Source organism: Bidens hawaiensis, unplaced genomic scaffold, assembly GCF_021521415.1.
Source record: "Bidens hawaiensis isolate Kalapana, Puna unplaced genomic scaffold, B.hawaiensis_p1.1 tig00022530_1, whole genome shotgun sequence".
NCBI classification, from domain to species: domain Eukaryota; kingdom Viridiplantae; phylum Streptophyta; class Magnoliopsida; order Asterales; family Asteraceae; genus Bidens; species Bidens hawaiensis.
Genome location: NW_027493514.1, coordinates 801 through 72889, shown reverse-complemented (window position 1 = coordinate 72889; position 72089 = coordinate 801). Strand labels below are relative to the sequence as shown.

The 72089-nt window shown below is 37.1% G+C and overlaps 4 protein-coding genes and 1 pseudogene across 4 annotated transcripts; 2 read left to right on the top strand and 3 right to left on the bottom strand.

Moving 5' to 3' along the window:
* Positions 1-85: 85 nt before the first annotated feature.
* Positions 86-8108, bottom strand: LOC143565808 (uncharacterized). The gene is made up of 7 exons (XM_077052670.1): positions 7717-8108; positions 7591-7622; positions 2358-2455; positions 2170-2252; positions 2006-2083; positions 1842-1940; positions 86-557 (listed from the first exon to the last, which is right to left on the bottom strand). The coding sequence occupies exons 1-7, from the start codon at positions 7798-7800 to the stop codon at positions 333-335; spliced, it is 699 nt and encodes a 232-aa protein (XP_076908785.1). The 5' UTR covers positions 7801-8108; the 3' UTR covers positions 86-332.
* An 18879-nt stretch (positions 8109-26987) lies between these two features.
* LOC143565799 (transcription factor bHLH118-like) lies at positions 26988-28608 on the top strand. Its single transcript, XM_077052663.1, has 3 exons — positions 26988-27397; positions 27680-28033; positions 28196-28608. The coding sequence occupies exons 1-3, from the start codon at positions 27038-27040 to the stop codon at positions 28271-28273; spliced, it is 792 nt and encodes a 263-aa protein (XP_076908778.1). The 5' UTR covers positions 26988-27037; the 3' UTR covers positions 28274-28608.
* An 11461-nt stretch (positions 28609-40069) lies between these two features.
* On the top strand, positions 40070-41839 carry LOC143565813 (transcription factor bHLH118-like). The gene is made up of 3 exons (XM_077052675.1): positions 40070-40546; positions 41239-41559; positions 41756-41839. The coding sequence occupies exons 1-3, from the start codon at positions 40229-40231 to the stop codon at positions 41837-41839; spliced, it is 723 nt and encodes a 240-aa protein (XP_076908790.1). The 5' UTR covers positions 40070-40228.
* Positions 41840-50596: 8757 nt separating this feature from the next.
* Positions 50597-54219, bottom strand: LOC143565798 (receptor-like serine/threonine-protein kinase At4g25390). The gene is made up of 3 exons (XM_077052662.1): positions 53920-54219; positions 52743-52922; positions 50597-52152 (listed from the first exon to the last, which is right to left on the bottom strand). Exons 1-3 carry the CDS (start codon positions 54217-54219, stop codon positions 50659-50661), a joined length of 1974 nt encoding a protein of 657 aa, XP_076908777.1. The 3' UTR covers positions 50597-50658.
* Positions 54220-67868: 13649 nt separating this feature from the next.
* Positions 67869-70311, bottom strand: LOC143565807 (subtilisin-like protease SBT1.3 pseudogene; annotated as a pseudogene).
* Between the last annotated feature and the right edge of the window lie 1778 nt (positions 70312-72089).

Sequence of the window (72089 nt, the reverse complement as noted above, 5' to 3'; positions counted from 1 at the left end):
TTTTGATTTAATTTATGAATGACAAGCCCACAAGATATAATAAAGTTTTCAGTTTTTTGGTGAAAACTTTAAGATGGTTTTTGCAATAGCAGGCAAGGAATCTAGTACACTTTCTGACACACTTGGCAGTTTCTATAAACATATTAATTATTTTTAAAATGGTGGAATGACTTTAATGAAAAAAAAGATGCATTTAATTATCCTAACTTTTTCTTGTGACATTTTACAAATCTAACAGCAACAAAAGCATATAACAAAATGTATATATATGTATAATGTATCTACCAAATTACATACCTAGTAGTTTGAGCAATCACATAAAGTCAACCATGTTAGTCAAACCCGGCACCGGTCCAGCTGGATCCCCGATTCTTGGGGACTGCCCCGATTCCTTTAGCTCCTCTACCTTGCATTGCGATTTTCTTCTTCCCTCTTCCTTCTACATCTCCGGTTGTCTTTTTATTATTAGTTTCCACATCGCTCTTGGTTGATTCAGTAGGTGGTTCCACAGCATTTGAACTTGTGGTGGTCAATGCAGGTCCCAGTTGACTCTCGGCCTACAAGAAACCATTATTGTGTGGATATTATTGTAATTTCAACATGCATGCAATTATATTACAACATCTGGAATCGGTGACTCCACAAACGCATAGGTGTTACCGATGCGCGGCTTTGTTTATGGGGGTGTTTCTGGCTCTACACGTTTGTGACCATTTTTCATTTTTTAAACATTATGAAAATAATACATATATAATATATAGGGGAAAGTTAACATACAAATTAAATTAACGTGCTAACTGTGCAAATCAAGTAGTGTAATTATGTAATTACATCGTAGTCTAATTACATTATGCTGTAATCACACAACACTATAATTACACCATGTTGTATATATAATTACACTACTTGATTTGCACAGTTAGCACGTTAATTTAATTAGTATTTGATCCAAACCCATAATATATATATATATATATATATATTAACGTTTTATAACATAAATATATAAATCTATAAACTTATTAACTTAATATTTAATATATTATTAAGCTTTTATAAAAGAAACTTAAGGTTTAGCAAATTATACAATTTATAATATGTCAACTAAATAAACTTTTATAATACCAATTTATGTAAATTTTAATAACTTGTAAAAAATTAAAACGGCTATATAATATTATAAATATACAACTTATTAAACGTTTCAATTTATTTTGAACCATAGGTGTTACCTCACCTATGCTATTACACCATTACACAATATTATACTACACCATTGCCCAGGTTTGAACCTTGGACATCCCATCTACCAAGTGGGCTAGCCTCACATTGCCTATTAAACGTTTCAATACATTTTATTATACTTTTTTATTTTATTTATGCTATTACAATACATTTGAACCATTTTATCAATACATTTGAACCATAGGTGTTACCTCACCTATGCTATTACACCATTACACCATATTATACTACACCATTGCCCAGGTTTGAACCTTGGACATCCCATCTACCAAGTGGGCTAGCCTCACATTGCCTATTAAACGTTTCAATACATTTTATCATACTTTTTTATTTTATTTATGTAAAATCTAAATGCTATTAAATTTAATTATATATTAGAAACTAGACAGTTTATAATATATAATTTGGTTATGACAAATAAATGTGAAAAGTGGTGATGATATGGAAATGGAAGGACGTTTGTGAAGGATAATGCGTTGAAGAGAAAACGTGTCTTTTAAGGATGGATGTTTTACTAATGTGACTGGTGACTGGGCACGTTTTAAGGCATTTGTGAGAGTCTCTTATTGTTGAAAACGAAATGAAAGAAGACTTACAGTTCCTACAAGTGCGGTTGATTTTCTTGGATTCAAAGCCTCTAGCCTCCTTTTTAGTTCCTCTAGTCTAGCAAACTGAGAGTTACTGCTTTCTTGGACCTATGAAAGAGAAGTGAGAATGCAATAATAACTGAAACGGGAAAATAATTGTAACTGTGAAGTACCAGATTATTCAAATCTTCACATAGTTTCTGCTTGACTGCTTCTTCGTCTTTTACAGCCTTCGTTGCAGCTTCCCAAGCCTGAAACATACAGAATTATTTATTTATTTGGCCATAGGCTACGATTACAGACGCAAATATTTCTAATATTAACTGAAAGTATAAACCTGTTTTGCTTCTTCTTCCTTCAACTTTGCAAAACGAATCCTTTCGGTTGACAATTCAATTTTCTTTCTCATGTGTTCAAGTGCTACAACATATTAATGTAAACAAAATAAAAGTAACACTTAGCATACGAAAGTGAAGACCAACAAAGGGCAAACTGGGAAAAACATATAGTGGATGGTGGACCAACCGGCTTTCTTTGGCCCTGCTGTGAGTTTCATCTCCATTGTGAGATTTGCAAGTTCTCGCTCAACATCACGGATTTTTGAATAGTTTTCGTCAATGTATCTGAAAGTTGCAAAATCAGAAGTAACAACTTATAATGGAACAAGGTGTATAGAAATATGCTCATACACATTATGCTATTTATATGGTAATGAAGATTGATCCTAATGAGCATAAAGCGCAGTTACCAGTGAACTTGACATGGTATTGCAATAAATAAGGAGCGTGCACGAAATATAAATTATAAATTAAGATGACCTAATGTCGATCAGTCGTTATACTCAACCTCGTTAAAACAATATTGAAGTCACTCACTGAGCAAATTAGCAGTTGATGACCCATTTTAGATATTATCCGTCAAAGAGAACCAATGATCAAAGAAAAACAAATGTCTAGCAGGTCAAGACTAGCAGGTCTGGACATACATTGTCACTAGTCAATAATAGTCAATCTGCCAAGGAGATGCAAGATTAGGGGTATAAGCAAGCCGACTAAACTCGAGTTTGGCGTTCGAACTTATGAGAGCTAGAGCTCGTGAGTAGTTTTTCAAACTTGAGCTCAGCTCGTGTAATATTTATTAATTAATTTATATATTTTTTTAATTTTTTATACATATTTTAACTGCAATTGTGATACGAACCTGTCCTTTTAGTTGAGGCTAATTTGTAGGAAGTAGAATAGTGGGTCAGTTATTTTAGTAACTGTAGAAATAAGTATTAATAGTTTCACTTTTCCTTGTAATGAATGTCAATGTTATTATTATAAAATTAGGGTTTCTTAACCTTGTATTTGGAGAATTGCCATCTCGAATTGGCTAATCGGAGATCAAGCCTATCTCGAATTTGGCTAGTTATGTTAGTTTTAGTAATTTAGATTTTCAGTTTCTATCATTGGTTCCATTGCCGGGAAACCGAATGATGCCTACAACCCGGAATCTAGCAGATCAATTAGCAACCATTGCAAAACAATTAGAAGCCATTCTAGCATCTTTGAGGGATGATGTTGAAGAAATCAAAGTCCAGATGATCGGAGATGACTGTAACAGTGAAGAATCAGGCCGTGACTTGAAAAACACGGTGGCGGAGGAACCGCATAATTCCGAGCATGATCCTCTTCATGTTCATGTACCACCGCTAGATTTGATCAATGAAGACACCCTTGATGACAACCCTAGTGATGGCGAAGATCAGTCAAAACATGTTTTGGATGTTCAATTGAAGATCACAGATCAGTCTCGGTATGCATTGGGTAGTCATTTGAAGATTGACAATGGTGTTCAATTGCAGATTGGAGAGGGTGCTAAATTGCAGGTTGGAGAGGGTATTGTAGATTTGGGAAGCACCCAGAATCCCATACAAATCCAGGCCTACTTAAAGCAAAGTAAATTGACTTTTGCTGTTACAGATCCAGGTTACGTCAACCGATGGGTCCAGAAAACTCTCCTGCCTATTATTAAAGATGGGGAAAGTGATCTTCAGTTCTATTCAGTTCAAGACAATCAAGGGTTGCAGGAACACCCTCAATCCACAACAGAATGGCTTATTGCTTGGCGCTACAATTCCCTTCTTTCGGACTTGAGGACAAGTCGATTTTCCGGGCCGGTAGTATTGATACGAACCTGTCCTTTTAGTTGAGGCTAATTTGTAGGAAGTAGAATGGTGGGTCAGTTATTTTAGTAACTGTAGAAAATAAGTATTAATAGTTTCACTTTTCCTTGTAATGAATGTCAATGTTATTATTATAAAATTAGGGTTTCTTAACCTTGTATTTGGAGAATTGCCATCTCGAATTGGCTAATCGGAGATCAAGCCTATCTCGAATTTGGCTAGTTATGTTAGTTTTAGTAATTTAGATTTTCGGTTTCTATCAAATTGTCATATAGAAGATATAACAAATATATATTATTTAATTATTTTTGTCATAATATTATACATAATAACAATTATTATACAAATATATGTTTAATATATTAAATAAAAATTATATAAATGATAGGGTCGTTTAGGCTTGTGATCCGGCTCGAAACTGGATAGGTAAAGCTCGGGCTCGGGCTCGTTAATTAAACAAACTTGTTTTTAGGCTTGAGCTCATTTAAGCTCAAGCCGATTCAAGCTTTTAGTGAGCCAATCTCAAGTAGCTCACAAGCGACTTTGCTTGTTTACACCCCTATGCAGGACACTGCCAATTCAGTATGAGGGAACATAAGAGGTTAAGCAAAGAAAATCCTTCATGTCATGTCATCAGAGAGTATTGACCTTTTCTTCTTACCCAAGGAAGAAACTCTTACTCAAAACTTATATGAGGATCAATCGTCCAATCAAGGACATGAGCCATAGAGAGAGACACTGTTCTCATAAGTGGGCAAAAAACTAAAATCGTGACTCTACCAAGCTTATATGGAACAATGATAAATCAAGAGTAGCAGAAGAGAAGTACTAAAGGAAAATCCAAATAAAGATCAAAAGAGGTGATGATACTTCAGAACGTATTAAGGAATCTGATTATCCTAATGATGATGGGATTGTTCTGATGGCCAGAAAGTTCAGAAAGATGTTCTCCAAGAGAATATTCAATAATGGGAACAAGCTCCACATGAAGAAAAGTCAAATCTAAGCCAGTGTTTGACTCTGAATGTTTCAATCATAAGACGATTGGTCTAATCGCTGTTGATTGCAGATCTAAAAGGCTAACTGGCTCTTAAGAGAAGAAAAGCACTTCCGCTGACGATAAGTATGAAGCTAAATACCGCAGGCTGAAAGTATCTATTATTTTCATATTCAAAGATAAAAGGTCCAAATGTATTCTTTGGTGATGCTATATTCAACACTGCAACCTTAAAAAATGTGTCGCATTATAAAGACTTCAGTATGATCTTATAAGCATATCTCAGCTTTGTGATGCTAAGTTGCTAACAACGGAGTCATTTTCAGAAAATTTGTTCGCAATATCTACGAACAGCCAAAACATGCAAGGATATATATGTGGCTTGCTAACCCTGCCATGGAAACCTTATACTCCAGACAAAATTCTGAACTAAATTGGATATGACACAAGTGACTTTCTCACCTCAACTTCAAAAACATCAATCAGTTTGTCACATCAAAAGGTCTCCCTCAGATCTCACACTATATATGTTGGAACTTTATGTGAAAAAGGGTGGATCTCAGTTTTCAAAAACTATGTTGTTAGAGCCCCATAACAAAATGGTGCTGCATAAAAGAAAAATGAACCATAAATGAAGCTGCTCGATCATTTTTTAGTGAAGCAAATCTCAAAACTCACTTGAGGGAAGAAGCTTGTAATATTAGTTAAGTAGTTATACATAAAAACTGATCAATCATTGTAAAAAGCCACAAGAAGACACCTTATTGTCATAAACTGCCTAAATTTTATTTTGTAATGTCAGGATTCCAGAATTTTCTAGTGCTTTCTTGAAGCATTATGACCATAGGAAAATTCAAGATTATTATGAGACTTCTAGCCACATTATTCCATGGATATCTATGGGAAAGCCTAGATATATCATATGAGTTATGCTAGACCTTTTTAAGGATTATTCTAGATAGGTAGATTCTGGATTAACCTAGTAAGTCAGCAAGGCCATCGTTGGCGTAAGTGGTCACACTAACCCTTTCATTCCGCAAGTTAAAGTCCTAAAACCAACTCTGTTATGGGATATCGCCAGATGGGAAATTACATGGAGTCTTGGAGAGAGTAAACATCGTATATGACACAATTAAAATCAAGACGGTTACAAGGTACTTTTAGGGCACTAAAACATTATATTGTTGTCATAAGCACAGTGACATCGAAAGAGGTACATGCACTATGAAAACTTGGGCAAACTTTGCCAAGAAACTCAAGAAGCACTATGAAAAACGGAATATGCACAAGACGAAGCCAAGAGTTGACTTTGTAAATTACATCAAACAAGGAATTTACTGCAATAACATCAACTGTAAGCCGTCTCATCTATATCTAACAAGCACATGTTTCGTTTGCATTGGTGAACACCAAACGCGATTTTATCCCGTCAGAGCGAGTCGTGCACACTATGATACCCCAACAATAGGACTACCGAAAAAGCAAACTAGAGGCACGTTTATGGTCATTACAACTTCTCAACACAATAGCCAAACAGAGTAAGACATCTAACAAAGGTGAAAAATACAAAGATCAAGCAATTGATTTCAACATTGAACACTTACCTAACTTATTCTTGTTATAACATAAGATCCTAAGCTAAGAAGAATTTAATGGTCAACTAATTAGAACCATACCAAATAAGCTCCACAAACCCAAATTTTACTAAATATTCCAAACTACTATGTAAACAATAGGTCAAATCAAATCTACAAAATAATGAAATGGACGCAAGACATTGCCATCACAAAACAGCAACATTAAGTCATTGCAACTTCTCGTTCAAGAAACAAATGTTTTATTTGCAACAGTAAACACTAAACACGATTTTGTCCCGTATGAGCGAGCTGTGCACACTATGATACCCCAACAATAAGACTACCTAAAAAAGGAACCACGTTTACGGTCATTACAACTTTTCAACTCAACGGCAAACACAGAGTAACACGTCTAACATAGATCCTAAGCAGTTAATGCGGAAAAATATCGGATATCAGTCGAGGACCAATATTTGAGATATCGGTAATTTTAATATTATGCAGAATTTAAATATATAGCACTTTAACGCTAACAAGTCAGTATATTCTCCTACTATTAACTAATTATCCTTGTGCAACTTGCAAAACACTGACAATTGTAGCAAGTAGGAACTGATTAAGACTCAACACACTAACATTAAACACTAAAAGTTGAAAATTAAGACTTAAGACACTAATATCGGGAATATCGGTGTCAAATCACCGATATTATCGGTATATTTCACATGAGTACCGATAACCGAGATACCACCGATATTGACTGCATAGCATAGATAAAGCAATTATGTCTACATTGAGCATTTATTTCACTTTCTTAAACTGTTCCTGTTATAGCATAATCAAATAAGCTCCATAAACCCTAACTTAACTAAACACTCCTAATTACTATGTAAATTATTATTAACAGGCGAAACTTACAATGCTAAATGCAATTAAAAAAACTTAAAACAAATCAGATCTAAACACACACAAATTCATTGATTATTAATTAGTAGAATTAGAATGAAACTAACTTACTTTCTCAATTGAAGTTGTTCTTCTTCAATCATCTGAAATCATTTAAAAACAACAACAGGCAAATATCATAATCAACAGATATAAATATATAATTAAAACCTATATATACAGCAAATGAATACGTACTCGCTCGGTGTGAGCGATGACAGGCGATTCGCGAACGAGGCCGTCAGGTCCAATTTCCGTAGCCAGTGAAGGATTGATCGCCATTGTTGATACTGTGGATCGGATCTATGTTATCATTATTATTATTATTATTATTATTATTATTATTATTATTATTATTGAATGTTGGATTTGGAAGAAGAATGAGATGGTTTAGAAAGAGGTTTGGAGTGTAAAACTAACAAATTAACTAAATCTGAGTGGTAAGAGTAGTGACGTACGCATAACTGCATAAGAAGCGTGTGAAGTTGTTAGTTACAATCAAAGGCACATGCCACAGGTCAACGATGGATGGATGGATGGATGGATGGATGCTTTGAGTGCTTGTTGAGCCATTTTACTTTGGAATTTTTGATTATGGACGTTGTTTTACTCAATTAACCAAACCGATTTAAAAATTAAACTGAAACCGAATCGGTTTGAAGCCGATTATGTAGAAACCGATTGTAACTGTAGGTTCAGAACCGGTTTGTAAGTTTCTTCATCAAAACCGGTTAACCGAACCGAATAACCTAGCCAAGAAACCGGTTTCAACCAGAACCGAAACTGATTATAAACCAATTTTGATTTTTGTTGACTAAACCGAACCGGTTTTGAGATTTAAACCAGTTTGTGCATCTCTACACTCAATTATACTTTCCTTAAACAACGATTGGAATTGCCACTAATACAGGGCAAGTCTTCAAGAGATGTGATGTTAACCGTCCATGCTAACTTTGAAGTCCGTACATTTTGTTTGCCTTCCATATGTAATGAAAACACTTGGATTAACTATTAAACTTTAATTTTGATTATATTAATGAGGGTTAAGTTATCCTAACAAGTGAAATTAAGTGATCTTCAAGAAGAAACGGGGCAATGTAAATTTACAAATTCATGTAAAATTCAAGAAACATCTAAGCGCAAGATTATAACTTTGATATCTGAGTGGTGAAGAAAATGCAGAATAAATCACACATGTTTTTAAAAGTGTGGATTGCTTTTTGATAATTTTAAATATAAACTCAATAGTATGAATGATGACATGATGATGATACTCTTAATAATAGTAAGTTGCAACCAATATGTTCATTCAATCACAAACAAGAAAATGCACTTAATCAAGGAACGTATTTGATGCAATGGACATCTTAGAAAAAAGATGATGCCATGATCGATTTTGGTTCGGCTATGATGTCTCACCGATTCTAATGGGTGAATCCTTAGAGAGAAAGTAGTTAAATGTGTGTTTCTTTTAGTGTAAATATTGCGGTTTATGCATCTATAAGGAAACCTTAATCCTTTTATATGGGACTTGTGAGTAAGCACATCATTACATCTACATAGTCCAATAATGTCATATGTTTAAGACTTAGCCCAACATTCTCTCACTTGATGTCCAGGGCGTTAAAGATAATTTGACAAGGATTAACGAGTGGAACATCTCTCCTTTCATGGGCTAAGAGACATTAAAGGCGAGATGCATTAAAGTTTTAATGGCATTAAAAATCCTATATACAAAAGAATTATTTTTTAATTAAATTGAGAAAGGGGGGGGGGGGGGGGGGGGGGGCTATTAAGAGAGGTTAAACCATTTTTAAGGCGTGAATATGTATTACATTGCCTAATAAACATTTATGATGAATAGTTCATGTAGTTTGGCCTAATTAAACACTCACCAAATTATTTGATTTTGTTTGAAATGCATTAATATTTGAATTGGACTTACCATGTCAGATAATAAAAGATTACCAACTGAGTCCTAATTTAATTTTAATTATGTTTAACAAGATTATAATTCTTGGAAAGCAAGGGGACAAAATGAGAAATATTTTTTTGCAAAATAATCTTTTTCATTAACGTATATTAGAATTTCTAGCTTCTTTTAACTCTTGTCTTGCACTCAGTGGCAGTTCTTAGCTTGGGTCAGGTCGGGCCTTTACCCACCTAGCTTTTTCGCTCGTTCAGTTTTTCAGGAAATTTTTTTTATATTTATTGTGTTCGGCCCACCTAGACTATTTGTGCAAGATTCGCCACCACTTCCACTCCAAGGCATTAATTAGAAATTGCCAAAACGTTTACGCTAACATCAAAACCGACATGTATACTAAAATCCCTATCTTCTTTTACACTCTAAGGCATTAATTAGAAATTCGCAAGCTAAAGCAAAAAATATCAAGGTACGGGTTATTTAAACATTGAAAGTGATTTACGGACGAGAACGAGCGTAAGTGATTTGCTGTGTAACCAAAGGTGGAATTTGAGTGTTCTTTTTGGATGTAAATAAATAGGGCATAAGATGCGGGCTGCAGCAATTGGGCCCAGTCTAGTTAGTGTTGGGCCTGGGTAGTTGTATACGAATTACTTCACACTAAATGTTTTCTTATAAACTATTAAACTCTAATATCACACAATCAATTTATAAATTAGTATTCAAACATAGAGGTGCATAAATCGGGTATTCAAATACCCGGTTTCGGGTATAGAATCGGATTCGGGTATGATCAGGTATTGAAATATGGGGTATTGGCAATACATGGGTCGGGTTCGGGTCCGGGTATTGTCTCTAAAAACCATACCGTATGTATTGGGTTCGGGTCGGGTAAATAATCGGGTATTCTAAAATTGGGTATTTGAATACCCTATTTTTGGGTATTGAAAAAACCATATTTTCGGGTTTTTCTGGGCATTTTCGGGTATAGATTGGTATTTTTAAAGGGTTGCACTTTTTAGGGGTATTTTTCGGATATTTTTCAGGTATTTTTCGGGTATTTGAAAAACTCAGTTCCGGGTATGTAACCGGTTCCGAAATTCGGGTATTACCGGGTACAAATCGGGTCTGGTTCAGGTACAAGTTTTGGTACAGAAATGCATACCCTATCCGTACCCTTCGGGTAGGATCGCGTACGGTTTCGGTATTAAAAACCCGGGTATAAAAAAATGGTCCGATTCCGGATTTGGGATTTTTGTGCACCTCTATTCAAACATATCTATTCTATGTTTTTCTAGGAATAGTCCTTAAATTTTTATAATAGGTTACCTCTATATAGTTAACAAAATAATAGTGCTTTCATCCAGAACGGACCAAGGAATTTTTTCACGGGGTCAAAACTTTTTTGAGGATCGGAAATAATACGCCTGTATGATATTTCTCGGTTCAGGTTGTGTCATGTTCGGATCGGGTTCAATATTCACATTCATATTTCCTATATATAAATAAACTCAAGTTAACAAACAAGTTTTCAACCTGCACACTTTAACATTCAAAATCTACCATATGAAAGTTGTTCACACTTTCACTTTGGTTATATTATTGCCTTTCGAAGATGCCGAATTTCAAATTTAGGTACTTTTATTTTGGTAAAAAAAAAAAGAAAAAAAAGGAAACCAACTTATTGTAACCGGCCAGATCATTCATTAAAATATAATTATGAACTAATGGCATGTGCGTTTTTGTTAATCTTATAATAATTTATCTTAAAAAAGACTTTTTCACACATCAATTCTTCAGTTGTGAAAGCAACCGGCAGCTTTTGAAACAGCAAAAATAATAACCATTAGGGATTAATTTAAAAAACATCAATTTCTAAGTCAAAAAGACAATATTACTACTGTTTATGATTAAGCTCCTTGACCTTATATTTATTATGTGAATGCATGTTAAGCTTTAAACAATAAACAACATGAGAAATATGCTTACCGTGGGTTATATTTAAAAGCTATCTAAATCTTGGGATTTTTTTTAACGACTAATTTGAATCACTGACAAACCACCGATACATTCGATCACCACCATTCCATCCTCAGAAGATTTTAAATTAAGTATTAAATATTTTACATTCTTTTTTTTTACTTTCGTAATGTACTTAATAATTGGTTATTAAGTAAATTTATAATAATGTTATTGAGTAAATTTACAAGACAATTTTTCGGGTTATTAATGTAACCAAATATATTATTAAGTTTTTCTTAACAACTATCATATTGCTTTAAGTCACTATACATGCAGCTTGTATGATTTGAATCATTCACCTCTAGAACAGAGGGAAGATAACTTACCACCACACCATGTCTCCTGATAATTAAGTAGTTATACGAATAGGTGAAAATTACACGTAGAATCATAAAAAAATATTATATTATATTTACATTACTTATTTTATAAATTATTTATGTACTTTCGTCTTTCATAATATGATTACACGAGTTCAATTTTTTTATTAAGAAAGCTGAACTAGAATGACTTAAAATATCTTAAATGTAGTCAAAAGTGTAGCTATATTGTAAAGATTCGATGTAATAGGTTTGATCGAGTAACTAGCTTGACAAACTAAGTAACTCAATTCGAAGAATAAGGAAATGGTTAATCTAATCACTTAGGATACAAGGAAATAAACGTATTACAAGTGTGCGCTAGTGTGCACCCCGCGATATAAAAGACTAAATTAATATATTAACTAGCATCTATGTTTATGATGTCACGATTATAAGAGGCTAACTGATTTAGTAAAGGGCTTGTGATTTATACTTTATATCATTAAATGTTGAAAATTTGTCGTAAAAAGAAAAGTTGAGGTGGGTGCTTCGAAATTGCGCTTTTTAATACTTTTGTGCTAGAAAGCATGCAAGTAAATGTTTTAAAGCTATACATATATGTTATATTCCTTTCTATGTAGTTGAAATAATTTATTGTGATATATTCGTGTTTATCTTAAACTTAAATAGTAGGTAGTTAGTTCATTGCTACTAGTTGGAAAATTATATGTTAAATTCTCAAATCCTAACCCTAGGCTTTGGTTGGTTAGTTGAAAGCAGTGGGTGTTAAAGTTTTAAACAACTCAAAGTTGGTACGGACCCGACATATGTTCCAAGAGGTGTACATGTTTTTTTAGAAGAATAGAAATCACATGTTTTGTAATTTAGTCAACTATTACTGTAAAGTTAAAACTTTAGACTAAACCATGAGTATGTGACGTCTAGTAAATTAGAAGCCTGAGTAGGCTATTCTGATGAAGAAAATCGTTGGCATAATTATCTTTTGTTTAAACTTTTGAGTTCTTAATGGAGTAATGCATTAGCTTTTACATTTCATAAACATCGATTCACTAACAAACGGTTTGGTTATTTGGTCATTAGAAAAGGTGGTTTGGTTAATTTTGTTAACCGGCAATTTGGGTGTGGATAAATCCATACGTATTTCACCGAATACTGAAAATCAGGTTTTGGGTCAAAAATAAAATAATAAACCACTAATTTACCAAGGATAATGGTAAGGAAAGTAGGGGTGAAAGTTATGAAGAGTTAAATTAATGAACCCGAACATGATCTATATTAATTCGTTTCAAAGATAGTCGGCTCCGAAAAGACGAAAAAATTTTGGGTCAAAGGCGAACTTTTTTTAGACCTTAAGTAAAAGAAACATTTTGTTGGGTTTAAACAATTTAATTATAAATGAACTTATTTGATTATGATTTAAGTTATGTAAAAAACTTTTGTATAAACATAAGATTAAAATTGTCTCAAATAAGAATAGAACCAACAACCTTTTGGTTAGATGTCATACCCCTTTACCATTAGACCAAGCTAGTGGTTATGTAATTGTGTTGAAACATTGATTATACACATGTTTTTTGATAAAAATACATATGGTTTTTTTTTTGAAAAAAAAAAAATTTCGGGCCTAGCGGGATGTCGGGCCTGTGGTCGTCGACTACCCTGCCATGCCTCAAAGACGGCCCTGAAAGATATCAATCATAATACGAACACACATAAAGTCGTGCAAATCAAATAAGAGTGGTATAACCCATTTATTTAAACGAGTAAAACATTTTGACATGTTGTAAATAGAGTGTTTGTAAACCGGGCGTAACAAACTGATTAAGTGGGTTGTAATAGCTTATGGTTTTATTTTAGGTTTATTGGATTTCAATAATCCAAACTTTGGTCTATTGGCCGATATTAATCCCAACATAAGAAATTCCCTATATTAATCCCAATTTTCACACCCTTGGCCTCCATTGAGTATTTTCTTAACGGGAACTAACCCGGTTAATTTAGAGCAAAGCTTGTCATTTCTCCAAGTTGAGTGAGATAAATGAAAAATGTAACTTAACTTGAAAACTCACCACTACAGCCGCCCCCGCCAACACCACCACCGCGACCGCCACTGCCGACATCGCCACCACCACCGCCGCCGCCACCATCGCAACTGCCGCCACAGTGGTTTTCAAACCAGTTAATGAAAAAAAATTATTTTTATCAATAAGTCTTTACTAGAAACTTCATCAGAAAACTGAAGTTTAAACCAATTGAATTGAGTTTTCAAACCAATCGAATCGAGTTTTCAAACCAATCGAATCGAGTTTTCAAACCAATCGAATAGAGTTTCAATTCGATTCGATTTGTTTTCCAAACGATCGAGTTTCTCCAGATTTCGATTCAAACATGGTTTTTTGTGTACTTTCATTCTAATCACTTCCTTACATCCAGTCACGCCCGTTTTACTAATAAAACGAATTCCGGGCCATAACAACCGTTTACTCATTCTAACACGGTCTAAACGTCACTCGTTTGTCATGTTTCATTCCAAACAACTTAATTTTGTTCAAGTTTACATTTTTCTTACATAATAAGGCCAGATTTGCCTTCGTATCAAATCTTAGGGCAAACCGACCTAAAAAATTTAACCTTTAGCCCAAAATGTACCTTTTGGTCACTTCTTGCTTCGGGTCTGATTCAACACGTGAATCTAGACGTGTTTCTTGTTGTTTGACGAAGATCTAACACAAACTCTTCTTGGTTCAGATTTGGATCTGAGACGAAATGAAAGAGGAGTGTTTGTGTGTGTTTTTTAGTGTGTTATGGAGGCTAGGTGGTGGAATGAAGGTTTTAGGGTTGTAGGGATGTTTAAGGGTGTTTAAATACCCCTATGGCCCATCACATCCCTTATTCCATCTTTTATTTTCAAGTCCACACTCTATTGTTTTTATTTAACTTACTAAATAATAACACACAATTTAGTAAACGAAAATCTTTTATTTATTATTATCAAAAAAAGAATGTTACAGCTGGCAATTAGTTAATTTACCAAAAAGTGAATTTAATAACTGAAAGAAGTTTTTTTTGGTTGAAGGCGACTTGATTTTTGCAAGGATAAGGCAACGATGTTGATGCATGTATAGTCTCACTAAGTCATGGCATTGGTGGCATGTTTTTGTCAGGTACTATTTGGATGGCTCGATTCACAGCGGTTTAGTGGAGAAATAATGAAGGCTAGATTTGTTGATGGGTGTTAATAGGAGTTAGAAGGTGGTTCGAGTTCGCCGGTATAACGGAGTGCATCTAGATTGTGTGTCAACTTTGTTTTGGTGTTCGTCGAGTTGAAGGTTTTATTGGTGATTTGCCATCACCGTGTGTCGAAATGGTTAAATCTACGTGTGTCAAGTATTGATGTTGTTCCATGATCGTGTGTCGGTGTGGTTAAATCTCTATGTGTCGGGATGGTTAAATCTTAGTGTGTCGAGAATTAATGTTGTGCCATGACCGTGTGTCGGCATGGTTAAATCTCCATGTGTCGGGGACGTTTAGTGGGTTGAATCGATGAACCAACAGTCCGAGTGGTAACGTTATCGGGCTATCAAAACGGGGCCAAATCATAACGTACAGGTCAACATCGGTTCAGGTTGTTGACAACAACGAGGGATGAGTTACGGAGCTAGAACTGGTGGCTATAAATAGCCACATAGTTATAGTTTTGGGGTTGTCAAAATAAAAGACAACATGCTCAATAGTTTTAGTTTCGGTTTGTACGAACAGTAGGTTCGTAAGAGACCACCAAAGATGATCAAGGCATGTGATAAGGCTATTTGGAGCTGAGTTGAATATGCCCTAGATCTTGTGTGGACTAAGGAATAACCGACCGAGACGCAAATTCGTGTGAAGGCGTGTGACGAGACCAAGAATAAAGTCCAAAGAGATACATGTGTTGTGAGCTATGGAAGAACTTAAAAGAACAAGTTTAGATCTAGAGGGAGTGTTGGAATTCAACACGTGAGTTGAAGCCGGAAGACGTGACCTGTTTGCGTTGAGCCCGTGGTGTTTCGAGTCGAGGTTCTCCATGTGTGTCATGGTTAGAAGAAGTTTGGTCTTGAGATGGAGTGTTAAACATGTCCAACACCAAATCAGATTGAAGGCTCCTAATATCTCAGAGACTATTTAATATAGTAATTAGTTTATTATTATAAGATATGTTAGTCTTATTTTATTAATCCTATTTGTTTTGGATTTAAGTTTTGTATTTGAGTTAGTATAGGATTAGAAACCATGGATTTATATATACCATTGGTTCAATGTGTTAGTTAATTATTAAGTTTTTCCCGCTAGTTGTTTTCGTAATAAAAGTTTGTATTTGTGTTCTTGATTCACTTGCTCAAAGTTTAATATGCACCTCCCCTAGACGTCGTAGGAGCGTGGAGGGACATTGGTGTTTCTACAATAACATTATATGTAGCTTAAAGTGATAATAACTGAATAATCATTAATGGTATCAACTCTTACACTTGTGGCGAAAAATATATCTTAAAAGAGATTAACCATTATGTATGATCTTATTTGGTTAAAAGATAATAAGTTGTCACTGGCGGCAGGTTATTGGTTATAGACTATGAAGGTATGTAATCAAATAAAAAAAATTGAAGGTATGTACATGTGCGTTTTTGTTCATCTTATAATTTATCTTTAGTTATCTAAAGCAAATGGCGGCAGGTTCTTGCAACAACAAACTAATGACATCTGTCGATTGATATAAAAACTTCAATTTTTAAGTGTAAAAGGCAATATTATTGTTTCTGATTAACCTCGTAACATTAATTTATATTTTGTGAACACATGTCAAGTTTTAACATTATAGTACAGATACATGTTTAGTTGTTTACCATGGGTTATTTAAAAGCCATCTAAATCATGGGATTTTAAATGGTTACCACACATATTTTACAAAAAAAAAAAAAAATTCTTTACTCTAGTAACGGATTTAATTATGTGTTATTGGATTTAAATACTCATCACTTTCACCTTATTTTCTTTTTGTACTCCTAAACTAACGGAACAGTGAGAATACCAACTCTGTTAGTTTTTTTTGTTGATGTGACATTTTTTAATATGTCGTTTCTAACATGATTTGACATTTTTTTAAGAAATAACTAAATAAATAAAATTGATCTCACCACCGGATACCTGCAACCATCGACGCCGTTTGCAACCACCCATACGTGTGGCCCCACCTTTCATCCCCCGCATATCCTTCTGCGAATTTTTATCCAAAACATTTCCGTCCTCTTCTTGCCTACTTTGTTTAATCTTTAATTCTGATAAGTGTGGACTACTTTAACTACTTTAACTACTTTAAACACGGGTGTGTGACTTTTAGTAGCACATGCAAAGAGAAGCAGTGTTAGACGCATCATTATAGGCTATTCTCATGAAGGAACATTGAAAATCGTTGTCATAATCAATGTTTTAAAAGCTGATGCCCTGTTTGCGGTGCGCGCATATAATGTATATATGTGTGGGCCCTTGAGTGGGCAAACGTGAAATTGCACTAATTTTGACGTTATTTTGCTAATTCTGTGAAAATAATGTTAAAAGTGGCGGAAGGTTAATTAAGCTTCATGTGATGGCGATGATGGCCGAAAGACAAGGGTGCACGCACCAGTCAGTCAATGTCCCAATGGTTGAGTGTTATGTGTCTTATGTCCAAGGCTTGATGCAAAACTACTATCGAGCCGGTGATCTCACCGGAAGCAGTCTCTCTATTCCTACGAGGTATAGGTAAGGTTGTCTATATCTTACCCTCCTCAAAACCTACCATAGCTTTGCGATTAGTGGGATTTACTGAGTACGATGACGAGGAGGATGAATGTTTTAAAAAATGGTATTTTACTCGTATTGGATTTAATTCAAAAATGGTACAACTGGTTGAACTGGAATGTATCGAGATTCGGGAGGTTCAACTAGATCGAATAGTTTACACTGTAATTCCATATACATACAAATTCAACTCTAAGAATAACCTAACGTATATTAATAAACATCACACTTGAACCAAATATCACACATGAACAATGGCCGAGTCAGATAAAAAGTTTGTATGTTGTATACCAATTTAGTCAATTAAAAAAGATGTAAATAAGCCAACATTGGATTTGCATAATACAAAATTGGTTGATTAACGAATCGTCGTTTCTCGTTTCAATTTTATCCGCCATATTAAAAGTCAATTTAAAAAAATATGGGTCGCAAAAAATATCAAAAATCTATTGGATTCAAAACTGGTTTGCCGGTTTAAACCGGTATTTAAATAAAAACCGGTTGTACGTTGTTCTAGCAAAGCGCTCAAAAATACTGAGTTCTAAATACCGGTTGTCTTGCGAAAATTTGGTATAACCGGTTCTACCGGCCGGTACACACCAGTTTTTAAAACATTGGTTATAGTTATCGTTTGTATGTCCTGGATTAGTTGACCAGTAGTAGAGATAGAGTCTCTTAAACACCCAAAGATTCTAGGCTTAAATATGAGGAAGTAAAAGAAATTTTTATTTCCTAAAGAAAAAAAATCAACTATTGTTTAAATTTTCATCTCTTGATAAAGCATTGATCATATTTTAAGTTTTACTTGTAAAGGTTTTATTTAGACTTCAGTTAGACTGTCTGTTATGGCTCACCACCCCAGCCGTGAGAGACCTGGCGCGGGCCATGTTGGCCAAAAACACCGCAATACATAGCTACGAGCGGCCTCGTGAGCGAGCGGCCGCGAGTCGGCTTGCGTGGGCTAAAGTCCCTTGGCCTAGGGGCGATATATGACCGTTGGGCTTGGAATAAATAAAAAAAACTTTTTGTTTTTTTATTTTTTTTTACCTATATATAAACCTATTAACTTTAAAAAAATCACTAACACTCTCAATTTTATCTACACTACTTAAAAAAATTACCATATTACTCATCTACATTATTTCAAAAATATAGATCCTTGGGATGAGTGTTACTGACTGGATATCCCTTTCGGTCAAGACGAGGACGATGTGTTTGGCACCTGTGACATTCAACAATTTCGGGTCTCGTTTGTATTCGTTTATCATGTAAACCGACCCATTTTGTAAACCAAAGCTTATGATATAATCAAAATGATGGATTTTATGTTACAATATTGTTTTACACTTGTTGGGTCTTGAAAACATTCTTTTTGGTCCTTAAAACTCCTTAAAATAACTTAAACCAAACTTTGGGGACTATTATTGCCATTTACCAAAAACTTGTTTGACCATTTCAACCATCACATGCATCTTTACCCTATTTGTATGAACCATACTCTTAACATTATAAAATCAAGGCTCCATACACCATTTTGGTTGTTCATCTTCTCCAAATCTCTCTCAAATCCAAGTATTCATCTTCAACATTTTGTTATTTTGATTTCTTAAGGTCAACTAACTATAGTCTTTCATTTTAACTTGTTCATCTAATATTACTAACACTTGAATATGGTGGCACAACATATATATAATACACACCCCTTGTTTCCTTTATTTGTTACTTCACCGACTCCGGTTGGTTAAGTTTTGAATGTCATAAGGCAAGACTTTATGGAGGACTTCGTGTTCTTGATATATATTTACACACACATAACTTATTATACATATCACTTATGACTTACTTCTAACCCTTTTTAGTTTGTTCATCTTATTTACAAGTTCCATGGTGTGGGTTTGTATAAGACTAACCTCGGTTTAACCGAAACTAGTCCAAACCGGAAACCGAACTTTTGTTTACTAGTTTTGTTAAAATAGTTGTTTAAACATGTTTATTGCTAGATTTGAGTTTCAAAAATCATTTTTACAAGTTCTTTGATATTAAGCATATGGAGTCCATCTATGAACTCGTTGGGAGATGGAAACCGAACTAAACCGAAACTTTTACTTAAAAGACTTGTAGTTAACTTTTTAGTTGTAAAATTTAAGTTTTCTTTATTTATAAACCAATATACAAGTTCTATGATATTTGGGCATGTAGAAACCATCTATGAACTATTTGTGAGATGGAGACCGAACCAAACCGAACTATACCGAATTTTACTCGCTTAAGACACACAAGTGTGTTTTTAGCTATCAAGATTTGTATATTTCTTTAAAAATAGTTTACAAACGGATTTTAATTATTTTCTTAAGTACTTGGAATTGTTGGATCCAACTTGATCTCATCACATAGTTTGGACCGACAAAACCGAACACTCGCTTAACATGCGTTGTTAGTTCTAAACAATAGATCTACATACTTGGTTAATTGTTAGTATATTTTAATGAGTTATCTCATAACAATTAATATGTTGGAAAGTTGACTTTGGGTTTGACCATTTGTCAAGACCCGAATCGACAACCCGAACACTCGTTAAAAACCCGTTTTAGTATCTTTGTCCCAAAGGAACTTGCATTTTAGCATTTTTCCCACCTTATTACTTAACATTGGTTAAGTAAATATTAAGGTTAGATACTTTAACCCGGTTTCGAGCAAACTTACATTTTTAAAAGATTTTTGTTATAAATTCTTAAATAGTTACATTTTAAACCTTGAACTTTAATTGTTTACTTTTTGCAACATTTATTTTATTTAAAAATCTTCAAGACAACCATTCTAAATCCAAGATTTTATTGTCATTTAGGTCTTGCTCGTTAAACTTCATCCATCCGGTTATTCATCTTTTACCGATCAAGTTTTATACTTGAACGTGAGTAACTTCATACCCCGTTTTCTATCTTTTGTTTTAGGGTGACATTTCATACTTATTCAAATCAAATGCTTTATACTTGAGTCTTAAACCACAAACGTTGTTGTATACTTTACTTGAATAATTGCTCGATTTGGTGTTCTATGTTTATATGCCTATGTGTTTATCGCTTTCGGTTGGTGGAATCTATAAATCCTAGACTACTTGGCATCCCCTTGTAGCAAGGTGTCGTTAACGTAATGAAATTAACGATATTCTATTAAATCCTAGACTACTTGGCAATCCCTTGTAGCTAGGTGGCGCTAACGTAATTCTATTAGCGATTGTCAATTTATCCAAGTTTATAGCTATTATTTATGGTTTTGTATACTAGTTTTGTGGCTTTTCATACTATATATCTATTGTTCAAACTTATGAATTGCTCACCAACCTTTGTGTTAACAACTTTATTTTATGAAATGTTACAGGTTTGCATCTAGGTTGATTATGGAGTTCGGTGAAGAAAATGACACAAATACCGTTAAGATATTAGCAAAAATGAACAATATTTGATTTGCTATATTTTGCTATATTTTGTTGTATGACTTATGAATATTTGGTTATGTGACATTTTCGATGTTGTGAAATGAAATGAGTTTGTTAAATATTCTCTCTTTAAATAGTGTCATGCGCTTATAGGCAAACGTTACACCTCGACATGTTCCGCCGCCTTTGGTCGGGGTGTGACAGCACCGAGTTTGGGCATAACATGAGTCAAATGCCACCGTCGTCTCCTAACTTTGTTATTCCAGAGACGTAAGAGCCTTGTAAAGGAGGTCGCCAAGGCAAACAAGCCCAAAAAAAAAAAGAAAAGCCAAGGAGGAGCGGGAGGCTTTGGCAATTTGTGAAGATTATGTTGTAGTTTGTTATTTTAGAGAGTTTTAGCAATTAATGAAGACGAGAATGAACGAGCACGGTGATTATTATTGACATATAGAGAGTTTCTATGTATTCCACATGAACAAAATTACAAAATAGCCCTTCTTTATTAAAAGACATTAAAAAACAGTTATCAATAATTATAAAAATGCCACAATCAATGTAGGCGATAGATCTATATTAATCAAGGGTTATAATTCACTTTTCGAAATAACTTGATTTCTCTCCTTAACCAACCCCCCCCCCCCCACCCACACACACAGCACACACATAATAATATTTCCAAAACCATCAACGGTGACAAATTCTCGTCGCCCCTCTTATCGCCTTTGGGAGGGGGGGGGGGGGGGTTCCACAAAAAATCTCCCACTTGTCACGCTTTTTACCGCCCCACTACACTTAGCCTTACTCGACTTTGGTTACTTCAGCTATGCGTACTGGGCGAGAAGAATAGACGACGAGGGGCGATTTTCGGATGAAACGCCCCCCCCCCCCCCCCCCGGTGATAAGAGGGGCGACGAGATTTTTTTGTCGATGAGGGTTTAAGAAAAATTATTATTTTATTGATATGTGTGTTATATATGTGTGTGTGTGTGTGTATATATGATTGACTTTTTTTAGAACTACTTTGAGTTTTAAGAACTCGAAAGAACTTAACGTAACAATTTTCTTTTCGAATTTTTTTCACACATATGTAATATGCAATTGTAAGTAACGTAAAAAAAATTACAGTATTTTTTTACACACCGAATCGACTTATTAGACATGTGTAACTAACATTAAACCTTGTGTAATCATTAAAAAAATTTATTCTTTCTCTTGATTAATTTTTTAATTAGATTTATTCTCAGTCACATATTCAATACTCATTTAATTGATTATGTGGTCCACATTAAGTTCTTAAAGTTCTTGCAATTAATCAAGTTTTCAAAAAATCATTCCCCTATATATATATATACACTAGTTTTTATCCCCCGTATTACGGGGGCTATTTTACATTATTTGTTTTTAATTTTATTTATTGTAAGGAAATTTATAATACACTTAGAGTTTGATTATAAAATGTTTTCACAAATAACTAAGATATTATAAGCCGGTTTAAAAGTTATCTGGGTTTGGTGAGACCCAATACCCGCTTATTTTTTTTACTATAAAATTGTGTCTTAGTTATAAATAATATCTTTTTTCGAAGAAAAAAAATCAAATAATAATTTTTAGTATATTCTATTTTATAGGATTTTCACATCAATAATTTGGTGAGAATAATTTTTAATTTAATGAGATGTTATAACCCGTTTAAGGAATATCTGGGTTTGGTAAGACCCATACCCATGAATTCGGGTCAAATGCATGAGAAACCTCCATTTAAAAATCAAGCAAATCTGATGATTCCAAAAAAAAGATGGATCGACCACATCGCGACACGTAGAATTTTTATATCTTCGTTTATATATATTATAGATATATTAGACTACAACATCAATACACCCTAAAAAATGCTATTTTACTAGCTGGATGTCAAATATCACAATTCGTCCCACCCTTTAGGGCATCTCCAATGTATGGAGAGGTTTGAAACACAAACTCTCTCTCTCTCTCTCCTACTCATCCACTATCCCACTCAAATCATTCATCTCTTTCCTCTCTTTTAACTTTTTCTTCACAAAATTTACACAAAGTGTATTGAATTTCCAACACATTTCTTCATCTCTCTCTTCCACTTAGCCATTATCTCCTCCATGTAGACTTTTTCTCTCCTACAACTAAAACATAATATAGTTGAGTACTCTATATAGCCATACATGCAGGTTTCTTCCTTTTGTGTATCCACGTGTTCCAATTTATATGGAAGAGAGAAGAGTATTATTGTAGGCCCCTACAAATGACAAGTACTTTCCAGTTGTTAACTATAAGACTGAGGGGTGTGGGGCTTCAACGGGGGCGCTAGAGCCCCTCCGCTAGCGCCCCCAGGCGCTAACACCACACCACCAGGGCGCTAACGGGGCGCTAACACGAAAAACAATGCAGGCGTGAGCCGGTTAGCGGGAGAAGAGAGAGAGCTGCACAACTTTTGATGGTTTTTTGACCGTTGGGAGCCGAACAAACCAAAAAAAAAAAATATTTTTCCTATATAATTATACCCCATTTCACCCATTTTTATACCAAAACTTCAAACCTTCACCAAAATCAATTCATCTTCTCAACTTTTTTTAAAAGAAATGGCTGGAAATTGGTTCCCAAACCTTGATTCAGATTATCTTGACGATGATTTATGGTCGTCACCGCACCAACCGATGTTTTATTCGGAGCCGCAAGAATCATCCGGCTTTCAACCATCCAACACACAACCGTCTCCTAACTTTGTTGTTTCGGAGACACAAGAATCACACAATGAAGCTACGGGACCAAAAAGACGCGTCCACCGGAAAAAACAAGTTGCAACGGACGGTTCGGGACCGGCTTCGACTCCGAGGACGAAACGGAAAGCCACTCCGTGGTCATCGGATGAGAAGAAAGCCTTGTGTCGGGCTTGGATAGTCATTTCTGAGGATCGGCGTTGCGGTAATTGTTTTAACGTTTTTAAAAATGATTTTTAATAAAAAAGTTAAATAAAAAAGTTAAATGGAAATCTAATTTATTTATTCATTTTGCAGCCGACTACCAAAAGAGCAAGATTTTTTGGACAAAGGTTAGGGAGACGTTCTACATGCTCGTTGGGAGTACAGAGCGGAACGCCGATATGATTTCGGGTCGGTGGTCCGAAATCAGAAAATTTGTCAGCTTGTTTACTAATCTTTTCAACAGGAACAGCGGTCGTATGAGACCAAGTGGCAGTGATGATTTGGCGATTTACAATTTCACGGTCGAAGAGTGGAAGCAGGAGTGTTTGCGGAGGTATGGGATGGTGAAGACGTGGGACGATTTAAAGTTGTGAGAGAGGTTGAAAAGGTGTTCCAAGTGGGTTGAGCTGGTGGCGCCGGACTTTGATGCGGAAGTAAGGCCGAAACGGACTAAAACTAGTTCGTCTAGAGCGTATAGCACTTCAACCGGGTCGGATTGCCGCGTTGGATTCGACCTAAACATTGCGGATGAGGAAACGTCTTCACCGCCGAGGAGGCGGCCATTGGGAAGGGACGCCTAGGGGAAAAAACCGGCTGAGGGGGAAGCCGTAAACATCGCCAATCTTGTTGAATCCCTCAATAAATTCAACAAAACCATGGAGGTGGTCTCTTATGACAAAAAGGAAAAAAGTCGAATGAGAGATTTGGACTTTCTTACTAGAGACTTCAGTAACCTAAATCCGGTCGATCAAATGCTAATGGAAAAGCAAAAGGAACGTATCCGAAAGAGGTTGATCGAAGAAGACCAAGCCGAAGAATAAGAAGAATGTTTTTTTTAGTACTTTAATTTTTATTTTATTTTTAGATATTAATGTGTTTTTTTTTATTAATGTATGTTTTTTTTAATAATTTATGAGTTTTTTTTAATAATACGTTGTTTGAATATATTTATAAAAAAATAAAAAAAAAATCGCTGGAGCCCCTGCTGGAGCCCCTCCACACCAGGGTCAGGGGCTCCAACGGGGGCTCCAACACCCCCTTATCCAGTTTCTCTCTCTGCCACACGTCATAATATTATTGGTTGGAGCCCCCATTAAAACCCCCATTAAAGCCCCCCACACCCCTCAGCCTAATATATATCACATTGATCAAGAGTAAATTCATATTTATTTAACTTTATTAAAGACAATCATTAGTTTTTCTCACACTTCGTAATCAAGGTTAAAATAAATTCCAATTCCAAATAATTTTCTGTTTTGTTAACATCATCACAGTCTGTCACAAATAAATGTAAGCAGATCTTTATTATTTTGTTATTATTAGATACTATTTGGACTCTCAGTAATTATACAATTAACACAAGCATATTAAAAGGGACTCTCAGTAATTATACAATTAATACAAGCATATTAAAAGGAGATGTCTGATAATTCATTTTTTTTGAACGAACAACTAAGTAACGCCGGATACTTCGTACGCGGCCTCTATTGGCTAAAGGTAGCCCGAGCCGGCCACTAGTTCGGACGGACGGAGCCCCTAGCGATCCACCTATTGAGGGATTCCCCGGATAAACCCGACCTCCAAGCCCGCCAAACGGCACGACAACGAGGAGCCGGTAAAACCGGCCAGGACTCGAACCCTGGCAAGCCAGGGTCATCCGTCATATCTCCCATTTAAATCGGCGATAGTAAGGTTTGAACCCCATGCCTCTCACTTATAAAGTGAGTGCTCTACCATTGAGCCACATCCAATTTATTAGTTTTTTAATATTTTTATTTTAATCATTTTTGTTTAAATTTATTAATTTAACAAAATTTTTATTTGTTAACTTGATTTATCCAAGAACATCATTAAAGAGGAAACCTAACACTGTGGACAAACCTAGGTCTGACAATTTTTACACGATACACGACACATATCTATACGACTTTAACATGTATCAAGTAAGGCCTTTTTATATTTCGTGTACTAAACAGGTAGACATGAATCCACCTGTTAATTTTCGTGTTTAGACAGGTAAAATGCCAGTCACAAACACCCTTGAGTGTGACACTATCACTACCATTATGACCTTTTAGTAATTTACCGTGATAAAGCTCGTTTGATACACGGGTTGTTAAATAAATAAAAAAAAATTAAAATTTAATAGTCTACATAATAACATATTATGGATTCATACGATATAAATAATTTCTTAAAATACATAGTTTAGTAAGAATAATTTGTATTGGTATTTTAAAAGAAATCACAATGAAATGTTGTGAATCTATACCAATTAAGAAAAATAGAAGGCTAATATTAATTCATCCTAGTTGAGTTAGTAAGCCACAAACATTTTTAAAAACAATGTAGTGAGTTCAATTTCAACCAACAACATATTTTTCATTTTATCATTCATGAAGGGAAAATTGTAAAAATGAAAACTTCTACATTTGGCAACATATAGGTAGAATTTTTTGGGTTAATAAGTGCCGGGTACCGTAACAAACATAACTAATATCATGTAGCTTTGATTATAAGTTGTACGTGTGTCAATACCGTTTTAGACGTTTACGTATTTATGCATTTTATTTAGTATCGCTGACATAATAAACTTAACCGCACCCAATCAAATTCGCTTAGGTGCGCATTTTGTTACCTTGTTCTATTTAAATTTTTTGATGATGTTTTTATGGTTGTTTTCTCTCTTGGTTGGATGCTCATCGTGGTCCACTCCAAAGTGTGAATTTATATATTCAAAATGACAACATTTTAACCTAATATATAACAAAAACTATTATATTATGTAATAATACGGCCATAAAAAGAAAAAAGAAAGACATTTAAAAATAATTTATACAAGAATAATACTATTATAATACATAATAAATACATTAAAGATTACAAGTAATCTTGTTATCCGATCATAGTCCCTACCGTTGAAGATCTCCTATACAGACATATCCCAATAATCACTATTTAACAAATGTATTTTATACTAGTATCCCCAAGATATAGTGGTTGATCAAATCCTGGTGGGCATAACCTAATATCAACATCCTATATTATGTTCTCTTTCCAGCACGGTGATGACCTGGTTTTTCGCCAGATTCCCTTAATTTCCTCCCAACAACAGGCAACAAATCAACAAGATCTTGTAGTTAAGGTTCATGATCATGTTCCTATGGAGGGTGGTACAAATAATAATATTAGTCCAGTCAGTACTAAAGCAAGGAAACTTCAAGGAGGTCAGTCACCTTCTTCTAAACCTAATTCAGCAACTACTGATCAAGGGGTAGAAGATAGTACTAAAGATGAATATACGCAACGGAAACTCGCGCATCGAGAGATCGAAAGACAACGAAGACGCGATATGGCCGAGCTTTATGCTTCACTTAGGGGTCTACTTCCCCTAGAATTCGTTAAGGTGAGTTAATCTTGATAATTACTTAATTAGCCACAATGAATTGAAATTTGATGTAGCAAATATTTACTTCCCATATCATTCAGTAAAGAGTAGTGTTTACATCGAAATGGAAGGCAAACGGCCGGGCAACAAGCTGCGTTGCTAGCTAGCCCTTTCTGAATAACAAAATTAAGTCGTTCGAAATTACATTCATAAATATTCATAGATCCTGGGGTCATAACATTACCAATATTACTAAGCAGAATATCTATTTATTCTTTGAGACGTATTTTTTGTGTTTAGGGAAAGCGATCTACATCGGATCATATGCATCAGGCAGTGAATTACATCAAACACATGCAAGAGAATATTAAAGTGTTGAGTGCCAAGAGAGATAGTATCAAGAAATTTGTGGAGGCTGGTGTTCCTGGTCCAGTGACAAATACTAAGAAAGAAAACACAACAGATTTGCTCCCTAATACTATCTCAATCAGCTCTTGTGATGGAGGAGTTCAGATTGTGGTCAATAGTTGTTTAATCGAAGACGGTTTCCCTCTTTCGAGAGTTCTAAAAGCGATTTCGGATGAAGGTTATAATGTTATAAGCTGCAGTTGTACTAAAGTAAAGCAAAGGTTGATTCACTCTATCCAATCTGAGGTAAACTTGTTTATAACATAATTCCAATTGTATATACTAACACATCGATATAAAATCCGACATATTATTACGATATTTATTACTATAGGGTTTTCGATTTTCTGGTTATTACAAACATCATATGATCTAGTGCTCAACCAGAAGATTATTAATGTTTATCAGGTGAACGATAATAATCCAGTGTCAACCGATTTGTCGGTGTTTCAACAAAGATTATCTACTGTGGTTAATAACTACTGAATTCAAGATAACTGTGGAACTAATTATCAAGGTAATTTAATTGATTGCATGAGGTCAATTTGGAGATGTGTCATTGTGTGCCACCAATATCCATCTTGTTTTTGTGTTCAAACAAAGATCTTTTAAGGTGAGCTTTTGTTAAGCTGGTTTTGATGAAGTTAATGTACCATGCGTTGGTTGTTGACTTGTTTATTGTGTGTTTTAGTCGTTTATGTACTATGTAAGTGCAAGTACTTCCTAGCTACTTTTTACATTGGTACAATGTTGTTTTGTTCATATATATATTATCATGTTAGCATGCATTCAATATAAGCTTATGTTCTAGGTGGAGTATATATATGTCTTTTGTTTCTGCTCAGTAAAATATTTATTCTTGTCTTATTGACATATATAACTAACTATATGAAAGGTTGATAAATATCATGAAAATTACTACGAATTAATCAAATAGTTCGATCAATCTTTCGAGTTTTAATTACTGCATAACTAAAACAATAGCCCATGCAAGATTCTCAGCTACTTTGCCCCAAGTTTTTCCTTGTGCATAACATTCATGTATATATTCTTAGCAAGATTCACACTTGATATTTGTGTATGGCTAGCTATCAAATGTGTTTGATTGATCATGAACTGCATTTGAACTATGAATCCAAATGAAGATAATATCCATTTTGGATATCATTGTTCCTTCTTATCATGTGCATTACAATTAATTTCTGGCAAAGTAATTAAACTACAATAGCAGATAGATTGATACACATTAATATACATATGCATGCAATTTATGTGTGGGTGTCTACCAAATATTACTGATACATAAAGCTTGGAGAGTGATGAGAGAATGTGAAACTTCCTTGCAAATGGAGTCCACTAGCTGAGTAGGCTCCTTCTTGAGCAAAGTGTATTATTGGTGCTCATATATTTATATTTTATATTATTATATTATATATTTAAAGTAGTTTACTTTTAAAATACAAAATTTGAAAAAAAAAAAATAATAGTAATACCAAAAAGTTTGAAAATCAAAAGATTTTATAAACATATATAAGGGTGTTTGGGGTGATTTGGTACCTCGTCGGTTTGGGTTGGTATCGACGGGTAGCACATCTATCTTATCTCCAAAGAAATTTTCCAACCCATTTCGGTTTCAAGAACCCGAAGGGGGAGAGAGAATGTAAGGGACCATGCAATGATTGGTGTGTTGTGATTGCCCCAAATTTAATGTTGTACGTTAAACAGTATAAAAATAATTCTTCATGATCTCCATACATCCTTAACGCCCTAATTTTAATGCAAATTATATAACTTTTGATACCTGGATGTTGATTGTGTACACGACTTGGTGGTGTTTGTGGAAAGACAAGAATGATATGGTTTTCGACATGTTCAAGAAGTCGGTATATATATATAAGAGATTGTTGATGATATCAAATTATTCACTTTCATTGTGGAAAGACAAGAATGATATGGTTTTCGACAAGTGATGTATCATAGTCTGCTTCCAGTACTATTTCTTGATGAGGTGTATTCATCAACTACTTAGTCTATACACATCACCTAACTTGTATACAGGTTTGAAGTTTTATAGACTTGTAGGAGAAATGAATGTTTTTAAAGGATGTTAGAAATTTGTTGTTGTAGCTAACGTGACGGTAATTTTTAGAGTTTTGCGTTGTGAATGCTCTTATATGACCACATTCTCGTCTTTCCGAAAATAATAATAACCACCCCTTAAGTAACTATGTAAGAAATTTATATAAGCTGCTTTTCCTGCCACATAATAGGAAATTCACATCAATAATAATTAGGGTAATTATGATGTCAGTTCTATAATCGTTTGGCCTAATTGGGCATTTTATATAACGTTTACCTTTCGAGAAAAAACAACAATAGTTAGAACATATGACTCTTAGTCATTGCGCTACGGTCATATTCACGTCTCTCCCCTTTATTGATAATGAAGAGGTAGGTCCCAGCAGAGCCCAGTTGGTCCCGCAAGACTCACCTTGAACAGGGACGTCGGCGCAAAGACCATCTACTCCCGCAGGACCCACCATGCTCATAGAACCTTACGCGCAGTACGCAAGCTGTACACGCAGGGAAAGCCTCCCAATGGTGAAGTACCCCGCCTGTTCCCGCAGTTGCGGATACAAGCCATCAGGGAAGGCTACCCGCAGACAGCAGGGCTACACGCACAAGACAATAGATACTTCAGTAGTCACATGAAGGAATGAGCAAGGCAGGAACAATCCCGCCTAAATGAGCCAGTCTGTATGATTCTGAAAGATCTTTTGTACTATACCTACCAAGGTATGGATAGGACAGACGATCTGACCAGAACAACCCATGAGCCAATCACAGGGTGACAGCTCACCGACAACAGTGCGAGGAGGAGCACCCTCTAGTACTGTTTGTCACTATTAGCCGCTGCCTACTCACCAACCCTTACTGTGGGACATGCGCAGCCTACAGTTGGTGGAATAGTGTTACTATTTGCCGTAACCTTTTCACCAACCAGCATGGCCTGCGTACAATCCACAGTAGGTGGGACGTGCATAATCTACAGTTGGTGGAATAGTGCAGCCGACTCTGTCACTGTTGGCCGTAACCTACCCACCAACCAGTATGGCCTGTGCATAGTCCACTGTTGGTAGAACAGGAATACTATTCAGCCGGCTGTACCTGCTTGGAAACCTACCTTCGGCTATAAATACTCCAACATCTCGGAATGGTAAGATCATCTGCTATCCAGTTATCTAACAATCTCTTAATATACACTTATATTCAGAGCAACCTAGTCTGATTCTCACGCCGGAGGGTGGTCACAAGGAGGAACCCCCCCTTCTCAGTGACGAGCTTACGGTGTTTGTTTTGCAGGTCTCCTGAAGAACAGCCTTCTCAGCTAGACCTCATCCGTGGGAAACATTACTTAACCCCCAGATTATCTATAATCTGTACCGGGTCACTTAGTGTTTCTTCATTGGCGCCATCCGTGGGACCCGAACCCACGACCACGTCAAAAACACAGGCAAGAAAACTACGCTGTAAAGCACTGAATTATCAACTCGTCAATGACGTCCTTTACAGACGTAACTTTCTTGGCCCACTCTTGAGATGCGTGGACAACCAAGATGCCGACTACCTCTTAAGGGAAGTACACGAAGGCATCTGTGGGGTACACGCAGGTCCCCGCGCTGTTGTAGCCAAGTTAAACAACGCGGGATACTTTTGGCCGGGGATGCATACGGATGCACTGGCATACATCAGAAAATGCAGGTCTTGCCAGCTTTACGCACCTAACACGCATCGCCCAAAAAACGAACTAGTTCCAGTCACTTCTTCGTGGCCATTTCAGAAGTGGGCCATCGATGTGACAGGCCCATTTCCTATAGCAGCAGGAAATGTTCAGTTCCTAGTGGTAGCCATCGACTACTTCACCAAGTGGATAGAAGCAAAACCTTTAGCCCAAACAACCGCAAAGCATATCAAAAAATTTATTTGGGAATTTATAATTTGTCGTTTTGGACTTCCACAGAATTTGGTGAGCGATAACGGCACCAACTTTGCTGACAAGAAGCTACAACAGTGGCTAAAAGAACTTCAAATCACCCACACCTTTACCTCAGTGGCACACCCGCAAGGTAATGGTGAGGTGGAAAGAGCAAACAAAAGCATCGTTGATGGCATAAAGAAAAGACTCTCGGAGCACAGATCCGGCTGGGTGGACGAGCTTCCGCACGTCCTTTGGGCAAACAGAACGCTGAAGAAGGCCAGTACGGGAGAAACCCCGTTCAGCCTCACTTATGGCACTGAAGCCATGGTCCCGGTCGAAATTGGTCTACCCTCACCAAGGGTCTTGAGTCAGCCAGAAGACAATGATGCGGAAAGACGGTTGGATCTTATGCTAACCGAGGAACGCAGAGACTTAGCCGCAGTGCGTGAAGAGAACTACAAACGACAAATGCAAAAGTACTACAACACGCGGGTAAAACTCTGCAACTTCAAGGAAGGAGACTACATACTGCGTAACAACGAGGCTTCAAACCAAGAGCGCTCAGGAAAGCTGGCCCCGATCTGGGAAGGGCCATACATTATCAAAGAAGTCCTGGGAAAAGGCGCATACCGGCTTGAAAGGCTCGATGGCACTCCTATCCCAAGAACATGGAATGGAGCTCAATTACGCAGATGTTATATGTAGATCAATTCCAAACTTGTAAAGAAAAGGCTTAGAGCCACTTCTAATGGAAATGATTCTCCTTACACAATGTGTTGATAGCCTTGCCTTTAACTTATGAACTTCCCATGTGCCGGTATTCATCGCACCAATGCGTGAAGAAGTAAGTAGTTGCGTGTGGAAGGCGGCAAAACCCGCATAAACAACGCTAAAAATGTTAAAAAGTTCTAAGGAAAACCTACACGCAGGTCAGATGTAAGTTAAGTTTAGCCATCCTTGTAAGTGCAAGTGACGGTCTTACCCGCACAATCACGAACAAGGAAGCAAAACTTCAACCTATCATCTACCACGTTCAAAGGTTAACTTATACTAAAAAATAATAAGGAAAACCTACACGCAGGTCAGATGTAAGTTAAGTTTAGCCATCCTTGTAAGTGCAACTGACAGTCTTACCCGCACAATCACAAACAAGGAAGCAAAACTTCAACCTATCATCTACCACGTTCAAGGGTTAACTTATTCTGAACACTTAGAAAATTTCAAGGAAAAGATAAGGAAAACTTCCGCGCAGGATAAATGTAAGTTTAGCCATCCTACTAAGTGAAAGTGACGGTCTTACCCGCACAATCATGAAAGAGGAAGAAAAAATAAACTTATAATTTACCATGTCAAAAAGTTAACTTATCTAAGTACTAAAGAAATTGCCAAGTGTGAACATGCGTTAAATAAAGAAAAGGACAAACACATTCTTTATTTCAACTTGAATATTACAAACATTGCTGGGTATATACCCGCATACAAAAGAAGTAAGAGCAAATATCTACGCTAGTGGTGGAAAGGGATCTTTTGGATCATGCTTCAGGACCACTTCCACTTGGACCCGCACCATCAGCAGAGCAGGACGGTTCAAGGAAAGCTCTAAGGACAGCAAGCCCATCATCAGCAGCAGCAATTTCATTTACCTTCTCCACCACCGGATGCGGGAAGGCAGCATAATGGTTCACTGCTTGGTCATAAATAGTTTCGGTATCCGCATTATACAGAGGGAAGTTGGAAGGCGGAACGCCTTTCTCAGCAAACCCTAGACCAAGCAGGAAGCCGGTCCGTTCCCCATCCTCATGAGAAGCGTCGAGGGCTACGGTCATAGCATCATCGTAAGAGGTCTCTGAAAAGACCCGATGCACAACCTACAAAGAAAACACAAGTATTAGAACATTTTCTTACAAAAGAAAAGCGTGAAGATAAAACTAAACATACCTGAGGCAACGCTTCTCGAAGAAGCCATTGGAGGGCAGCTTGAGCTTCGTTATGGGCGCGTTCGGCTTCGCTCTTGTTAAGGTTGGCAAGTAAAACTTCCTTTGCGGCAGCCTCTTCGACGCCCTTAAGCTTCCGCTCGGTGTGGTCAAGCACCCCCCTCTGGTCCAGGATTTCCTGGAGTTTCTTGGCATCTTCCATTGCCAAGGCATCATGAGCGCGTTGGAGAGCCTCTAATTTGGCCTTGAGCTCCTCATTCTCCACACGCAAAGGCTCAGCAACGGCTTCAGCCTTGGCAGCCCTCTCGGTTGCGTTTCGCGCAGTCTCCCTGGCCAGCCGAAGCTGTTCATTCACAGCTTGGGCAGCCTTGGAGCGGGCCTCGAGTCGCGCCTGAACTTCAACCTCGAGGGCCTTGAAGGCCTTCTCCTTGTCGGCGGCAGCTGCCGCCAGCTGTTGGTTCTCCTCCCGAAGAGCACGCGCCTCAGATACGTCCTTGGCGCGAGCTGCTTTCAACTTGTCGTTTTCACGACAAAGCAGCTCGACGCGCGGCTGCATTTGGGCTTGGAGAACCCGAAGCTCATTGGTTAGCCTACCCTCCTGGTAGCTAGCCATGGCCTCCCCCAACGCACCATGAGGAGCAGCGTGGCGAGCCCAGTCCACGCACTCCACAGGGGTACGAAGGGTTGTTCCTCGGCGTATGTTCCATCGCGGAACATACACTTCATTGGAATCCGACACTGCAAAAGAAACAAAGGCAGTAAGGAAAAGATGATAAAAAACAAGGGAAAAAGAAAGGAACCCCACGCACCTGTAGGGTCAATGACAGGCCGATAGCCGCCAAACCCATCACCTGAACCTAAAGGAAATCCATCCAACAGGTCAGGCAGACGGGAAGGTGGCAAAGATCGGCGGGAAGCCCTGCGCGTACCTGATGGTCCGGCCATCGGTGCCGGTGGCGCGGGCATGGTGGCAGCCGCCGTGGTCGCCGTTGTGGTCGCCGCCGTGGTCGCTGCCTCGTAGTCAGCAGCAGCAGTAACCGCCGGCTCTGTGAAGGATGCTGTAAAAATCGCACTCACGGCCGGCGGTGACGTCATCTCAGCTGGAACAGTCTGCTCAGGAGCAACTGAACCAGCGGAAGCAGGCGCGGTCACCTGGGTCGACGCCTCAGGTAGGCTGACCAAGCCTACCGTCATTGGCGGAAGGGTACTCCTCTGCGCTTCACCCCGGAATGCGTCAACATCCACGCCTGCACAAAGAAGAAAGTGTTAAATTTATAGTGATAAATCTACAAAGAAAGAAACTATGATTGTACTTACGGGTTTTCTTGACCCTGAACGTACGGACGGGCGGGGAGGAACCCGATGGAGCCGGCCTCTTGGTACCGATCACCGTCGTCGTCGCTGGATCTCCGGAGGTAACAGTCGTAGCCTCCGGAGCAGTGGTCTCCTCACCACCGGGGTTCCCCGCCACCTCTTTATTATCTGACTCGGAGTCAGATAAAATCACCGGATCAGCTGTGGAGGCCTTCTCCTTCCCTTTCCCGCCGGCAACCCTCTTCTTCCGCACCAACGGAGGAGCATCTGAGGATTCCTCAGAAGACAGGTTGTTAATTCCAGCAGCGGGTACAGCATTGAGGGATTGAGGAAAGAATATCGCCTTACCTGGCCGCCGGTGGCTCAGGATCTCGTGGCCCAGCGGATAGACCTCCACAAACCGATCCGCCGTTTGCTCCAGGATGGGCAACTCGCCCTCGTCCAGAGCACGAGTACCCATCCGCGCGGGACCGTCGGTTTCCCGCGGGTACAGAAGCGACTCCAAATCATTTCCCTCTGAAAGAAAAGAAACAGTTAGAAGACAAACTCGTATCAAAAAGAAAGACAAGACATACCATAGGGAATAGAGTTCAAACCATATTCCAGAAGGATGGGAACCTGAGACGCATTCTTCCACACCCCGGCTCATCCCTAACATGACCATCCCGGACTCCGCAAACCGGTAAACCGGAGATTGGACCCGGGATATCTTCGAAAACCATTCCGCCTCCTGGTAATTGGGGGCGTAAAGGCTCGGTATCGCTTGGCCATTTTTAAACTTCATGGCAAGGGGGACGGCGCGGGCAGAAATGTAGAAGAATTCCTACTTCCACGCGCGAAGACTGCGCTCGGTGTCGCAAATCTTCAGACCCTTAATACGGGTCGTCAGGGTGTACCACCCCTGGATGCACCTCCAGGTATAGAAGGTCATCAGGCGGTCCACTTGGGGCTCGATGCCCAAAATCCGGCACACCCACTCAAAATGGCGAATCTTGGCGATCGCCATGGGGTGCAGCTCGGTCAAATGAACACCGTGCCTCTCAAGGACACGGTAAACAAATTTTGTCAATGGGAATCTAAGATTCCCATAGACAAAAAATGCAGCATAAACCCCGATCTTGCCTCTGGGGGCATCGTACACGGTCTGGTGGGATTCAGGAAACTCAGGCTCGAGGGGATCGAGCATGAACTTCCTGACAACATACCGGTACTGATCGCCGGGCAGAGCACACTGGCACTCGCCAGCAGTACTCCTGTCGTCGGCCACAGCTTCAGCATCACGTGAAGACATCTTGCGGAGGAAGAAGAAAACGATTTCGAGAGAATGCTCGATTAAATAAAGGAGTATTCGCCGGAAATCGCCTTAAAGATGAAGAGAAGAGTGAAAAGTGTGAATTGCAAATAACCCTCTCCCCCTTTATATAGTAATCGCAATTAATGCGGTGAATTTAATGCGGAGGAGAGAGAAATCGAAGGTGCAATGAAACTATGACACGTGGCAAAAAGAAAGCTGGAAACAGCTGACAGGACGCGTGCCAGTAATTTCGCGGCCACGCGCCCGAAAAATCGTGCCCACGCGCCTAAAAAAGCGACTGGAATGACCATGTTCTGTCACGTCACCATAACTTCCTGCACGTCCTGACACAGTCAGAAGAAACCGCCGCACGACGTTTCAGATGTCTGGACCGTTCTTATCCTTACCAACCTTTCGAATTTCAAAATTCAAAATTCAAAAAGATTCAAAAGTAAGCGGGAAAATACCCCTTACCTTGGCAACCAAGTAACCATAAGACGGATGCGGGTACAGTGTTCAGGCAAAACCCTTCACATACCTAGCACCCGCAGGGAATTGAAGCCAAGAAAACCCCGGCAACAAAGTAGCTATAAGGCGGGTGCGGGTACAGTGTTAGGGCAAAACCCTTCACATACCGAGCACCCGCAGGGAATTGACGCCAGAGGTACCTTGAAAATAAAGTAACTGTAAGACGAGCGCGGGTACAGTGTTAAGGCAGAACCCTTCACATACCTAGCGCTCCGCAGGGAATTGAAACCAAGAAGGATCTTTTGGGCAATGCTTGTGGAAACGGAAATAACATCCCCGCATAGCGGGAACGTCGAGAAATACATTGTTTTGAGGCTCCAGGATGGAATTGGTGGTTTAAACATAATTGATCACTATGTTCAAAACCACTAAAACCTCAAGGAGAATCCACACAAGTGAGACTCAACGCTCCTGACTTGCGAGAAGGTTACATACCTACCCGCATCATACCCAAAGATCAAGCAAAAAAATCGGGAATTTTTGCAAGTGACATTAGGAAATCCGCGGGAAGAATCCCCACGGAGAACCTTAAAACTAAAACCTTTTCAAAACCCCTTGCTTAAAGTCCAAAAGTTCACCTCACTTTATTGAACATTCGTGAGAAGAACATTGGACTGGGGGGACTTGAAGAGGTAGGTCCCAGCAGAGCCCAGTTGGTCCCGCAAGACTCACCTTGAACAGGGACGTCGGCGCAAAGACCATCTACTCCCGCAGGACCCACCATGCTCATAGAACCTTACGCGCAGTACGCAAGCTGTACACGCAGGGAAAGCCTCCCAATGGTGAAGTACCCCGCCTGTTCCCGCAGTTGCGGATACAAGCCATCAGGGAAGGCTACCCGCAGACAGCAGGGCTACACGCACAAGACAATAGATACTTCAGTAGTCACATGAAGGAATGAGCAAGGCAGGAACAATCCCGCCTAAATGAGCCAGTCTGTATGATTCTGAAAGATCTTTTGTACTATACCTACCAAGGTATGGATAGGACAGACGATCTGACCAGAACAACCCATGAGCCAATCACAGGGTGACAGCTCACCGACAACAGTGCGAGGAGGAGCACCCTCTAGTACTGTTTGTCACTATTAGCCGCTGCCTACTCACCAACCCTTACTGTGGGACATGCGCAGCCTACAGTTGGTGGAATAGTGTTACTATTGGCCGTAACCTTTTCACCAACCAGCATGGCCTGCGTACAATCCACAGTAGGTGGGACGTGCATAATCTACAGTTGGTGGAATAGTGCAGCCGACTCTGTCACTGTTGGCCGTAACCTACCCACCAACCAGTATGGCCTGTGCATAGTCCACTGTTGGTAGAACAGGAATACTATTCAGCCGGCTGTACCTGCTTGGAAACCTACATTCGGCTATAAATACTCCAACATCTCGGAATGGTAAGATCATCTGCTATCCAGTTATCTAGCAATCTCTTAATATACACTTATATTCAGAGCAACCTAGCCTGATTCTCACGCCGGAGGGTGGTCACAAGGAGGAACCCCCCCCTTCTCAGTGACGAGCTTACGGTGTTTGTTTTGCAGGTCTCCTGAAGAACAGCCTTCTCAGCTAGACCTCATCCGTGGGAAACATTACTTAACCCCCAGATTATCTATAATCTGTACCGGGTCACTTAGTGTTTCTTCAGATAAGATTGACGTGTATAATATGTTCATATGTTTTTAGGCTTTGTTGCTCATTTTCTTCCATCTTCTATCTATTGCTCAAACACAAAGAAATGGATAATGATGCAAACATATATAGTGTAAAACCGGCCTCTTTAATAACTCCACCATTAAATATGAATTAGTTATCATATATTTGTTTTTAAGTCACAATTTAGGGACGAGGATTACCATTCTAAGTCTTTAAGGACGGCACATTCGGACCGATAACAATGTTTGTGATCAACCATTTTGTTTAGGTTTTCTAAACACAAACTGGTTATTTAAGAACTAACAACAGATCGATAAAACCATGATGTGGGTGATTCTACACTTACACACCGATTAATAGTTACATGAGACATATATGCTAGATGCCCCGTAAATGAAACCTTAACTTGTATGTTGAAATGTTAACGATGTGTGCAAAGTCTTTTAGCAAACTTTTCTTATTTTACATAAGACACTATAAACCGAATTCATAACTTAACAACTAGCTAGCTATCCCATTATATGTCACTGAAGTCTTCTGCTCACTTAATAACATAATCGTAACGTTCACTTATAAATAACATTATTCCGTTTATAATATATCTATATATAATGTCTATTTGATGGCTTAGCCATCCCATGGCCATCCGACCAAAGTCTTTCGTTTAGTGTTTCAAGTTCAAGTTTCATTTGCAAAATTTTATTTATTCTATATTCGTTAAACATATAAATCTCATAACATATGTGAGGTCCACTTTTTTTACGATGTCATTTTTTAATATATTCAAAGATAGTGGCTACACATATATAGTGCATAAAAACAAGCGTTACATATCATATAACACAACTTTTTATCGGTGTAAACCAAGTAGATCGCATGTATCTACCGGTTTTGTGTTAATCGGCGTCATAATTTATATAGAACTGATTTTTAGTTGAAGAAATAGCTAAATTTTGGGCTTGTTTATTTCATCATCATATATTGTCAACCTCCATGTTTTTTTTATAGTAAATTTATATTTGAAGCCTAGCTTTTTATTTGCTTATATTCTATTTTTTCACAATTGAATGAAATGACATTATTTAATAATAAGCACGTTTTCAAAAGGTCACATGCTTGCTCATTCCATCTGTTACCCAATTATTTGTTTTGATTTTTCTAATGCTTGTAAAATATATTGAGTTAAACTTTAACTATTAAAGATAAGATTACGAAATAGAATGATTGCTTATTCTAACTTATACACTTAATTTATTTTATTTATAAACCTGATCTATAAAATTATTAAAACCATTAAAAGCTTCAAAAGATATTCTAGGTTGGACGGCGGTCCAGTAGTCCGTGTGAATACAGATAGGTGTTCAAAGCTACAGTGTATTTGACAAAAATTAAATATTGAAAAACATCAATTAATTAAATAATATATAATATCCTTATAAAAAAAAGAAAAAACAATATTCGGCTGGTGATCATGTTCTTGATTATTAAAATGTTTATCCAAAAAGATACTAATATTATTCAAATTTTAAAATTAATTAATTTGACAAACTTCCAAGAAACCTTGTTTTAATATTGACTAATTATTGTCAGTTCCTACCTTTGAAGATCTCATAAAATCATGAAATACTAACCCTAGGAGACAACTAGACATATCTCTAAAAGCACTTGATACGACCAAATACTAAACTTAATCAAATCCAGGTGGGATTATAGTATAAGATAAGCATCATATATTATGATTTATTTACAGCAAAGTGGTGAGATATATCATGAGATTCCTTCTTCAAGTTCACTAAGAAATAATCAACAAGATCTTATAGTGAATCTTCATGATCATGTTAACATGGAGGGGATTAATCAAAATCTTGAACCCAGCAAGACCGGGAAAAGGCGAAGAGATCGGGCGACAACTATGCGTAATCCGGCTGAAGATCTTAAAAGTGAAAATATGGACAGAAAAATGGTACATAGAGAGACTGAAAAGAAACGCAGGGAAGATATATCCAAGCTTTATGCTTCCCTTGGTGGTCTACTTCCCCTCAATGTAGTCAAGGTGGTTAATTAATTCTTTGCATTTGTTTTAGTTCAAAAGTTACAAAATTATTTTTATCAAGAAATAAAAACTTTGATTTATGATTATTAATACATTTCTAAAACACTTCTATCAAGTATGAGCTACATGAAAACCTACATATTTGGAACTTTTTTAGTAGGGGATATATTTAGAGAAATTTAAAAGTTTTTTTAAGTAATTACAAAATTTCTTAGTACATTTAGGTAGACAGCTACCCCAGGCATCGGACTTTAACTAACTTTTGTTAATGTAACAAGTCTGCTTATTGAAGTAGCGGACTCAGAGAGAAGAATGGTCTTTTTTTAGAAATTTGTTTTCTTCCCAAGACACTTCAAACTGATTTTCTTTTGTATTATTTTTTCGAGTCCGCTATGTCAATAAGTAGATTTGTCATCTCACCAAAAGTTAATTGAAGTCTGCTAGTTGAGGTAACGGAATATGTAGATGTACTCGAAAAATTGTTGTCTGCCTAAAGATACTCTAATTTTCTCTAAATCCCCTACTCTTGCAAAAAAAATCTATGTAATTGTGTAGATATGATTAAACGAAAGAATTCTTGATGTTAGTTTGTGTATGAATTTTTGAGCAAAATGATGGATCACTGGATTGTAATTTGAGGTGCCACTAGGAAACTAACTATATAACTTATTATTGTATGATTTGGTGTTTAGGGTAGACGTTCAATATCAGATTGCATTCAACAGGCAGTGAATTACATCAAACACATGCAAGAAAACATTGAATTATTAAGTGTCAAGAGAGATAAGATCAAGAAAATGAGGGACAAGAATGTTAAAGAAAGCTTATTAAATGTAGTCTCCATTAGCTCTAGCAATGGAGGATCATTTGAGATTCAGATCAATAGTTGCTCCATAGAAGATGGTTTTTCTCTTTCGAAAATACTTAAAGCGCTACTCGATGATGGACTTGACGTTATAAACTGTACTTCGAAAAAAATAAACAAAAGATTACTCCACTCTATCCAATCTGAGGTAAATTTGTTAACTAATTAATATCGGGTTTACCATTCAAAAGGGGGTGGTGGCACAACTTGTTGCTCGCTTACCTGCATCTCTGTTGTAATTGAATCCTTTTGTACAATATAAATTAAAAATATTTGTAAAAAAAAATTAATATCATATTACAATATTAAATATATAAAGTCCACACTCTGGATTGTTTTTGCAGGCTACTGATACAACATTCACTGAACTCTCCATGATGCAACAAAGATTAATGGCCATAGCTAATAACAGGCGTGGGTTTATTTAATAAAACTCAAAGTGAAGAAGTTTTCAATCATGCATCCTTCGGTTTCAGTTTCGGTTTTTATGTTCAAGCGAAAATCTGAATGTATGATCGACTGGTAGTATATTGTTTTATATATATTAGTTATCCACTTATATCCCATGTGTTCTTTCACGTGTGATATTACATGTTACTAGAGAAATAAAAAAACTATGAGCATACGTTTTTAGTTTATGAATTCATGTTCTAGTTTGAAGTTTGATGCAACCCATAGTCCATGTAGAGTAATGATTCAAATAAGAAGAGACATGAATATTCCTTGTGTTTTAAGTCATTGTGGATGGAAGTTGGATGGAAATGACAAGATTCATTTTGATCGGTGTCTGAACTAATACTGGAGCTAGGACGCATTCACAAACGTTAGGTGATGTATTAGAAAACGCTACTTGTAAGAGTCACGGCCGTCTCCGAGAACCCTTAAAATTTTGGGGTCTGGATCAAGTAAAAAAACGGACCCTAAAATTGACTTCTCATTTATGTAATAGATAATTTAACAATTTTACCGTTAAGTTTTGCCTCTCAAAAGTCCAAAACAAACAAATAATATGTTTGAAAGTTTTTTTTTATAAATATAAGAACATTGATTGTGTAATTGTGGCAATTGATGACCACGACCCTTGTTTCCATAGTAGAACACCATTCATTTAACCAGAGAGTCATTTTATAAGCTTTTATGTTAAAACAAAATTATATATAAAATATAAATTTTATTTTTAATAATTATGAGTCTCTCGGAAGCGTGGGTCTGGGTCCGTCGCCTTCCTCGCCCTCTCTTTGGGCGGGGCCTTGTAAGAGTGTGAATAACGTTAAAGAGTTTAGGGGTGGAGATTAAGAATAAAAGATACAGTTTTGTTTAGTAGTGTTTAGGTTTGGTTGGATCTGGTTAAATATAAATGTGTTATAATCATATGTAGTCTTTTATAAGTTATTATTATTTTGATTATACTACTACATATTCACGATAAAATAATAACTTGTTAGCCCAAAGAAGTGTTTGTTCATGTGTTCGCCGTATATGTTACACGGCGTATAACATATACGCCGCATAATATATGCGCCGCATTTGTTTTGCATGTATATATAGTTTTCTAGCTTCTTGTTTTTTTGTAACTTTTATTTATGGTGAAATAAGATTTTTCTTCCTGCTTCTTTTCTTCTTTTCTTTCTGTGTCATCGTTCTTCAACGATTACATATTAAGAGGTTTCTCTTGATTGCACATTTTCAAAACATAACACATATTGAATACACACAACTAATTTTATACTTATTATCACTTGTCCTTTCAGTTATTTATTTACAATTCAACAATGGTATTAATTATTAACACATTTCAACAATAATCAAGGTTGGGAATTCTGTATCAAGAACAAAACTAAAAAAAATATATAAATAATCAATTTTGAAAAATAGCGGCAAAACAATGACAAAAACAACGACCAACTTGAGGCAAAGTGTATATTTAGAAACAAAGACTGATCTTAGTGACGAACTTGATATAAAGTTCAACTACAAAAGCAAAACTCTAAGGATCATGACTTCAAACAATACTAATTAATATCATATAAAAAAATCCTTAACTAAATAGAAGAAATGTTTATTATTGGAGTATTCAAATGAAAGTACTCTATGAATCACAAGAACTTTGAGAGACTATTGAAACAAGATTTGATAAGCTATGAGGAACAACTAGACTCACATAAAAGCAAACAAATGACTTGAGAGAAAATAAATGAAAGAAAGCTCTACTCTTGACTTGTCAAGTTGTAGATGAAATTATTTTTGAAAGAATTTATGTAGCAAGCACACGTATAGAAGCTTGAAAAATGCTAGTAAAAACATCCAAAGGAGAAAGAGAAAGTAAAAGTAGGAAGACTAAAATCTCTAAGATGCGATTTTAATAATAATATAAAAAAGCAAGAAACAAAAATAGTTGATAATATGAAAAATAGTTAGCGCTTGTAGCCTCTTAATCATTAAGAGGCTACTTCTAAATCAGTAAAAGGTAGAAAGTGTCTGGTTAAACTTCTTAATGATTCATTAAGTCTTTTAATGGGTAAGTATCAAAAACATATTAAGCTATCACCTACTAATCGATCAAATCCTAATGGTTTAGCACTAAATTGCCAAATATCCCAAGATTGCAAATTATTGGATTAAGACAATATTCTTCTAAACTCCCAAAATGTTGAATGAAGAGAAAGAGGATGATTAGCTTTCAGTTATCATATAATTAGAAGAGCTAGGTTGGAAGCAGGACCGGCTCAAAGAATGTGGATGTCTAAATCGAAATAAGATTTTGTAGTCTTTTTATGACAATTATTAAGAAAAAAAATATTGCTTACTACAGGTTTTAAACTCATGACCTACAATTTTTACCAACCAAGTCTACCACAATAACAATACATTACTTTGAATTTTCTTTACCCATTATAATATATCTATATAATATATAACGTTTTTTTTATTTGAGACCTTATTTAAGTATGAGTCTAAAATCCTAACTTGTTTTTACTAACCCACGGGCCAGCCATAGTTAGAGAACCCCAAAGCAATTCCAAGACCACCCCAATCCTTAGATACTTATCGTGGTCCAACTAGCCCAATAAATCTTTTTTAAAACGTTGGCCTCACACCAAAACAATTTTCTTCTAATCCGTTCCAAATTGTTAATGATATGAATCGGAGCTTTATACATTTGGAAAAGATTATGTGAGAGTCTAGAAAGAACCGGCTTAATAAGCATTATACGTCCACCAAGGGATAAAGTCTTTGCGTTAATAAGAGAACTTGGTTTAAAAAAATATATGCAACTTGTTTCTAGTGTTTTATGTGATTCATATTTTTTTTGAACTTTGAAATTTATAAACGTCTTTTCCATAAGCCAACCTCCACAACCTGGAGGAAGGCTAAAACAACTAACCACAACCACGTCAAAAAAAATTTACACAAATTAAACGTAGTTATCGACTTGCAGCTATATCTATGTTTGAACAAAAAAAAACTATATAATCTAATGTCACAAATAATGCCTTGGATCTTTACCTCTTGCCTGTAAAATTCAAATCATTATTCTCATTAAAATATAAAAGTTATTACAAACTAGTATTTATAGACTAAGAAAGAAAAAACTAATTCTAACTAATTGATAACAAACTCTTATCAGGGACGGACCTAGTATAGAACTAGGGGTAGCCTCTGTTACCCCTCCTTCGCTGGTAGTGCAAAATTTTATATGATCTGTTCGGTTTCGTATTTTGTTACCCTTGAGAAAATATAACGTTACCCCTTTTTGTTAATTTAAAGTTTAACCAAATTAAAAGTCGAAACCAGCTAAAGCCCAACCAAATTTATTCCCAAACCAAATAAAACCATTGTTTGTTGTCTCCTGATGCTTGGACGTTTGGTTTAGGCCGGACAACAACATTCAACAAAACAAAGTTTCATTCAGCTGAGTAGCCGACGGTCGGTGCTCCTTCAATCTTTCTTCCACGGTTTGAATTATACTTGTTCAACTTAGGTATTCTTCTACTTTTATTTAAAATTGTAATTGTTTATATAAATTGTTAATTTGGAATTGTTTATGGGCAATTAAATGATTTTTTATTTTTATTTTTTGAACACTTAACTTCTTTTAATTTTTGTTTGTTGTCTATGAGACTTGAACCCAAGACATTCTTATCCCAAACCCAGGTGTTTTAAAGGTTTTGTCTTTGTCAATGGACTGGTGAACACCACCACATTGGTAGCAATCATTTTAAATGTAAATTTCAAAAAAATGATGATATTGGTGCATGTCTTGCGAGCCCGTGTGAATGAATTTACCTGTAAAAAAATTATACAATGACTAAATTTAGTAAGCAAGTAAAATGTTTATCATTGTTATTATTTAAAAAGTAAAGTACTCATAAAAGATTTGACAGGCCATCTAACCTTTATTGTTGTATACCATATTAGGAAAGTTGCATTAAATAAAAATAATGAATTAAAACACTAGTAATTGTTAAGTTTAGCCTCATCCAACTCTATGTAATAATCACGTTATAAGTAATAAGCCATCACTAATCTGATGGTTGATCAGAAGTTATAATTTAGATAAAGATTTCTTTTGTTTGACGTCACGGATTCGAATCTCTGTGTCATATTCTGGGTAAGCCTAGGTTAAGTACTACTATGTGAATTATGTCTTGTGACATCGGACCCAATTTAAAGTTTTTTAAAGATATAGCTAAGTGTTAGTTGTTTAAAAAAATATATCCCAGTTATAAGTCTAACCTACCTCTAGATTTAAACCTTATAACATATTTATGAAAACTATTTAGGTTATTACACGTAGTATGGTTTTTAACTATATTACATTTATTTAAATAAAAAGAAAAAAAGGGTAAAGGAAAATAATATACCTATCGATTTTTTCTTGCAATTATCATTGTCTCTTGTTAAGTATACTGTCTTTACAGTCTGACAGGGAGATCTCATTCGTTTCTTAAAAGGCACTCGGAAAACATCATTTAAAATGATGTAAGTTGTTGGTGTATCGATAGATCCAGATACTTGATTAATTATAGATATGTTTTATATGATCGATGTATGTCATTTGTACATTTGTTGTCGTTATACATTATCTTGTCTTTACGTCGAAATGTTTTCTTTATACTGTGAGAACCCGTTACTGGAATCCCACAAAATTGATATGATTATGTTAACAAACAAAATCAGGTAAATCACACTAGTAAAAACAAGAACCGCGTATACCCAAGGCTTACTAGAGGAGAATTTAAGTGTTTTGGCATTTTTAAGAGTTTTTGAAAGATGAAGATTAGTGGGAACTTATATAATGAAGATTGATTAACTTAACCTCATAATTAAGCAACATATTCTAATAATTGTTATGACTAATAATGAGCCACGCTAAAATAAAATATCAATGAATTAAAAATACTTTATATAAGACTGAGGGTAGTGGGGGTGAGGGGTGGGCGCGGCCGCCTACGTGGCTCGTGAACACCGCTACACCCCTCCAGTGAGCGAGGGCGCGGTCGGCCGGCGTGGCTGTGGTCGTGGGGCTAACAAGCCATTGGAGGGTGTGTTGACTGGTCAACTTTACTGTTGGCCAGTTTAAATTTTTTTTATTTATAAATACAAATCCACACTTTCTATAAAAACTCAAACCATACATTCTCTCTATCAAAACTTCTATTTATATATTTATAAATGGCATCGTCGTCATTGTGTTGGCGAATCCAATAAGATTTTGGACAAGGGAGAAGATAACGGAAGTCGTCATCACGTGTATAATCCTACATAACATGATACTAGAAGACGAGGGTAAAGCTATTTGTCAAAACTAGGTGATATTCCAAGACAAGAATTGACGATCACCAATGAACAACGACTCGCCAACATAAATATCATCAAGAGCCGTGAGTTACATGGCAACGTTCGGCATGAGTTGGTCGAGCATTTGTGGGATAGAAGACCCGATGATCTTGTATTAGACTAGTATCAACGTAATGTTTTATATTATTATTAATGTAATGTTTTATATTATTATTATTTAATGTATTATTTAAAATAATTAAATAAATAAAAAACTGAATCAAGCCCCTGCTCACCTGGACCACTACACCCTCTGGGGCTTGATCCATGGCCATGTCATCGCCTACGTGTCAGATTTTGCTTGACTCACCTGAAGCTCAACCAAATCCCATTACCCTCACCCATATGCAAAATTCTTTGTCCCCACTGCTGAATAAGAAAAGACATGTTTCATCAGGAAAGTTGAAAGTAGTATCAATTATTGTTCCAAAAACCATGGTCAAACATTTGTAAGTTTTTGAGCATGTATACTTTTTAATTTACTCACGTTTTATTCTTTACTGTTTTTTTAACTATAAGTTCTTTATAATGAGATTTAAATGATCTTTTTTAAAAGAGAGAAACAAAAAATAACCTATGAATTTTCAATATTTTACATTTGTCCCGGTAAATTTGGACGGGCCGTCACTTTAGGAAACGTTTCAGCGGGATTCATCCTCCAATAAAGAATTGACACGTGTAAGTTTTATGACGAAATCGATCAAAAAGAGGTTAAATCTGTCGGACCCTTTTGTATTCCATTCTTAAAGTTTTTGGTCAAAGGCAGTCGACCCCGAATGTTTTTATTTGGTTTCTACCGGTTCCGGCAAAATTCCCAACTTTTCGATATTTGTGCCATATTGAAACCAAATGAAACCTCTGGGGAAGATGCATTTCAGATCAATTTCGTCATAGGCGACGACTTCCATTTATGTTTTATCTGAAGATTGAATATGTCCGCACCAGTAGGTTTTAATGCGAATTCGTCTACACCGACATGCATACATGTGAATCCATCTAAATCGACAGGTTTTATCTGTATCCGTCTACACCGGCGTCTTTCACCATTAACTAATTTAATATTAATTAATAATTAATTATCCATATCCAGACTTCTCAGCTTTTTATCTAGATATTCGTTACGCATGGAATTTAATAACGTTGTAGTGTGTTATGGTGGTAAATGACAAAACAATAACGTTGCAGTAACATGTTTAAAGTTATTATGATCTTTTATAAAAAGAGTGTTTTTATATGATATACTCGCTATTCTTATGCCCAATGATCTTTCCCTTTAACACTTAAATTTGGGCTGGTTTTGGACTTTAAATATAAGTCTTTGGGCTGTTTTGGGCTAAATGTTAGCCTTAACTGGTAGAGGTAAAAATGGGCTAGCAGGCTAGCACAAGACAAATAAATTATTAGGTTTCTTTCTTTTTTCTTTTTTTTTAAGGCCAACTTTATATATAGCACCTCCTCCGTTAAAAAATCCTAATCCAGAAAAAACAAATTACATACGTAAATAGTTTCTAAGCCACTCTACCCGGTTTAAACTAAATTTACAATTACAAGTAGAAATCCATAAAAAAGACATCAAAACAATCGAATCAAAAATGATATCTTTGAAATCATTTGAAATCATTAAAAACCAAATCCATATTGTTCATTTGTTGGACTTTTTGATGTAGTAAACTTCTATTTGTATGACTACAATCAAGGTGCATTTTGTGCTATAGTTTTAATTATTTGGCTTTCAGGGAACGACTTGTTTTGACCTGGACCTATTTTGGTTTCATTTTAATAGTGTACGGATATATAGAAGACGCATAGGAACCACCTTATAAATTAAGAGGGAACCACCTAAAAAAAATTCCTGGATCCGCCACTGCATGTTTTGACCTGAATCTATCCCAATTCGTTACCGACCCAACACACCCATTTAGCCAAGGCTTAATGGTTATATAAATACGGGCCCACACATAGAAGATATCGCCCACACATAGAAGATATCGGAATGACATTAATGAATGTGAATAAAGGTACACAAAAAAACCGGTTCAAGACCCGACCCTACCCGACTTGTAGGTACGGACCAGGCTTTCGGTTTCTCCCTGTAACCTCACCCGTAACCGGAACTAACCCGTACTCGCCAGTACCGGTTCCACCAATACCTGGAACCAGTTCCTGCCCGGTTCTGGTTCCTGAAATACCTGGTTTGTGCACCTCTAAATGTGAATAATAAGACCCGACCCTACCCGATTCGTAGGTACGGACCAGGCTTTCAGTTTCTCCCTGTAACCTCACCCGTAACCGGAACTAACCCGTACTCGCCAGTACCGGTTCCACCAATAGCTGAAATTCCTGAAATACCTGGTTTGTGCACCTCTAAATGTGAATAATAAGTTAGATGCATATGTAAACTATGCTTTGTTAGTTCTTGTTTCAACTGTTTAAAAATCAATCCATGTCCTCAATGTTGCTTAAAATAATCAACAAAACTCTTCAAAATGCAAGTTAAGACATGTTACAACATACAAAGTATATTGAAGAAGGACAAAATGGTCTTTCAAACATAATATCCTAAGGTGCATTTTCAATTCTTTAAAAATATTTATAATTTTTCACCCTTAACTTTACTAGACTTTTGTTAAATTAAATAATATTTGTAAGTTTGGTCCCTCATCTTTCACTATATATTATTTTTTATTTTAATTTTAAACCAACTCCCCCCCCCCCCAAACGATTTGTAAACGACCGTAACTGTTTCATATGTTAATATTTTTTTAAAAAAAAGTTACACTATAAAAACGAGTATTATATTCTCTTTAATTTGAGTATAACATTGTTGTAGTTTTTTCTACTAAAAAAATAACATGGTACGTATGGTTGTTCACAACTCGGTTTTGACAATTTTTAAGTTAAAACATATGAGACAAACCATCAGTAACGGTTTTTCACTTTTTTGTTGAAGAAAGTCGAAACTAAATTGTTATAAATTGAACCGAAAGTTAAAGAAAAAACGAACCGTGAAACCTAACCGATGGCCGGTTTAAACGATTTTAAAGTTTTAAACCGAACCATGAATAGACATAACTGTTACGTGATTACCAGAGTTTGTATTCAAACACCCGCTGCATCGCGCGGGCTTTCGTCTAGTTAATAATATAAGAGCTCAGTGGTTAAACTTATTAACCTTGTCAACAATATATATAATTTCATTATCTAGGCTGTATATTATTATGTATTTATGCACTATGCATAATGCTTCAAATATGATTTGGTAAAAACAATACACACAACTAGAATAATAAAATAACATGTAAATCTCATTTCTTTCTTTAAAATCTATAAATATGATCCAGCAATCAAATTGTTATCTACATGTATGCAACTTCTTTATATCAAATAATTTCCAAATCCGAACACGTTAAGAAACTAACCGAGCTTTCCTTCTATAACGAGACAGCGAATATTCCACTGGTAACGGGGGCGGCTCTAAATCACCCGAAAGCATTGCCACCACTTCCTTCATAGAAGGCCGATGTGCAGACGCTTTTTGCAGACAAAGAAGTGCTACTGTAATACAAACAAGAGCTTGCTCTTTATCTAAACACTGAACCGATTTATCCACAAGATCTAGAAGCTTCCCTGCACGAGCAAGTTTCCGGGCCCACGACAAAAGATTTGCCCGTTGAAACTCTGACATGGATGATCCCGTAACTTGAAGTGGCCTTCGTCCTGCGATAAGAACTAAAAGTAAAACCCCGAAGCTGTAAACGTCACATTTTTCTGAAAGATCACCGCCAGATGAATACTCGGGTGCAGCATAGCACATGGTTCCCCTCATGCTAGGCGCACTACTGATGCCGCCACTTTTGGGTATATCGCCGCTGATGGAGTCGTGACTGTTGCGGCGGGCCCGCCAAAGCTCGCCGCTGAATCCATCTAACCACCAGTCGACATTACCCATGCTACCGCCCTTGCTTCTGTTTCGTTTCTTCTTTCTTTCTATATACAACTCGTCGTCTTTTTGCCACCAGTTTTCGTCTTTATCTCGTTTCTTTTTATTCTTCTTTTTCTTTCGCGCCAGCTCGTCACAATACTCCTCCTTCCACCATTCCCGAGCCGGTCTTCTTTTCTGCTTCTTTTTCGTTTCGCCCTCCGACGAAATCCACCTATCCAACTGCTTCGGCTTCGGCTTCGGCTTCGGCTTCTTCTTTTCGGGTTTCACCGTTTGACCGGACGTAGCTCCGGTTGTGACCCATTCCGTCTTCGGTCTCTCCTTAATATCCCTCCCAATCCACTCCATTACATAATCCTTCACTCGGCCCGATTCCGACACGCGATTCTCTTGTTTCCACCACCAATCCTTCCCCGTAGCACTCGTTTCCCACCTCCCGTCTTTCTTCAAACCACCGCCACCGCCACTCTCGACATTCATAGCATCAACATTTGCCTCGGAAACACTCGCATCTGCGCACGTCCTCGGAGACTGATTCACCGTCTCAGGCGACATCTCCGTCTCCGCAACTGGAACCGTCACAAAGCTTTCGGGCGACTGATTATCAATAACTACACTAAACTCCTCACACACCGTAGTCGTTGCCAAACTCTCCGTCTCCTCGAACACCAATCCATTATCTTCCAACACCGTATCCTCCGCCTTTTTACCATCATCAACTTTACAGTTCACCTCGATTCGACACTCGTTTTCATTTTTTAATCTAGCTAAACCAAAATCCGCAATCTTCGCATTAAACTTATCGTCCAACAATATATTACTAGGCTTTATATCTCCGTGGAAAATCGGCGGATCACAGTAATGATGCAGATACTCTATTCCTTTCGCGATATCAATCGCAACCGAAAGCCGCTTCTTCCACTCCTTTAACTCCACACACTTCCGATGAAACAAGCAATCCTGTAAGTGAGAAATAACCGAACCGTTAACCAAACCGAAAACCGACGAACCCGAAGCCGAAATTAACCGAAGATCAGTTATCGCTTAATTTTTTTTTACCCTCGTTTAACCAAAACTAACCGAACCGAACCGCATTCATACATTTCTAGCTTTTATACCACCATTTAATGTATTTATACTAGGAGTGTGTTTTTTCAACCATACCCGAATACTAAACCTGACCCGAATATACCCTAACCCGAATTAGAGGCTACCCGAAAAATACGAACCTGAACCTTAAGGGGTTGGTTATCGGGCCAATTTTTTTTACTAAAAACCCGAGCAACCCAAAACACGAAACCCTCCATTTCATGTATGTGTGTGTGTGTGCGCGTGTGTATATCTATTTCACGTATTTATATCTTCATTTGTTTTATAATGTATTTACGCCTTTATTTCATGTTCTTTTAAGTAAATATTTCAGCCTAAATTTGATTTTGGTTATTAACCGAAATTCATCGAACCAAAAACTTAACCGAACTAAATAACTAAAAACTGATTGGTTAATTTAATTCGATCGAGACTAATAACCGAACCGTGCAAACCCGTACCTGTAAGCTTCCATTACTCATGAGCTCATACACTAGCACCATCCTTCGTTTCCTCGGTTCAGAGCAAAAACCAATCACGGAAACAACCCGATCCGAATCAATTTTACCGCCAAAAAGCAACTCATTCTGAAACTCCTGTTCTCCTTGAAGTGATTTTGCATCCATAACCTTAACAGCAATCTGTCACCATTAATTAGTAAATTTAATTATATTGATAGTTTCAAACATTAGTAGTAGACTAGTAGTGTTTGCACAAACAAAACTAAAGTAATATATACAAGTAGTAGTTAAATAGTATAGTATGAACAATAAACAAAAGAAAAACTACATAAGTGGCGAAGCTTGGGTGAGAACACCAGTGACCGAACTCAAAATCTATAAAGGGGGGGGGGGTGTTTAAATCTACGGTTGAAAACGGGTAAATTTAGCCCATGTATAAAAATTTTCTGACGAAAACGTGGTAAATTTACAGCTACACAACAACGTAAAAAAAATAAAAAGGGGAGTTGGGGCCACCCTGGCCCTCATTATGCTTCGCCTATGTGAGCAATAGAGGTGCACAACCAGTTTGGAAACCAGTTAAGTTTGGTCAACAAAAGTCAGAACCAGTTTATGATCGGTTTCTGTTTGGATTTTACCCGGTTTTGGTTCGGTTAACCAGTTTGGAACTGATTTTGGTGGAGAAAATTGCAAACCGGTTTCGCAGCTTGTTCTCGGTAGTGACCGGACTCAAAATGTATTTTTAAAAAATCATAAATGAGGAGGGGGGCCTTAAATTTTAGGTTGAAACCGAGTAAAGTTACACTATGTATAAAAATTTCCTGCGAAAAATAGGTAAATCCGTAAATCTACACAGCTACGCAACAAAAAAACAAAAAAAGAAGAAAAAAAAAAGGGGAACCGGGCCCACCCCTGGCCCTCACTATGCTTCGCCTATGTGGGCAATAGAGGTGGACAAACCAGTTTGGGTTGAAACTGGTTCTGTTTCGGTTTGGAACAGGTTTTGTTGGAAAAATAACAAACCGGTTCCAAACCGATTTCAACATAAATCGGTTTCAAACTAGGTCGGTTTCAGTTAACCGGTTTATTTGCACACCTCTAACGGGCAACAAGTTGCTCAGCTACCCGTTTTTGAATTGCAAAACCGAATCTTTTAATAAATTAATTAATTAATAACCTGTTGGTTGTTAACTAAGGTTCCGCGGAAGACGGAACCGAAGCCGCCTCGACCGAGGCGGTTAGAGTCAGAGAAGGAGTTGGTGGCGGTGCGGAGAGTGTCGTATGAGAATTTATGAGGTGGTTTTGAGTGATCAGATGGGACTGTGCGTTGCTTGTGGGTTTTTATTAATTTACGGAAGCACAAGGTGAGAGTTAATAAGAACGAGCAGGAGATTGATAGTGGTGGAATGAGATGGTGGTGGTCTGACGGTGGTTGTGGTGGTGGTGGTGGTGGTGGTGACGGTGGTGGTGGCGGCATGGTGTGTGATGAGAGAGAGAGAATGTGTTTGTGTAACAGACTACGTATTTATTAATAAGTTTAGAGCCATAAGTTGTTATTTTTTTTCGAAAATGACGAAAATGTCCTTTTCGAAATATTGACTTTTAAATTAATGGTATTTGTTAAAAAAATCTCGTTAGAATACTAAGAGATCTTGTTTGAAGGCAAGAGAATCTCATTGGAATATAGAAAAATTTTGTCATAATCTAAAAAAATATAATTGGAAACCAAAGAAAATCTTGTCAAAATCAAAATAAATCTCTGCTTAAGAAAAAAGACTCTTCTAAATCTTGTCAGAAGCCAAAAAAATAATCTCGTTGAAATCCCATAAAATCTCAGCGGAAGTTAAAAAATATCTAACTGAAATACGAGATAAATCTCACATGACACATATAAAATCATTGACTTCGAAGATTAAAAAAAAAACTATTCACCCGACAGTTTTCAAAATATTGACTTTTAATTAATGGCTGTTAATCGTTGCTTAAGAGGGTTTTCAACCAACTAGGTTTTGGTATTTGTTTAAAAAATTTAGTCGGGTCTAAAAAAATCTCGTTAGAAAGGTTTTGTCGGAAGCCAAGAAAATCTCGTTGGAAGTCATGAAAATCTCGTAAGAATACTAAGAGATCTTGTTTGAAGGCAAGAGAATCTCATTGGAATATATAAAAATCTCGACATAATCCAAAAAAGTATAACTGGAAGCCAAAGAAAAACTCGTCAGAATCCAAATAAATCTCAGCGTAAGAAAAAAAAAAGCTTTTTTAAATCTCGTCAGAAGCCAAAAAAAACAATCTCGTTGAAGTCCAACAAAATCTCGGTGGAAGCTAAAAAAGATCTAACTGATATACGAGATAAATCTCATAGGACACCTAAAAAATCTCATTGACTTCGAAGATTAAAAAAAACTATCCACCCGACAATTTTATGAAGTGTGATAGTATTTTGATTATTTAAAATCTCTTCTAATGGTAGGAAAGTCTATGGGTCGATAAGATTAAGGGTGAACATTATAAAAAAAAATGTTGGTTAAATAGATATGTGCAGTTTAGTCATTTTTCTTTTATTTCATTTTATTTTTTTATTACAGGTGCAAAACAGCCAAAAAAGCCAAATCCTTTATTCATATGAAAACAAAACAGAACTTAATATTATTATTCACATTCTTTGTTTTTTGTTCTTTTTATTTAATAATAATTTAAGGTGGAAAATGATGTGACTTAGATTACAACGGGGCAGTAGGTAAGGTGTGAAACTTCCATTTTCTTATATTAATTGTTTCACCTAGTATAATCTACTAAATTCAATTCTTGGATTATTAAATTACCGAAAGGTGTAATTATTGATTTATAAGTCAATAATATTTTGTTATATAGCCGTTTAAAAAAATGTGTTTATAAGCTATAGTATATATAATAATATAATCAAAAGAAAAGGTTGATGGAATAGAATATGATGCTTTAGCTTTAGCCTTTAAGCTCTAAAATCCATGTTTTTGATCTTTAGGAACCCCATCTTTTAGAGGGTCAAAACTATCAAAGATACAATTATCAAATCTTTAACGGGTAAAAGCAGGACCATGGCTAGCTAAGTCTCGGGTCATTTACAACCGAGCTGATTTTGAGTGAGTTTTTCTCAAACAAATTTTCAATTGCATATTATTTAAACAGTCTTAATTAAAAATTGTGTATAGATCACTAACGAGATGATCCTAACGTTTAAAACCAAAAAAAAATTGAATAGACGCATCGTGATTGGACATAGATCTTAATACATTCTCTAATCTCTACATATGATGATTGCATATATGATGTCATTAGAATTTTAATATGTTGGAGATTACGGGTTTGTATTTTAGAACATGAGGAGGCTAAATAAATGCACTACTAGTATCCTTATTATAGAGGTAGGGTACCAAAAAGACCCAAATACCCTTAAGTACCACCCGCGGGTCACAGAGAATGCTTTTATAAGCCACCCGCGGGACATATGGATCACCCGCATATCACGATAGAGGAGGAACGTCCTCATAACACGCGCGGAAACATCCTGACATCCTCAAAAGTCATCCGCAAGACAGGACATCTGTCCGCCTAAACAACAGGAAGACAGTGCCAGCGGGACAGCTGTCACCAATCAAGTACTCTTTAGAAGAAGGTTCACAATTCTTACTTGGGGAATACGTGACATATTAACCAATGAACAAAGGACACCTGGCCAGGTTGTTATAACCGTGCACATGGCCAGGGGGCGATCCGTCCTATCATTTGGCGACACGTGTCCGGGTTGTTATACTCATACACATGAGACGTATAGCTCAACCTATCACAAGAGGACACGCGTCCGGGCGGTTATCAAAGATCTTCTAGAAGAGGACAGCTGCCCCAATCATCTTCCTACACCCTTCGACTATAAATACCTTGTCAAACGGTATGAGGTATTCATTCATTCACCTACAATCTGACTACACTTAGTCTTTATACTTCAGTACTTTCTTCATTACGAACGTTACTGATTCTCACGCCGGAGGGTGGTTACAGGAAGACCCCCCCTCTTGTCCTTCCTGTAACGAGACTCACGGTGTCTGTTTTGCAGGTTCCGGTCATTGGACTTTGGGAAGTTATGCTCGTATCTTAGTCGTGTTTATCGTATCTTACCCTGTGGACGCATTAGATCCAGGACCCATACCCGGAGATTGGATCTATGTTTCTTCACTTATGATAATAAAGTGATAATAAAACCAATTTTAAAAGGAGATGGAGCACTCTATGAATAAAATAAAATAAAAAATAACAAAACGGGACGATCACAACCTTTAAAACATGAACCAGTCAATGATATTCAATTCCTTATTAATGATACACGTGGAACTTCAATTCTCTTTCAAACTTGGATAGCCCACATGGACCCAATGTCGAGGTTGCAAAGACTTGTGGACAGCAAAGCGGACCCATTTAACCCGATATTAGTCGGTTTGTAGTACAATGCATGGAAAATTTTATGTTCTTAAGTTTGAGATATGATTGGATTTTCTTATAGTGGTGTGTTTTTTTCGAGATTATATTTCAGAATAAATAGTGTCTAGTGTATTAAAATCAATATGAATTGCTCGGAGAAGATTTTTTATCCTCATGATTGATCATGACTTAAGGATTTCAACTTATCCTGCCGGTGCAAGTATTCTGAGGATTACACTTTGCTAATCCAATTGTCTTTTATTATTTTGTTTGTTTTGCAGATAAGACCACGTGTTTAATGTGCTAATAAGAACGTGGGTTTGCAACGGCTATTTATGAGGCTTCGTCAAACTCGAACGTGGGAAGCAACGGATAGTGGAGGACTTAGTCTAGGGTTTATTCCGGATTTCTCGGAATTTCAGTTGTATTTTTTTATTTATTTAAAACGAGCTGATGTGATCATTTATAACACACACTTCACGTACTTAGCTACCAACACTCATTGTAACACTTAGTATACGACCGATTATCAGCTCCACCACTTGTAATCACCCCTTTTGTTATTAATAAATAGACGGTGATAGTTTTCACCGTCCGGGGTTTTTTGTGCCGGAGATCTTCAAGATCAAGGGCTTTTTCCCTCAAAATCAAATCATTGTATTCACCCTATTTTTGATCAAGCACTCTACCTCACATACAAATTTGATCACAAAATTACCTTGTTAATTTTTGACCGAAACATGAGCGATTGACATTTCATCTTTGTAATTGTCACTTGATAATTAAAGTAGTTTCAAACGTTGTTAAAAAATAGGAATATAATAAATTGTAAAATAAAATGATATATAAAATCATATTGGGGATTTAATCTGATAATATCAAGTTTCTTAAAAATTTCAAATAAAGTTAATTACAGATTTGTATTGGTATAAACTCAAAGTAGCTTTAGTAACATGTTTTAAAACTCAAACCACAAAACTTCAAAGAATATATTTAAAGGTAGTTTGCTGACGACAATACTTCGAGGATTGCACTCGTCCATCATCCCAGATAAAACTTTTTAACACGGTTAAACACAACGCGAATATAATCAAGGTTTGAGTTATCTTGTCTAACCCGTTCCATTAAATGAGTCGAGCTCAATAAATAAGGTGGTGTTTGGAATTCCTTATTTTCCTCCTTATAGCTTATAACATATAGGTAATAAGTTATAAGGTGGTAATATAAGGAATCATGTGACACCCGGTAAATTCCCAATCCCTTAAACTAAGTAATCAACCTAATAATTAGGTGATTGTAAATATTATGCGCGCCATGTTAGTCAGCGCGTGCATTTGTTATGTGCGCCCTGCGCGAGCGCGCCATGTTAGTCAGCGCATGCATTTGTTATGTGCGCCCTGCGCGAGCGCACCATGTTAAGAACCAGCGTGAGCATATGTTATATGCGCCATGCGTGAATGTTTTGGCTTTATGTTTTCATATAACTTAAACGTTATGTTGTCTATGGGTAGACCATCCCGCATGATGCTAAGGCGGGTGCATCCTACATCGTTTATGCGCGTGCGGAAGGGAACTAACCTCCCCGCATGGCGGGAACATTGAGAGCTAGTTTGTCTGAAGCTCCAAGATGGAATTGACTTCAACATGACTGATCACTATGTTGAAATACCAAGACCACCTGGAGAATCTACAAATGAAACTCAATGTCCCTAACTGCGAGAAGGTTACGCACCTACCCGCAGCAAAGAAATGTCCTACACGCAGAAAGCTATGCGCACAAAGTGATGCGCACAGAACACTTAGTCTATTCTCCAGACATAAGGAGATTACTCCCGCCCAAAAGGAAACAGTAGCGTGTTTCAGAGATTTTCCACTTTTTACTGTACACTGACAAAAGTACCTGAAAAAGCACACTGTAACATGAAAAGTCAACTGTCAGCCACCCTATTCTCACCAACCCCAGACCTGCATGTCCTGTCCAAATCAAATCAAGATCTTTTATCCACTCCTCCACTTTTAAGTAAACAATAAACAATAATAATTTCCATACTTTATCATCATTACACCTAGATATGAAAAGATTTCAATCCCCTAAAGCAAGGGATTGTGTTCCCTTGAGTTTGCCTATAAATATGTAACCTAAATTATCACTCAAAACACACTTCAAAGAACTACAAACTTGCACTAATCCTCTCCCAAGCGTCCGTTGTTTCCAGCTCCGATCCTGTTACTAGGTAAGCCGAGAATATAACCTTGAGACCTACTATCCAACCCTTATATTCTCCTATTTCTTGATCTTAATATATATACTTGTTATTTAATCGTATTCTAGACCTTCGATTCCGAGGCCAACACCAAGAAAACCCGAATCTCGATTAATCCCTTAACAAGAACCACAGGTGAGTCTCACAGCCCCTATTTTCACTATTTTCACTATTTAAACTGTTTTCGGGGCGAGGGACACGTACCTAAATAATGTTTTATCACGGTATACTTACAAGCTATGCAAGCGATTACGTGCTTAAGTATCAATTCCCACTCGCGCGCGCCCGGCTGTTTCCGCCGCTCAGGGCCGGGTGTGACAAATCATAAACACCCCTTAAATATATATTAGATAAAGATATATATTAAAAGAAACAATAAGCTCGTTTAAGCTTGCAAGCCACTTGAGCTAGTCTAAGCTATGCTTGACTCAAGTTTTTAGCAAGTTAATCTCAAGTAGCTCACGAACAACTAAGCTCATTAAAGGGTTGTTCAAAAAGCCCACGGCTCGAAACTTGGGCCCGTGGTTCGCTCAATAAAAACTTGAATAAAACTAGATTTGAAACAATCTAAGTTGAGTTGGCTCATTTTTGTAACCGAGCCAAACTCGTTCTACTTTCGGCTCGGGTCATGGCTCGATGTTAGGCTCATTTAACTTCAAATCGAGCTCAAGCCTAGCGAATCTGCCTCGTTTGGTTTCGATCTTAAGCTCGAACCCACCCTGACTCAACTCGTGAACAATCTCAAGATTTTATCCGAGAGATGTTAATTGTTAAATCCATAAAAATAATTAACAAAATACTTTTATTCTACCCCCCTTTCAAAAAGACATCGAAAGCAAGCGGTTGTTGAACCACTTTTCGCGGGAATACAAATGTTCTATTTTTGAAACCCTAACCTTTTGTTTTGTTGAATGATATTCAAGGATTTTTGGTTAACTGGAACGATTGCGTCAGTACTCAGTAGTTATCTACCGTGTCTCACAGTATTTATTAACTCGCTAACATTATTTATACAGTTGATTGTAATTTGTAGTTAATAGTTTTGTTGCTCAATTAGTAATCACGTAGTGAGTTCATGTTCGCGTAATTAGTGAAATGACCATTAGATTATTAAACCCTAATTAAATTTTTAACTTCTAATATATATGTGATATACTTGCTAACTTAATCAACAATTTCAAACGATTACAATAAAGTTGCATGCCACAACCACCTTTTGTATACCACCCACTTCCAGTAAGTAGCTAGCACTTAATGCGGAAAAATATCAGATATCGGTCAATCGGTTATCGCGCTGGTATAACGGTGGGATATCGGTAATTTTAATATCACGTAAAATTCATATATATAGCAATTTAACACTAATAATTCAGTATACTATACTACCGTTAACAAATTAACCTTTTGCAACTGGCAAAAAACTAACAACCGTAGCAAGATTGAAAATTAATAATAAAGACTTAAATACTGATATTGGGAATATGGATCCAATATCCGTCAAATATCACCGATATTATCACCCGATGTTTTACCAAGGGACTGATATAAGATATATCACTGATAAATTGGTGATGTGTTGGCGATATCGACTGCATAGGTAAGTAGAAATAGAATTACGCTTAATAACAGTTTTCGGTCTTATGCGATTAGTAATCTCTTTTAGGTGATTAGTTTTCTGACTTTCTCAAGGCCAGCACCACCCGAGCTACAATATTATTATTAATCATGATCTGTAATTCTGTATGTGATTATGAGTACTTACCTTATTAGCTAAAGTTATGTGTTTCTAAGTTTCTATTAAGTGGTAGGATTAACTTAATGACATTTTTATGTTTTTACATAAGAAACTACTTTCTGCGAGTTTGCAGCTTATGTATATTAAGTTATTAACTCTTAAGAGTGTTAATGTTCGTTGCGATTTTGGAAGTGTTTTTTAAGTCTATTGTGAAGATAAAACACAAAACACCAGAGAATACAATTGCCAAATAGTTGAATAGAAAAGAAAAAAAAGAGGATTACATGCTCTAACAACGAATCCGATACTTAAAAACTGTTATTATAACAACTCTATGATTTATTCTCGAACCATCTCGTTTTCTCTAGAATCGCAGTTTACAGCGGCGACAGCCATGTTACTACAACCGGGCTTCTTACTATGTGAAGATAAGAACACAAAACACCAGAGAATACAATTGCCAAATAGTTGAATACAAAAGCAAAAAAAAGAGGATTACATGCTCTAACAACGAATCCGATACTTAAAAACTGTTATTATAACAACTCTATGATTTATTCTCGAACCATCTCATTTTCTCTAGAATCGCAGTTTACAGCGGCGACAGCCATGTTACTACAACCGGGCTTCTTACTCTGTGAAGATAACAACACAAAACACCAGAGAATACAATTGCCAAATAGTTGAATACAAAAGCAAAAAAAAAGAGGATTACATGCTCTAACAACGAATCCGATACTTAAAAACTGTTATTATAACAACTCTATGATTTATTCTCGAACCATCTCGTTTTCTCTAGAATCGCAGTTTACAGCGGCGACAGCCATGTTACTATAACCGGGCTTCTTACTCTGTGAAGATAAGAACACAAAACACCAGAGAATACAATTGCCAAATAGTTGAATACAAAATAAAAAAAAGAGGATTACATGCTCTAACAACGAATCCGATACTTAAAAACTGTTATTATAACAACTCTATGATTTATTCTCGAACCATCTCGTTTTCTCTATAATCGCAGTTTACAGCGGCGACAGCCATGTTACTACAACCGGGCTTCTTACTCTGTGAAGATAAGAACACAAAACACCAGAGAATACAATTGCCAAATAGTTGAATACAAAATAAAAAAAAGAGGATTACATGCTCTAACAACGAATCCGATACTTAAAAACTGTTATTATAACAACTCTATGATTTATTCTCGAACCATCTCGTTTTCTCTAGAATCGCAGTTTATAGCGGCGACCGCCATGTTACTACAACCGGGCTTCTTACTCTGCGAAGATAAGAACACAAAACACCAGAGAATACAATTGCCAAATAGTTGAATACAAAAGCAAAAAAAAGAGGATTACATGCTCTAACAACGAATCCGATACTTAAAAACTGTTATTATAACAACTCTATGATTTATTCTCGAACCATCTCGTTTTCTCTAGAATCGTAGTTTACAGCGGCGACAGCCATGCTACTACAACCGGGCTTCTTACTCTGTGAAGATAAGAACACAAAACACCAGAGAATACAATTGCCAAATAGTTGAATACAAAAGCAAAAAAAAAGAGGATTACATGCTCTAACAACGAATCCGATACTTAAAAACTGTTATTATAACAACTCTATGATTTATTCTCGAACCATCTCGTTTTCTCTAGAATCGTAGTTTACAGCGGCGACAGCCATGCTACTACAACCGGGCTTCTTACTCTGTGAAGATAAGAACACAAAACACCAGAGAATACAATTGCCAAATAGTTGAATACAAAAGCAAAAAAAAGAGGATTACATGCTCTAACAACGAATCCGATACTTAAAATCTGTTATTATAACAACTCTATGATTTATTCTCGAACCATCTCGTTTTCTTTAGAATCGCAGTTTTCAGCGGCGACAGCCATGTTACTACAACCGGGCTTCTTACTATGTGAAGATAAGAACACAAAACACCAGTGATGTGCTAAAAGCAGTCTAATATTTATTAACTAAAAATAAGCTAATCTAGACACTAAGTAATAAATTTAGACTCTTAACTTAACTAAAACTACTAACCGTCAAGTGAACCGGTCGACTCTATTACAGCTAAGTAAGTCCGGATATCGAACCCACGAGACTCTTTAAATTACGTAACTAGCTAAATTAGACTCTACCAACTGACGTGGCTATTTATTTTATATATTAAGGGGGTTTATTATAATACTATTAATTTAAACTAATATTAAAATCTAATTAATAAAAAAAACAAGTAAAAACGAAAAGAATATTTTTAATTGATTTAAATAAGATGATGATGAAAAACCACCTAAGCTAGAATCCCCAAAGTTTCAGTTATCAATTTTTAGGAAAATGCTTGTTATGGAATTGGGATCATAAAATAATCACTTAAAAGAAAACCCGAACAGGACCCCTGATCCTTCAAGAAGACACCTATGGATTTCTATTAAGTTCTTAAAAACACCAATTTTAATATTAGACTTCCTTACGGGTTATCTAATTAATTACGATAGAGTACCTTTGTAGCGATATTCTACCTTACAGCGCGGAAATCAAAGGTAATTTGACGGACTTAATTGACTCGCTAGACAATAATAATTAATCAAACCTAGACGGACTCCTTACGAAGAACTAAATCTAGCAATCTCAATCAACAACGATTTAGCAATACCCTATCACCTTACAGCTTTTTAGGTTAGCAGTACACTTTTATTCGTTTGACTAATAATATTATTCCTATGATTTTATTCGAATTCAATCATAAACTAGTAAAAAACACACAGTAGATGACCTAACAAAATCATATCATATGAAACAATCACCAAGGATAATGTGGAATAATAAAACTAGAACAAACAAAACCAAGTGCGCATACGCATCAATCAAATAAAATCAAATAGTTTACTGAATCATAAAACCATAACGAAAAGCAAATTCTAAATAAAATAAAACTTCAACAATGGTTCATCACAAGCCTAGGCAGTCTAATAAGTTTAGCCTAGTATCTTAAAATCAAAGAAACAAAAATAATTAAGTTCAACAACCAAGCTCATGAATAAAAGAATAATTTCAAACCGAACTATGATGATGCTTGGTTGGGTAGGTGTTGAAACCAAACGATCTTGGCTCGAACCAAAGTGTTCTTCTCTTCAAAACACCTTGCGGCTGCGGAAGTTCGTTCGATGTCTGACTTCTGTGTAAAATCAGCCGACCTCTTTTTCTTATATATAATAATAATAATAATAATCTTCAACAAGGGTGCGACCCCCTTTTATTCATTCTTTATGATTTCTTGTTAACCGACTTCCCAAAATTCATTCATTCCAAGGCCCACGTCTTTCACTAAATGCAAGTATAATCCTTTCTTTCTTTGTTGAATAAAGCCCACGAGACATATCTTTCTTTTAGCTCCATTATTATTTTCAACCTAAATCACATGTCCACCAAAATAATATGTTAGAATATATTATGATAAATTGAATTTAAAATCACATGATTTCGTTACAGTATACACTTTAGTTTAGAAACACATGTAGGTGCTGTTTGTTTTTGCAGACATAAACTGTCTGCAAGCTGATTTCATCTGTTTTCATGTCTGCAACTGAAGATGTGGTCTATAGATCTGCAAGCTGAAAATATAAGACTGTTTGTTTTTATAAGCTGATACTGTCTGCATAACTGTCAAACTTATCTCACAAGATAGAAGTCATTTATTCAAGTTACATCTAGTTTTTAGTCTTTGCTTGCCATGCCGATTTGGTTTTGGTGGGTGGTGGAAGGTGGTGGTGGTGGATGGTGGTAGTGGCGGCGGACGGTGGGTAGTGGCGGTGGATGGTGGTGGTGGACAATGGGTGGTGGTGATGGATGGTTTTGGTTGGTGGTGGACGGTGGTGGTGATGGATGGTGGTGGTGGTGGGTGATGGATGGTGGTGGTGGCGGTGATGGATGGTGGTGGTGGTGATGGATGGTGGTGGTGATGGATGGTGGGTGGTGGACGGTGGTGGTGATGGATGGTGGTGGTGGTGGCGGACGGTGGTGGTGATGGATGGTGGGTGGTGGACGGTGGTGGTGATGGATGGTGGGTGGTGGACGGTGGTGGTGGCGGTGATGGATGGTGGTGGTGGTGGCGGTGATGGATGGTGGTGGTGGTGGGTGATGGATGGTGGTGGTGGCGGTGATGGATGGTGGTGGTGGTGGCGGACGGTGGTGGTGATGGATGGTGGGTGGTGGACGGTGGTGGTGATGGATGGTGGGTGGTGGACGGTGGTGGTGGCGGTGGATGGTGGTGGACGGTGGCGGCGGGGTACGGGGGTGGTGGTGGCGGCGTACGGTGGGTGGTGGTGTTGGCGGACGGTGGTAGGAGCAGTGGATGAGAGGGTGGCTGCAAAGGGAGAAGAGTAGGGTTTTTTTGTGAAGATGTTTTAAGCAAGATTTCCTTGCTTTTCTTTTAAGATGAAAGAAGATAACTTCAGATCTGTTTTAAGAAAAAAAACAAACAGTCTTCAAGGGTAATGTCTGCGCGCCTGCAGACATTAGCTCCCTTGAAGATGTTTGAAGAAAAAACAAACACCCCCGTAAACTCTATTAGCATATTCACTTGTTGGTTTCAAGTTTAGTCTATTAAGTTTAGCTCATTCTCTCCCGAAACCAATAATTAATAAAATATTCAATAAAAACCTGCCACAAAAGTATTAAAAATGTAGAAAATATTTCTATAATATTATGTATAATTCAGCCCATATCAACCAGAGAATACAATTGCCAAATAGTTGAATACAAAAGCAAAAAAAAGAGGATTACATGCTCTAACAACGAATCCGATACTAAAAACTGTTATTATAACAACTCTGATTTATTCTCGAACCATCTCATTTTCTCTAGAATCGCAGTTTACAGCGGCGACAGCCATGTTACTACAACCGGGCTTCTTACTCTGTGAAGATAAGAACACAAAACACCAGAGAATACAATTGCCAAATAGTTGAATACAAAAGCAAAAAAAAAAGAGGATTACATGCTCTAAGAACAAATCCGATACTTAAAAACTGTTATTATAACAACTCTATGATTTATTCTCGAACCATCTCGTTTTCTCTAGAATCGCATTTTACAGCGGCGACAGCAATGTTTCTACAACCGGGCTTCTTACTCTGTGAAGATAAGAACACAAAACACCAGAGAATACAATTGCCAAATAGTTGAATACAAAAGCAAAAAAAAGAGGATTACATGCTCTAACAACGAATCCGATACTTAAAAACTGTTATTATAACAACTCTATGATTTATTCTCGAACCATCTCGTTTTCTCTAGAATCGCAGTTTACAGCGGCGACAGCCATGTTACTACAACCGGGCTTCTTACTCTGTGAAGATAAGAACACAAAACACCAGAGAATACAATTGCCAAATAGTTGAATACAAAAGCAAAAAAAAAAGAGGATTACATGCTCTAACAACGAATCCGATACTTAAAAACTGGTATTATAACAACTCTATGATTTATTCTCGAACCATCTCGTTTTCTCTAGAATCGCAGTTTACAGCGGCGACAGCCATGTTACTACAACCGGGCTTCTTACTCTGTGAAGATAAGAACACAAAACACCAGAGAATACAATTGCCAAATAGTTGAATACAAAAGCAAAAAAAAAAGAGGATTACATGCTCTAAGAACAAATCCGATACTTAAAAACTGTTATTATAACAACTCTATGATTATTCTCGAACCATCTCGTTTCTCTAGAATCGCATTTTACAGCGGCGACAGCAATGTTACTACAACCGGGCTTCTTACTCTGTGAAGATAAGAACACAAAACACCAGAGAATACAATTGCCAAATAGTTGAATACAAAAGCAAAAAAAAGAGGATTACATGCTCTAACAACGAATCCGATACTTAAAAACTGTTATTATAACAACTCTATGATTATTCTCGAACCATCTCGTTTTCTCTAGAATCGCAGTTTACAGCGGCGACAGCCATGTTACTACAACCGGCTTCTTACTCTGTGAAGATAAGAACACAAAACACCAGAGAATACAATTGCCAAATAGTTGAATACAAAAGCAAAAAAAAGAGGATTACATGCTCTAACAACGAATCCGATACTTAAAAACTGTTATTATAACAACTCTATGATTTATTCTCGAACCATCTCGTTTTCTCTAGAATCGCAGTTTACAGCGGCGACCGCCATGTTACTACAACCGGGCTTCTTACTCTGCGAAGATAAAAACACAAAACACCAGAGAATACAATTGCCAAATAGTTGAATACAAAAGCAAAAAAAAGAGGATTACATGCTCTAACAACGATCCGATACTTAAAAACTGTTATTATAACAACTCTATGATTTATTCTCGAACCATCTCGTTTTCTCTATAATCGCAGTTTACAGCGGCGACAACCATGTTACTACAACCGGGCTTCTTACTCTGTGAAGATAAGAACACAAAACACCAGAGAATACAATTGCCAAATAGTTGAATACAAAGCAAAAAAAAGAGGATTACATGCTCTAACAACGAATCCGATACTTAAAAACTGTTATTATAACAACTCTATGATTTATTCTCGAACCATCTCGTTTTCTCTAGAATCGCATTTACAGCGGCGACAGCCATGTTACTACAACCGGGCTTCTTACTCTGTGAAGATAAGAACACAAAACACCAGAGAATACAATTGCCAAATAGTTGAATACAAAAGCAAAAAAAGAGGATTACATGCTCTAACAACGAATCCGATACTTAAAAACTGTTATTATAACAACTCTATGATTTATTCTCGAACCATCTCGTTTTCTCTAGAATCGCAGTTTACAGCGGCGACAACCATGTTACTACAACCGGGCTTCTTACTCTGTGCACCCCATCTTTCCATATCAACGCTCCAGACTCCGGTGCAGTTTGTCTACTCGTCGTCGTAAACGTAACCTTATACGACAGTTTCTGGTACTTCTTAGTGAAACCAAGTGTTGATGGCTCCACTTCACATTCACACTTTGAACTGTGAGACCACAACATGGTAGTTTGATGTTGGCAGTCCAACGTTAGTAACGGTTCGGTGAATCGTCAATGTAGACACTCGTTTGTCTTCGGGAAACACGGCTGATAGAGCCGGATAGTTTAAATCACTCGGTCCGAAACCGAATGCCGGCAGGTTCTGTTGGAGAATTTCGCAAAAACCACGAGTTGACTGCGGGTCAAACCCTGCGTGCAGAGAAAGTCAAAGTAATCCTGTGGACCAATGTCGTAAATCAAACCCGGGTCCACAGCTTTAACCGGGTTAATATGACCCGCTCCGTGGTCATACGGGCCAGACTGCCCGCCAGTCGACGAGTCTAGTAAAGGCTTGTAGTTATTATCGTGGATATACGCGGTTGTCATTAACGCTGACTTTATAGCTGCGGGACTCCAATCGGGGTGACGCGCTATGAGTAACGCGCAATCCCGCTCACGTGCGGACACGACATCGAAGTACCCGAAAGGATATTAAACCCGACTCTTCGTTTATCCACTTCGAGGCTCGACGGACCGATGTCCCCGCTCCACGCCGCTAATATATTAACCCCCGGAGCCACTAGATCGGGTTTAAGAATTTCCAACGAGATGAAATTTGGTCCGCGGGATGAAAAAGCCGCCACTACCGGAGACGGTTTGATACCGATTTTCGTCCCGTAAAACGCGAGATTCCCCGTCGGTTTCGGGTTACTCATCGCGTATTGTTTTATTACCTTTCCTTCCTTTTCCCCTACCGCTACCAGCGGGGAGGAGGTGGCAGTCTGCCACGAGCTCCTCCCCGTTAGCGGCGGTATTGGCGAGAATCATCCCAATACCGCCCGCTTCTTTCACTACTTGACCCTTTCGGACCCGGGGACTTATCCCACGGTCACATATCACGATTTTCCCCGCCACAACGTGCGGGTCCAATGTACCTTCCAAACACAAAGATCCCGGGTCCGGGCTACTCGAATTACTCCCGGTATAAACCAAAGGATACATTAACTTTGGTGATAAATTTCTTCTCCCTTTATAAAGCGAAACGCCTTTCATTACCACACCATTTCCTAACTTAACAGACCCGGGGAAATCGCGGTCCATGGTACTCGCGCCAACCGTAACAATCCACGAGACACATTCGTTAAACTAACCGGGTCGGGCCCACCGTTACCCGCGGAACACGATATAAGAATCCCCTTTTCCATCGCCCCGAAAGCCGCTATAGATAAACTATCCCTATTATAAGACGAAACGCCCCCGCCTAACGAATAGACATAACATTAACCCCGTCCGCAACCGCCTTATCAACGCGGATAAAATATCCGAACTAAAACATCCACCCGTCCAACAAACTTTATACGCTGCAATTCTCGCCCCAGGTGACATCCCGCGGGCGGGTACCGTAAGCGTATCCTAAAAAGTTTGCCCCGTGCACGGGCGAACCCGCAGCCGTAGCTGCGGTATGCGTCCCGTGCCCGTCTTGATCCCTCGGAGACTTATACTCCTTCGCCTCATTAATCGCCCCGGTCGCAGCTTCGTACCCGCGATAAAACTTCTCGCGCCGACAATCTTTTTATTACAATTGTTTTTCCGAAACCCTCGGCCGACTTCACACGCGCCTTTCCAGTGTGCTGGCACCGGGGTGAACCCAGAGTCGTTAAAACTGGGACTCTCTGGCCAGATCCCGGTGTCCAGCACACCGACAACCACGTCATGGTCTGGTAACTTATCAGACCAGACGCTGGCGAAGTCCTGTGTTTCTAGCGTTTCCAGTCCTAGAAACAAAGGACTTCTAGTGGTGTGCAGTTCGTACTTCACCTCAGGAAGTACGAACTGCACACCCTTCTGGTACACCAGCCGCTCGGCTTCCTCATCGGTTAGGCGTGCTGCCATGCCGTGGAAAGCCGAGTGGTACGTGTAGAACTCTTTCTTCTTCACTTTCTCATTTTCTTCTTCTGAAACTGAGCTAACGAGCGACGAATACCAGTCGGAATGATCGGTGTACGTCGCAGGGATAGCCGAGATGTCTACATGGACAATGTATGTTTTCTTAGATGAAACAATGAGGTTAAGTGTGAGATAAGTTGATAGGTATAAACACAGCCACCATTTGAGTGTTTTTTAGTATCCATTGGAATGTGGAAGTGAAGAAGATGAGTGCAGGGTGGGTTTTATTATAGAAGCGGTGAGTGTAGTAATAAAGAGTCAAGGGCCTGCTTCTGCAACCTTGTGCAGGTAATAAAACTGGTTGTTGGGTGTATAATAATGATGGTGGATACTTGGTTTATGGTCTTGGTCTTGGTCTTGGTCTTGGTCTTGGTCTTGGTCTTGGTCTTGGATAGATGGTGATTGGAGTTAATGTGTCAAATGTTATTAACCATATCTTGTTTTCTAGACTTCTAGTTTGATGGACCTTTTTCGGATATCGGGTTTCTGTCAATATGTTTGCTATGGGTGACATTTATTGGGTATGATTGTTGTTTTGTTTGATGGTTTGCTTCGGTTGAGGCTAATTAAGAGCAAATTATCATACATAAGCCTTGCAACTTGGGTGGGTTGGGCGATTTCGAGTGACATGTAAAATGGGTTTTGAGCAAAATGAGGTGGAGTAAAAAACGGCTTGTTTAAAACAATATATCAATATGATTCGATGACTGGTGGAACAGTTGCGGCGAGTAGGTGGTGGAGACAAACAAGGTTATTGGTGATACTAACCTATTCATAACTTTTTTATGTTAACAAGTTTTATAATCTGTCAGTTCATTTGGCCCATTGTCTTAATTGAGTAGTCTCAAATTGTCCTATAATAATAGATGAATCAAATGAAGTCATACAAATTGTTTTTGTTCTTTTCTCAAAACAAATTAAACAACCTACTGTATTAATTGAAGTTTTAATAAATGTGTCACTTCCAAGTGATAACCGGTGAGGTTCAAGTCCGTCATGGACAAAAATAGGTAAATTTGTAGTATAATTAGAGAATGTGTGAGTAGTCGCTATAAAAAAAGTTTGAAGATTAGATCTTAATTTTCTTTTTGTTTAGGGCAAGCTTTTGCTAGTGTTTAAAAAGGAATCCTAAGTCTTGAAACCCTCCCATGATATTTCAGACATGCACTTTTAAGGTGATAATTTCGGCGAATTGAAATTCACGTCGTCTTGTTTCCAATAACGATGAATGAAAAGCGGGACCGCCTTTTTTACAGTGATTTTCTAATTTTAGAAAGACATTATTATAATTGGTAAAAGTGTAAATCCTTTTACAAGGATATCAAACAATATTTTTTCATTAATTTTTTTTAAAAAAAAACAATGAGTTTAAACATGGGAAATGTAATATAGAAGGCACTGCCACCTACTAATTTTAATGTCCAACGGTTAGTATTTACTATGGAGTGTATGGGGTACGTTGCAGTGAAGTAAAGCCTTGTCACAAGTACCATAACAAATATTAAAGTCACCCATTGATATGGATGGCTCATAGGGTCATAGCAATTGCTAATATTATTTATTGTTAAAAAACTTAAAATATATAGACAATGGTAACATGACATGATGCCCCCATGAAGTTATTCTGCTTCAGTATATATTGTTTTCTGCATAAACACAATATTTATATGTATAATGTATATTTCTATGTGTTTATATCAAGTGATTGTGAGTATGTTAGATAAACATTGAACAAACATGTTGGAAGTTGTAGTGCATTTGAAGTGCATGTAGGAAATTTTCGTGCCGAGAATGGCGTATGAACCCCTTTCAGTAGACTATGGTGTCGGTTTTGTAGATTTTTAGATCTCACGGAATTAATAATTGGATAATGTAATTTTCAAAAAAAACGAGTATTATTTTCATGTGAAATTTAAATATTCAATGTTAAAATTAGACCAGATGAATTA

Coding starts and splice junctions, on each gene's coding strand:
- LOC143565808 (XM_077052670.1), bottom strand. CDS start 7,800: ATGGCGATCAATCCTTCACTGGCTACGGAAATTGGACCTGACGGCCTC. Junction 7,623..7,716: donor TCATCGCTCACACCGAGCGA/GTACGTATTCAT, acceptor AAATGATTTCAG/ATGATTGAAGAAGAACAACT. Junction 558..1,841: donor CAACCGCACTTGTAGGAACT/GTAAGTCTTCTT, acceptor GGTTTCTTGTAG/GCCGAGAGTCAACTGGGACC.
- LOC143565799 (XM_077052663.1), top strand. CDS start 27,038: ATGTTCTCTTTCCAGCACGGTGATGACCTGGTTTTTCGCCAGATTCCC. Junction 27,398..27,679: donor TTCCCCTAGAATTCGTTAAG/GTGAGTTAATCT, acceptor TTTTGTGTTTAG/GGAAAGCGATCTACATCGGA. Junction 28,034..28,195: donor TTCACTCTATCCAATCTGAG/GTAAACTTGTTT, acceptor AATGTTTATCAG/GTGAACGATAATAATCCAGT.
- LOC143565798 (XM_077052662.1), bottom strand. CDS start 54,219: ATGCCGCCACCACCACCGTCACCACCACCACCACCACCACCACAACCA. Junction 52,923..53,919: donor CCTTAGTTAACAACCAACAG/GTTATTAATTAA, acceptor TAATGGTGACAG/ATTGCTGTTAAGGTTATGGA. Junction 52,153..52,742: donor TGAGTAATGGAAGCTTACAG/GTACGGGTTTGC, acceptor TCTCACTTACAG/GATTGCTTGTTTCATCGGAA.
- LOC143565813 (XM_077052675.1), top strand. CDS start 40,229: ATGATTTATTTACAGCAAAGTGGTGAGATATATCATGAGATTCCTTCT. Junction 40,547..41,238: donor TTCCCCTCAATGTAGTCAAG/GTGGTTAATTAA, acceptor TTTGGTGTTTAG/GGTAGACGTTCAATATCAGA. Junction 41,560..41,755: donor TCCACTCTATCCAATCTGAG/GTAAATTTGTTA, acceptor TTGTTTTTGCAG/GCTACTGATACAACATTCAC.